The 72,089-nt window shown below is 39.0% G+C and overlaps 1 protein-coding gene across 1 annotated transcript; it reads left to right on the top strand.

Moving 5' to 3' along the window:
- Positions 1-23,148: 23,148 nt before the first annotated feature.
- On the top strand, positions 23,149-69,853 carry SNX6 (sorting nexin 6). The gene is made up of 13 exons (XM_061181474.1): positions 23,149-23,228; positions 23,382-23,429; positions 32,882-32,986; positions 33,604-33,714; positions 35,492-35,613; positions 37,558-37,681; positions 44,801-44,896; positions 47,255-47,360; positions 53,829-53,904; positions 55,434-55,473; positions 59,559-59,645; positions 69,511-69,670; positions 69,753-69,853. The coding sequence occupies exons 1-13, from the start codon at positions 23,223-23,225 to the stop codon at positions 69,851-69,853; spliced, it is 1,182 nt and encodes a 393-aa protein (XP_061037457.1). The 5' UTR covers positions 23,149-23,222.
- Positions 69,854-72,089: the final 2,236 nt, after the last annotated feature.

Raw genomic sequence — 72,089 nt, 5'->3', positions numbered from 1 at the left:
TTGATCTAAAGGAGGCAGAAAAAGAGGGAAAAGGAAAAAGAGAACAGATAGGACAAAGAGAAAACAAATAGCAGACTTTCCTGATGGTGCAGTGGTTAAGAATCTGCCTGCCAATGCAGGGGACACGGGTTCAATCCCTGGTCCAGGAAGATACCAGATGTCACCGAGCAGCTAAACCCATGTACCACAACTACTGAGCCTGCGCTCTACAGCCCACGAGCCACAACTGCTGAGCCCATGTGCCACAACTACTGAAGCCCGTGAGCCCCAGAGCCCACACGCCACAATCCCTGAGCCCACATGCTGCAAGTAGTGAAGCCCGTGTGCCTAGGGCCCATGCTCTGCAACAAGAGAAGCCACCACGATGAGAAGCCCGCTCACCACAACAAAGAGTAACCCGCACTCGCCGCAACTAGAGAAAGCCTGTGCGCACCAATGAAGACCCAACACAACCAAGATAAATAAAATTCTTTTAAAAAAAGAAAACAAATAACAAGATGATTGATTTAAATACAGCCATATCCCATATCAATAGTTAACATTATATATAAATGGCCTAAACACCTTAATGAAAAGGAAGAGATTATCAGATTGGGTACAAAGCAAGACCCAACTACATGCTGCCTACAAAAAAACCCACTTCAAATATAAAGACACAAATAAGTTAAAATAATGGAAAAATATATACCAAGCTAACACTAGTCAAAGGAAAGCTGCAGGGTCTACATCAATATCAGACAAAGTAGATTGCAGAGCAAAGAATATTAACAAGTATAAAAGGGTTCATTTCATAATGGAAAAGAGACCAGTTCCTCGAAGGATAATCTTAACTGTTTATGCACTTAGTAACAGGGTTTCAAAATACATGAAGCAAAAATGGATAGAATTGGAATGAGATATAGACAAATTCCACAATTATAGTCAGCATCTTCAACATCTCTCTCAATAATTGATAAAACAAGTAGAAAAAAAGTCAGGAAGGCTATGGAAGACTTGAACAAACTATCAACAAATGTAACCTAATTGACACTTACAGAATACTTTACCTAGCCAAAGCAGAATACACATTCTTACTTAAGGACACACAGAATATTTATCAAAATAGACAATATTCTGGGTCATAAAACAGGTCTCAATATATTTAAAAAGATTCAATAATACAAAGTATGTTTTATGACCAAATAAAATGAAATTAGAAGTCAATGACAGGACTTCCCTGGTGGCACAGTGGATAAGACTCCGCGCTCCCAATACAGGGGGTCCAGGTTCGATCCCTGGTCAGGGAACTAGATCCCACATGCATGCTGCAAGTCAGGGTTCACATGCCACAACTAAGGAACCTGTGTGCTGCAACTAAGGAGCCCACCTGCTGCAACTAAGACCCCATGCAACCAAATAAATAAATAAATAAATATATTTTTAAACAGCTAGTAAGGGAGGAAGAGAGAGAGCCTACTAGCCAAATGGAGTCTTGAAAAAAAGAAGTCAATGACAAAAAAAATTTGAAAAATGCCCAAATATTTGGAAACCAAGCAACACCCTTCTAAGTAACTCATGGATCAAGGAAGAAATCAGAAAGAAATTATAACATGTGGCTTCTTAATTTACATTTCCATTCAGTGAAATAAATTTACTCCTCAAATGCTAATTTATTACACTTCTTAAAATGCTTTCTATTTTTCATATCCAATCATCATGCGGAAGCAATCTAGTCATGATTCTTTCAGGTTTAATGTATGTATTTTATTTCTGGAGATCTATTTTCTGTCCCTAGTGAGAAGAACAGTTTTATCATGAGGTATCTTTGTACACTGGGTTTCAGGGAACTGAAACCCAACTCAAACCAGCTTAAGTAAAAAGGAGGATTTGTTGGAAAGATCCTGGAATAGCTCACAGAATTGAGGAATGCCATGTATATTAGTTTCCTATTGCTGCTGTACCAAATCACCACAAATCTTAGTGGCTTAAAACAACACAAATTTATTATCTTAAAGTTTTGAAGGTCAGAAATGAAAAAGAGTCTCATGGGACTAAACTTTAGGTGTCAGTAGGGCTGCTTTCCTTCTGGAGGCTCTAGGGGAGAATCTGTTTCCTTGCCTTTTCCAGCTTCTAGAAACCAGACACATTCCTTGGGTCATGGTCCACAGCACTGTTGGGCCAAGTCTTTCTCAGACTGCCATCTCTCTGGTTCCCCTCTTCTGCCTCTCTCTCCCACTTATAAGGACACTTGTGATTATGTTGGGCCCACCCAATATAACCCAGAATAATCTTCCCATCTCAAGGTCAACTGATTACCAAACTTAATTCTATCTGCAAACTTAATTCCCCTTTGCCATGTAGTAACATACACACAGGTTCCAGGGATTAGAACACGGATCTGTTTGGGGGCCATTATTCTGTCTACCACACCATGTAAACTACTTGGATTTAGAAATGTGCCATGCAATGTCACCTGTACTGGGGACAGGAAGCTGTAGTCTGTTTCTGAGGGCAGCTTTGGGCAACTTTACTGGAAAATGAACTTGGTATCTTTAGGGTGTCTTTAGAGCTGCAGAAAGAAGTAAGTTTTTGAGTACTTCCAGATCTTTTTTAGGAGCACCCAAACAGCAGGCCCATTTATCCTAGGATTGTCTCATCAGCAAACTTAATTTCTACAAAGGACATGCAGAATACTCTCATACTATTTCTTGTTCGTTTAAGATTTATGAAACAGGAGCTTCCCTGGTGGTCCAGTGGGTAAGACTCCACGCTACCAATTCAGGGGGCCAGGTTCGATCCCTGGTTGGGGAACTAGATCCCGCATGCGTGCCACCACTAGGAAGACGTCCGCTTGCCGCAACTAAAAGATCCCGCATGCCACAATGAAGATTCCGCATGCCGCAACTAAGACCCAGTACAGCCAAAATAAATATTTATTTTTTAAATAAATATTTAAAAAATAAAATAAAATAAAATTTATGAAACAATGAAATAATGAGCCAGTTGATACAAAAGCAATTATCATATAAATGTGCTAGTGGAAGACACTTTTGCACTTGCATTTAATTTGGGCCTTATTGAGGTACCCAGCCAGTGCCACAGTTCTTTGGTCCACTCAGCAGAAGCGTTAATATAATCTCACAACACGTATGGTTTAATGAAGCCTTCCCATCCCTGTTGCCTTTCTCCTTCTGCTGGGGGACTGAATCAGACAACTGTGATAAAGGACAGCTTATCTTTCCAAGATCTCACCTCCCAGTTACTACCTCACCTTCCCCTGTTTCCATACAACAGTAGTTAGGAGGAGGTCTCCCACTCCCAGTTACTATTCACAGGGTCATTCTAGCAATTCCAAATTTTCTTTTTCCCAGAATTACCTGGTGTTTAGCTTTCCAGTCTCAAGACAAGGTCCCCTTACTCAGTGGTGGCTTATGCACTTGGCTTGGAACCTTCCCCTCTAACTTGAGTACTGTCATTATCTTTGATCTGCTCGTCTCCAGTGACCTTTGCCTCCATTTAGTTTTAGCCACTCCCTTCCATGGTCACACCCTGGGAACTGCTACCCAACTGGAACAATAGATTCCAACTTCCCACTTTCTGGCCACAGCATTCTATTCTTCCCACTCCCTCACCCAGCCCCTGTTTTAGTCTAACTTCTGTAATAAACAAATTAAAATCTCTGTGATTACATTAGTTAGTCATTGCTATGTAGTAAATCACTCTAAAATCTATTGCCTTAAAACAACAATTATTCATTATGAACATAGATTTGTGGGTCAGCTGGAGTTTGGCTGATCTGGATGAGCTCACGGCAGTGGCAGAGACAAATGAGTGCAAGTGGAAGCACAAGCAATGTCTAAAAGCCTAGGCACACTGTCAAGTCACTTCCACTCACATGTTATGGGCCAAAGCAAGTCCCGTGGTCAAGCCCAACATCAAGGGGCCAGGAAGTACAAAGGGCCACAGCAAAAGTGTGGACCCAGGGAGGGTGAAAGCACTGGGACCAATAATCCAGTCAACCACAGTAATTTAACACAATAAAAGATTTTTCTCCCTTATTTCACAGTTCATCCAGTGTGATCCACAGGGAAACTCTGTCTACCCAGTCATTCAGCAACCCATCCTCCTTCTATTGTGTGGTTCTCTCATCTCTTTGGGCTTTATCATTCTCTGCATTCAGCTCGAAGATGTGGAAAGAGAGACAGAGTGTGTAGGAGCACTGTGGTAGGCTGAGTAATGGCCCCCAAGGATGTCCACATGCTAATCTCTAGAATCTGTGAATGTTATCTTATATTGCAAAAGGCAGATGTGATAAGGGTCTTAAACTGGGGAAATTATCCTGGATTGTCTGGGTGGGCCCTAAATGTAACCACTAGTGTCCTCATATTAGAGGGAGGCAAGAAGGTCAAAGGAGGAAGAAGTAAGTAGATGTGAAGATCAGAGATGTTGGAGTGATGTAAAGAAGGAGTCAGGAGCCAAGAAATGTAGCAGGTGGCCTCCAGAAGCTACAGATGGCAAGGAAATGGATTCCCCACCAGAGCCTCCAGAAGAAACCAGTCCTGCTAACACCCTGACTTTAGCTAGTAAAACTGATTTGGGACTAATGGCCTCTAGAAATAAGAGAATAAGTTTGTGTTGTTTTAAGTGACTAAGTTTGTGGTAATTTGTTACAGAAGTAGTAGGAAACTAATACAATTACATAAGAGGCTTTTCAGGGGCAGACATGTGCACATCATTTTCACTCATAGCTCATTGAATTTAGTCACACAGCCACTCCTGTATGATCGGGTCTGGGGACGTAATCTCCTCGAATGGCCGGGAAAAAAAAGAAAGAGGGTTTGGTGAATATCTGGCCAGTCACCTCCATAGCCTTTCATGGAAGCTTCCAAACTATGGATCCCACCAGGCAAACTGAATGTCTTTTAGCGCCTCAAGAGCACCACACTCCTGCCCCACATCGGACCGTTACGATTACTGCAGCCTCAGTCTTGCAGTGAATCCTGTGGGGGGATGATGGTGGTTTTCACCTGAATTTCTGAGACCCTCCCATACCAAGTTTATACAACGGCTCCATTCAGTGAAATGCAAGAGGGCAAAAGAAACACCTTTAACGACTTAGAATTTAGTGTATGCTGCCAGGATGAGTTTAAAATGAGGATACGCATGTTCTGACTTTCCTTTTTTAGAAACTGCAAGCAAGGCAAAGGAAATTGTGTAAATAGCAAGGTCAGAGAAGGGACTAAAAAAATGTGGTTGTAGAATATAAAAGAGTAAATAATTCAGTACCTTTTCTGAATCAGCAAAAGCAGAAGGAAACCTCAAGAGGTCATTTGGCCCAACTCTCTGCTTCTGAGAAGGCCCAGATGGAAATCATCCCAGATGGGGTGTGAGTGGGGATGGAGACAGGAAGGTATCATGTGCTCTGTTCCAAGATCTTGAAGCATGGAGAAGGTTGTATAGACCTTTTCAAAGTTTTGTCTGAGTCCTCATGGCCGACATACTCAGTACTAATATCTGCTGGGTGCCTTACCCATGAAAGACCTGCTGGCACCCAACTCAGCAATCTTCTGACTTTGAGGAACGGCTGAGGGATGGGAAAATTCTGGGCCTCTATCATATCCCAAGGAAAGCTAAACCTCAAGACTTCTCTCTTGCCTGGTGGGGCTGAACTGCTAGGTTAGCAAGGGGGCAGCCCTCTGAGTCCTCAAACTGAGCAAGAGCATCTCCCTACATCAGCGTGTGCTCCAGGCATCTGATACCCCCAATCTCTCCAGACCCAAAGTCTGAAGAGACGAAATCAAGACCCACGTGACTATCCATGCCTTCCTCTTCCCTCGCTTCCCTTTCTCCCCATCAGGGCTAAAAGGGGCTGGCAATACTCTCTCCCTCTCCACTCCAGCCCCATGGCAAGGTCTTAGGAGCAGGTAAGAATATCTTGTTTCAGGGACTTCCCTGGCGGTCCAGTGGTTAAGACTCCGTGCTTCCACTGTAGGGGGCACAGGTTTGGTCCCTGGTCCGGGAACTAAGATCCCATGTGCTGCAAGGTGTGGCCAAAAAGTTAAAAAAAAAAAGAATATTTTGTTTCAGCTATCTTGGGAGCTCTATGTTATATCTACTTCCACCAGCCGAGTGTCCTGCAAACGAGAGCAAGGGACCGCTCTTTCTCGCTCTGAGGCAGTAAACTTCTAGACTCAGGCCAGAGGTGGAAAGCTAGGGAACACAATTTAGGAATGTATTTATATTCAGTGTTTTAATATTTACAAAAACAAGTGCTTTTTCACTAAGAAGTGGCAAAGGCAGTACTCAAAAGCAGTTCTCTCTGACTCAATTCTTTGCACTCAGAGAAGTCATTCTTTAACTTTTTTTGCTCAAGGTCAGCCTTGCTTTATATTTCCCAGCTTTTTTTTTTTTTACTTTTTTATCTTTTAATTTTATAAGTATGCAGCTATCAGTTAAAAATTCCCACAATAGGGACTTCTCTGGTGGCACAGTGGTTAAGAATCTGGCTGCCAATGCAGGGGACACAGGTTCGAGCCCTGGTCTGGGAAGATCCCACATGCCACAGAGCAACTAAGCCCGTGCACCACAACTACTGAGCCTGTGCTCTAGAACCCGCGAGCTACGATTACTGAGTGCGTGTGCCACAACTACTGAAGCCTGCGCCCCTAGAGCCCGTGCTCCGCAGCAAGAGAAGCCACCTCAGTGAAAGGCCCGCGCACTGCAACAAAAAGTAGCCCCTGCTCGCCGCAACTAGAGAAAGCCCGCGCGCAGCAACGAGGACCCGATGCAGCCAAAAATAAATATAAATAAATAAATTTATTTAAAAAAAATTCCCACAATATATCTTGGAGCCCATTCCATATCTATTTCCCAGCTTTTAAACTGCATTTTATTGCAATTTAGTTAAAACTCTTTGTTGAGGATCCATTAAGGACTCCTTACTATGCTATTGCTATGGTGGACTTATTTCTGTCCTGAAGAAGATTTAAATCCTTTGGGACTTCTGCTGGCCTGGGTCCTGCTGGCCCTAGTCCTGCGTTATCCCCACCCTCAACCTTGAACTTTTTCACTTTGTAAATGAACCCTCCTTGAATCTCTTGAGTGTGACATCTGTTTCCTATTAGAATCTTGACTGATAGACAGGAAGTATGTGACTCCACTGCTCGAAACTCAAGTGTCAGATGGCTAGCTGAGTCACGCATCCTTCCAAAATGAGTTGTGTCTGCCCAGCCCAGAGGTTACTGTCATTTCCCAGACCCCTTGTGTCAGGAGGGGCCACCTGACTGAATGTGGGCAGAGGAGATATTCCTGCAGCCAGGCCTGGCCCACTAAGCTTCCCACTTGATGATCCTGGTGCTTTCCCTGCTCTTGTTCAATAGCATCTGAACTTCCTGGGCAGGCATTCCTAACCATTTGGTGCCATGGATGCCTGCAGCCCTTCTCAGAATCTTTTTTTTTTTTTTCATAAACTTTTTACTTTGGAATAATTTTAGATTTACAGAGAAGTTGCAAAGATAGTGTCCTAGTCCAGTTGGGCTGCTATAACAAAATACCATAGACTGGGTGGCTTATAAACAACAGAAATTTATTTCTCACAGTTCTGGAGGCTGGGAAGTCCAAGATCAAGGCACCAGCAGGCTCGGTGTCTGGTGAGGGCCCACTTCCTCATAGATGGCCATTTTCTTACTGTAACCTCACATGGCAGAAGGGGTGAGGGGTCTCTCTGAGGCCTCTTTTATGAGGGCGCTAATCCCGTTCCTGGGAGGCGCTAATCACCTCCCAAATAACCCACCTCCTAACACCATCACCTTGGAGGTTAGGATTTCAACATATGAATTTTGGGGGACATAAACATTCAGTCCATTGCAATAGTAGAATTTCCATATACTCTCCACTCAGTTTTAGTTTCCTCTAACGTTATCATCTTACATTACTGTGGTACATTTGCCAAAACCAACATTAGTACAGTATTATTAAGTAAACTCCGGACTTTATTCAGATTTCACCAGTTTTTCCATTAATATCCCTTTTCTGTCCCAGCATCTAATCCAGGATACCACATTGTCTCTAGTTGTTATGTCTCCTCAGCCTCCTTTGGTCTGTAACAATGTCTCAATCTTTCTTGGTTTTTATGACTTTGACAGGTACTTCTGAGGAGTACTGGTCAGGTATTTTGTGGAATTCCAGAATAATGTTTTAAATGCCTAAAATAGGATTAAAAAGAAAACAAATCATATTGAAATATAAGTATTGGAATTCTTAAAAATTGTGATGCAATAATATATGTGCTTATTTTTTTAAATAAATTTATTTATTTATTTATTTTTGGCTGCGTTGGGTCTTCGTTGCTGCGCAGGGGCTTTCTCTAGTCGAGGAGAGCGGGGGCTACTCTTCAATACAGTGTGCGGGCTTCTCATTGCCGTGGCTTCTCTTGTAGCGGAGCACAAGCTCTAGGCACACGGGCTTCAGTAGTTGTGGCACGTGGGCTCAGTAGTTTTGGCTCGCGGGCTCTAGAGCACAGGCTCAGTAGTTGTGGTGCACAGGCTTAGTTGCTCCGCGGCATGTGGGATCTTCCCGGACCAGGGCTCGAACCCATGTCCCCTTCATTGGCAGGCGGATTCTTAACCACTGCACCACTAGGGAAGTCCTACATGTGCTTTTTTATTAACAAATTACATAACTAGATCTAGTAACTATCTTAACTTTGAAATAGTGGTGAGCGTAAACATTATTTCAAGATTCTGTAACAACTATAATATAACATGAAAATATCTGTGAGATGTCTTGGTGGCAGTCATGGGTACCACTAATACTACTGTGATTTGCTGCCTACAGTAAAAGCTAGAGAATATAGAGATGTAAAATTTTTCCCATCCAAGTTTACAGATTCTCGGAATTCTGTGGACTCCATGACTGTCCTAAAGGGGATGGAAGAACCACAAGATGGGAGGTCTGAGTTCCTGAATATCTGCATGTAGCCGGGACTCCACTCTCAAACTAGCCCCCCACCTCCCCACCACTGCCAAATACATTTTGCCTAAGTTAGAAGTAAATCATACGGGGTTCCGCCATTGAAGTTTTAGGTTTATCTATTAAAGCGTTGGAATTATCGCAACTAATATGGCTTTTAAGCACTATATTTTATATATATATATATATATATATATATATATATATATACACACATACACACACGTAATAACTAACAATACAAAAGTATATATATTTGTATTACTTGAAACTTCTTTTTCTTACAAGTAACCAAAAGCTTAACCAAAGAAGGAGATATTACTGGAAGAGAGCTGGGATATCTCACTGGATACAAGGAGAAGGTAAACCATCAGGCTTCTTAATGGGCTGCCATCAGAGCAGCTCTAGGAACCTCAGCAGTATTCTGGGGTGCTTGCCTCTTATGATAGGCCCTGCCATTAACAAGACTCAGCTTCCAACTCTGTTGCCGCATGTCTCTGCTAAGATCCTTAGGCAGAGGAATCTGATTGGTCCAGCCAGCTTGAGTCAGATGTCCTTCTCTGCTCCAATCATCCTTGACTAGGGGTTTACTGTCCATGATTGAAACATGGCTTTGGGGGCCCACTATCTCTTGAGTGGGACATAGTTCTAAGCAAATGATAGCAAAAGCATTAAAACAAAATCTGAGCTTTTGCTGTAAGCCAGATACCCTTCTGTGTGCTTTATAAGGATTATTTTAAACCTCTTCAAACCTTTGACATAGGTATGTGCTATTATTCCCATTTTAACGAAGAAGAAACCGAAGAACAAAAAAAAGTTTAGAAAAATGTTCGAGGCTCCATGATAATTAAATGGCAAAGCTGAGATTTACACTCAGGCCATCTAACTCCAGAGTCTGTGATACTGTTGCCATATTACATATGAGGAAATAGGCTCAGAAAGACAATTTGACTCACCCATAGTTACAGGATACAGGGCCAAGATTTGAACAGGAGTCTGTCCCCAGAGCCCACATCCTTTCTTAACCATTATAGGTAAAGGAGGGGAGGTGGTAGACTCAACTCCTGAGCCCATCTTGAAGGATGCGGAGGGGTGGGAGAGGCAAAGATGAGAAGGGAAGTCAATTCAGGCTGTGAGAACAGAGGAGGCCTTGCATTACCTGCACATACCAAAATCTGGGCAGCTCCACTTTCTGGGCCAGACATACTCTTATTCTACTGATTACAATGAGATGGAAAGTTTAGCACCACAAAGCAAAGGGTTTCCTGGACCTGCCATTTTATTCCTACTAAATGCAGTGTCCAAATACTACTTCAAACTCACTCCTGAAGTGGAAAACTTCATGTGTCTGGACACTCTTGGGCCCAGCTAGGGCTGAGCAACAGTACTGAAGAGACAGACAGAAGGAGGGGCAGGGCCTATGGCTGAGCCTTTTTGGGGAATTTTTAGGCCCTTTGCTGTAGGGTTTCCCAATCCCTGAAAGTTTCCTTTCTTGGGACTCCTATGATATAGGTTGAAGCCACTTCACAATGAGTTTAACCCCATTAGTCTTTGCTGGAAACATAGTTCTTGCCCAGGTATTCTTAGATCTTAAACAAAGGGATAAGCTACCCCTAAAAAGATGAAAGCAGTAGGTAAGCAGCAGGTTTTCCAAACAAGCCCTGGGGTTTGTAAACATTACTCATCCTCCCTTTATGCAAAGATGCAGATATCTTTTCAGAAAAGAACGTGGTGACCTTTTGGAATATCATTCTTAAAAACACTATGTGTAAGATCCTAAGAAAGAAATTCCCCAAAGTCACTTCCTTCTTTCTTCTCTAAACTGAGATATAATTCACATACCATAAAACTCACCCTTTTAAAGTATATAATTCCGTGGTTTTTAGTATATTCACCACGTGCAACCATCACCACTGTCTAATTCTAGAACATTTTCATCACCCTAAAAAAGAAACCACATACACAGTAGCAGTCACTCCCTATTCCCCCCACCCCTCAGCCCCTGGCAATCACTATCTACTTTTAGAGATGTATGTGTGTGAAGGGACAATTTTCTTCTGATCTTCCTCCTTAAAAAACACGTCAATTAATATCTGGCACTTTATTAAATGGTGTTGGGAAAATCGAATAGCCACATGCAAAAGAATGAAAGTGGATCACTATATTATACCATATACAAAAATTAACTCAAAATGAATTAAAGACTTAAATGTAAGACCTGATACCATAAAACTTCTAGAAGGAAACATAGACAGTAAGCTTCTTTTTTTTTTTTAATTAATTAATTTATTTTTGGCTGCGTTGGGTCTTCTTTGCTGCACGCAGGCTTTCTCTAGTTGCGGTGAGCAGGGGCTACTCTTCGTTGTGGTGCGCGGGCTTCTCATCGTGGTGGCTTCTCTTGTTGCGGAGCACGGGCTCTAGGCACATGGGCTCAGTAGTTGTGACTCACGGGCTCTAGAGTGCAGGCTCAATAGTTGTGGCGCAGGGGCTTAGTTGCTCTGCGGCATGTGGGATCTTCCTGGACCAGGGCTCAAACCTGTGTCTCCTGCATTGGCAGGCGATTCTTAACCACTGCACCACCAGGGAAGTCCAGTAAGCTTCTTGACATCAGTCTTGGCAATGATTTTTTGGATCTGACACCGAAAGCAAAGGCAACAACAGCAAGAAAATAAGTGGGATTATATCAAACTAAAAAGCTTGTGCGCAGCAAAGGAAACCGTCAACAGAGAAAAGGCAACCTACTGAATGGGAGAAAATATTTGCAAATCATATATCTAATAAGGGGTTAATATCCAAAATATACAAAGAACTTATACAACTTAATGGCAAGCAAACAAAAAATTTGATTAAAACATAGGCAGATGGGCTTCCCTGGTGGCGCAGTGGTTGAGAGTCTGCCTGCCAATGCAGGGGACACGGGTTCGAGCCCTGGTCTGGGAAGATCCCACATGCCGCGGAGCAACTAGGCCCGTGAGCCACAATTACTGAGCCTGCGCGTCTGGAGCCTGTGCTCCGCAACAAGAGAGGCCGCGATAACGAGAGGCCCGCGCACCGCGATGAAGAGTGGCCCCCACTTGCCACAACTAGAGAAAGCCCTCGCACAGAAACGAAGACCCAACACAGCCATAAATAAATAAATAAATAAATAAAATAAACCCAAAGTTTAAAAAAAAAAAAAAAAAGTAAGCTGAAATATTTAAAAAAAAAAAAAAAAGTTGTTGTTATTAAAAAAAAAAAAAAAAAAAAATAGGCAGAAAATCTGAATAGACATTTTTCCAAAGACTTACAGATGACCAATAGGTACATGAAAAGATGTTCAACATCACTAATCATCAGGGAAATGCAAATTAAAACCACAGTGAGATGTCACCTCACACCCATTAGAATGGCTATTATCTAAAAGACAAGAAACAACATGTTGGCCACGATGTAGGGAAAAGGGAACACTTCTACACTATTGGTGGGAATGTAAATTGATGCAGCCAGTATGGAAGACAATATGGAGGGTCCTCAAAAAGTTAAAAATAGAACTACCATATGCTCTAGCACTTCCACTTCTGGGTATTTATCTGAAGGAAACAAAAATACTAACTCAAAAAGATATAGGCAACCCACATTCATTGCATTATTTAAAATAGCCAAGACAAGGAAACAACCTCAGTGTCCACTGATGGCTGAATGGATAAAGAAAATGTTATATATACATATACATACACACACAGTGGATTATTATTTAGCTATTAAAAAGGAATGAAATCTTGCCATTTGCGACTACATGAATTAACCTTGAGAGCATTATGCTAAGTGAAATAAATCAGAGAAAGACAAATACAGTACGATCTCACTTACATGTGGAATCTAAAAAAACAAAAAACAACAAAAAATTTGAGCTCATAGATACAGAGAACAGATTGGTGGTTACCAGAGGCAGAGGATGGGGAGGGGTACAGGAGCAAAATGGGTGGAAGGGTCAAAAAATAAAAAATCTGACAGCTCATTTGTAACAAATAATTTATTGGGGTTGTTTTTTTTTGCTTTTTTTCTATTTTTTGGCTGCACTGCGCGGCATACAGGATCTTAGTTCCCCGACCAGGAAGTGCAGTGTCTTAACCCCTGGGCCACCAGGGAAGTCCCTGTAAACAAATACTTTAGAAAGCATGTTTATAGAAACCTGTTAATAGCCCCACAGTTTTTTTTAAGCTGCAGTGCCTCACTCACTGGTGCACATAAGGTTGCACAATCCAATTACCAAATTGAAATTTCATCCAGGAGAACTCATTTGGTATTGAAAAATTATAAAAGCCATATTTGTCAGCATAGTGAACGTAATTGCCAACGTTCATTATCTGTTAAGTGACCAAAAGAATAAAAGCACCTTGCTCTAAAAATTAATGTGATATGATTAAGAGAAGTCAAGGGGTTTCTCAACTCCTGAATTCAGTCTTCAAAAGATGAAAACATATAGTTTTGATGACAGTGCACTGTGAGTAGACAGAATATCCAAAAATGGTTTGAAGTTTTTAAGTTTTTGGCTTTTGGATTAATCACTTTTTCTGGAGACAACTTGAGTCATCAACATTCTTTGCAGACAAGGACTTTAAAAAATATTTCAGATTCCAAATATGGAGAAAAGGGGAAGTGAAAAAGCTTCTAACACACACGCACACACACACACATGAATGACAAAGGGCGGGAAACCCTAGAGAAGTATAGTAGAATATCTTATTTGGTGGAAGCACATTTTTTATTTTGAGGGTAGAGATTAACTAGAGGAATAATGGGTTACATGCTGCATAGAGTTCAATAATTTTGTAAAATCTTTTAAAATCCTTTTTTCTATGGTCTAAAAAACACAGCTCCATCTTAGGTTGTACAAAAGGTGTGTTCTTGAAAATCTGAGTAAAAATGTAATTTTTTGAAATTAAATTCTCTAGATGTCTGAAAGTTTTCTGACTTTAAAATAAAATCAGAATGATCTCTGGATAGAATTCTTCTGACAGGTAATAAACAGTAGGGATCTTAGCCTGCTCCACTGTACCTAGAATGCAAATTAAGTCATTACACCACATATTTTATTTCAAATAATTGTTTGAAAGATTTGCACTCTTGGGACTTCCCTTGGTTAAGGATCGGCCTTCCAATGCAGGGGACGCGGGTTCGATCCCTGGTCAGGGAACTAAGATCCCACATGTCGCGGGGCAACTGAGCCCACGTGCCACAACTACTGAGCCCACGCGCTCTGGAACCCGCGCACCACAACTCAAGAGAAGCCCATGCACCACAACTAAGACCCGACACAGCTAAATAAATAAATAAGTAAATAAATAAATAAATGAAGCATTTGCACTCTTGTTGCTATTTTTCTGTAGGGCCTGAATCCTCAAATGTAATAATGGAATATGACAAAAGATGAGAGAAAGTATATCTAAATAGGGCTTGGTTTCCCTTCTCCTAAAGCATTTAACATCTGGGCATAGGGAGTTGGGGAATCTTGAATTTGAGCTATTATATTATATTATGTTATATTATTTTCTGACCACTTATGAGTGTCATATTCCACGTACTTTCTCATATTTCCTTCAGGGTTTTTTTTTTTTTTAATAAATTTATTTATTTATTTATTTATTTTTGGCTGTGTTGGGTCTTCGTTTCTGTGCGAGGGCTTTCTCTAGTTGCGGCGAGCGGGGGCCACTCTTCATCGCGGTGCACAGGCCTCTCACTGTTGTGGCCTCTCTTGTTGCGGAGCACAGGCTCCAGACGCGCAAGCTCAGTAGCTGTGGCTCACGGGCCCAGTTGCTCCGCGGCATGTGGGATCTTTCCAGACCAGGGCTTGAACCCGTGACCCCTGAATTGGCAGGCAGATTCTCAACCACTGCGCCACCAGGAAAGCTCCTCCTTCAGGTTTTATGTCTTGTGCTTCCACTGCAGCTCTGGGATGGAGAAATGAGGTCATCAAGTCATGAATATCAAAATGTAACTTAGAAATAATTTAATGTAATATATGTGCTGCTATTGTTCTAGGCATGGAGCAAAATTAAACTGTTCTCCCCATCTCTCCCTTAAGCAACTCATGTTAAGTATAGGCAAAAGAAAGTGGGCTAGACTTTAGTTCAACAATCTTTGGCTTCCAAATAGAATTCTTCCAAATAGAATCAGAGGTACCAACATGAATCAATTAATCCACATGTGCCCTAGGGTCTGGGTTATGTAGATATCATGTTGCTTCTTCACTTGGTCCTCAGACACCATGGTCAAGATCAGCTGGTTCACTGTTGGTGCTGATTCCCAGGTCTGAATCCCAGGGAAGTGGGAGTTGATTATTTCTCTAAGAGTAATTTTCATATCTGGAACATTATCTTTTCCACCCTCAATCTACTGCGACATTACTTTTTTTTTCAATCTTCTAGATATGGTCTCTGTGTTGCTTGCCTGCTTATTGATTTATTTAAGTAAGGTGTGGTTTGCTTTTTTTTTTTAACTCCTAAATTATAGGGGAGGATCAAGGAGATTTACTTTATTTATCTGATTTGGTCCATTAACTGAAGTCAATAACTTTCAATCTACAAACTTACTAGAAAAAAAAATTGTGGATATTTATGTAACCTTGGAAGAGGCAGGATCTTTCTTGGCATTATCACTAAAAGAGAAGCCTAAAGGAGAAGATTGATGGATCTAAGTACACTAAATTTAAAAACTTGGGCATGTCAACAATATTGTAACCTAAAATTAAAAGACAAAGTTAACTTTAAAATATATCTTTATCATCCTTAATAAAGGGCTTTTACCCTTAATATATAAAAAGCTTTCAAAAACAGTAGTAAAAATATAGGCTAAGAACAGATATAGGTAATTCACAAAAGAAGAAATACAAATAAATTAATGAACAAACAAATGTTCAAAGTCACTAGTCTTTCAAGAAATGCATGTTAAAACAATGAGATTTCATTCTTATCGTGTAAATAAATTGTTCAATGAATGTTTTCTTTCATGCCTGCTATGTGGCAAGCACTGTGCTAGATATAGAATACCCATGTATGGGTATGGGTATGGGTAGAAGGCAGTATGAGGGACTTTATACAATGGACTTTATATTTATTGGGTTGGCCAAAAGTTTCCTTCAGTTTTTTGGTTTTACTTTATTTTTTATTTTTTATTTATTTTTTTACTGCGTTGGGTCTTCGTTGCTGCACGCAGGCTTTTCTCTGGTTGCGGCAAGCAGGGGCTACTCTCCTTTGCGGTGTGCAGGCTTCTCATTGTGGTGGTTTCTCTTGTTGCAGAGCACAGGCTCTATGCAAGCAGGCTTCAGTAGTTGTGGCACATGGGCTCAGTAGTTGTAGCTCGTGGGCTCTGGAGCGCAGGCTCAGTAGCTGTGGCGCACGGGGTTAGTTGCTCCATGGCATGTGGGATCTTCCCTGACCAGGGCTCGAATCCGTGTCCCCTGCATTGGGAGGCAGATTCTTAACCATTGTGCCACCAGGGAAGCCCTCCTTCAGTTTTTAAGTAAAAATAAAAGATGCATTTTTTTCATTTTCACCAAGAACTTTATTGAACAACATACTCACCATTTTGTTCCACTACCTTCTGCTATTTTTCAGGCAACTTCATAATTCCATCTTCCCAAAACTTTTTATCTTTTTGAGACAAGAACGGTTCCAGGTGCCTTTTACAATCTTCCAGGGAATGGAAATTTTTTTCCATTAAGAGAATTTTGTGAAGACCGAAATAATGGAAATCTGAAGGCGCAATATCTGGTGAATACGGCAGATGGATCAGCACTTCCCAGCCAAGCTGTAACAGTTTTTGCCTGGTCATCAAAGAAACATGAGGTCTTGCGGTATCCTGATGGAATTATGCATTTTCTGTTGACTAATTCCGGATGCTTTTCGTAGAGTGCTGCTTTCAGTTGGTCTAATTGGGAGCAGTACTGGTTGGAATTAATCGTTAGGTTTTCCAGAAGGAGCTCATAATAGAGGACTCCTTTCCAATCCCACCATAGATACAACATTGCCTTCTTTGTATGAAGACTGGCCTTTGGTGTGTTTGGTAGTGGTTCATTTCGCTTGCCTCATGATCTCTTCCATTCGACATTATTGTACAGTATCCACTTTTCATCGCCCGTCACAATTTTTTTAAAAACGGAATGTTTTCGTTACGTTTCAGTAGAGAATCGCATGCGGAAATATGGTCAAGAAGGGTTTTTTGGCTTAACTTATGTGGAACCCAAACATCAAAGCAATGAACATAACCAAGCTGGTGCAGATGATTTTCAAAGCCTGATTTGGATATTTTGTGTATGTCGGCTATCTCCCGCATGGTATAACGCTGATTGTTCTCAATTATGTCTCGATTTGATAGCTATCAACTTCAACTGGCCTACCCGACCATGGAGTATCGTCCAGAGAGAAATCTCCAGCATGAAACTTCACAAACCAATTTTAACATGTTCAATCAGTCACAGCATCTTCTCTGTACACTGCACAAATCTTCTTTTGTGTTTCAGTTGCATTTTTACCTTTCTTGCAATAATAAGGCATAATATGCTGAAAATGTTGCTTTTTTCTTCCACCTTCAATATTAAAATGGCTACACAAAAATTCACCAATTTTGATGGTTTTTTTTAAATGCACGCTGATATGACAGCTGTTATAATACAGTGTAACAGAATTGTTTCTAATGAAGTTAAAGACAACTAAACACTTCTAGAGCCATCTTACGGAAAAAGCTGAACGAACTTTTTGGCCAACCCAATATAATGTTGGTGGGAGTGTAAATTAGTACACCATTTCTAGAGAGTAATTTGGGAATGTGTATTTAAAACTTTTGACCTAATAATCACACATATAAAAAGTAATCAGGGATATTTTTAAAGATTTAACTACTAGGATGTGCTTTGCACAATATTTTTTAAATTAATTTATTTTTTGTCTGCGTTGGGTCTTCATTGTTGCTCGCGGGCTTTCTCTAGTTGCGGTGAGCGGGGGCTGCTCTTCGTTGTGGTGCACGGGCTTCTCATTGAGGTGGCTTCTCTTGTTGTGGAGCATGCGCTCTAGGCGCGCGGGCTTCAGTAGTTGTGGCTCTCGGGCACTAGAGCGCAGGCTCAGTAGTTGTGGCGCGTGGCTTAGTTGCTCCGCAGCATGTGGGATCTTCCCAGACCAGGGCTCGAACCTGTGTCCCCTGCACTGGCAGACGGATTCGCGGATTCTTAACCACTGAGCCACCATCTAGCTGACTGAATATTATACAGTTATTAAAATTCATGCTGAAGAATAGAAATATACTTAATAATATGACATAATATTACAAAAAAGTCTTGATTATGTAAATTAAAATGCTATATGAGGCACATGCATGGGAAAACATTTAAAAGGATATTTGCCAGGACTTCCCTGGGGGCACAGTGGTTAAGAATCCGCCTGCCAACGCAGGGGACACGGGTTCGAGCCCTGGTCCGGGAAGATCCCACTGCCGCGGAGCAACTAAGCCCGTGGGCCACAACTACTGAGCCTGTGCTCTAGAGCCCACGAGCTACAACTACTGAGCCCGCGTGCCACAACTACTGAAGCCCGCGTGCCTAGAGCCTGTGCCGCTCAACAAGAGAAGCCGCTGCAATGAGAAGCACACATGCGGCAACTAGAGAAAGCCTGCGCGCAGCAACAAAGACCCAACGCAGCCAAAAATAAATAAATAAATAAAAATAAATTTATTTAAAAAACAAGGATATTTGCCAAAATATGAAGAGATTATCTCCAAGTAGTGGGTTATAAGTGATTCATTTTTTTCAGAGCTACCTTTCAAACTAACAGATTTGAGCAGTGTCAGAGAACATGCCTTTGTTGATTGCTTTGTTGACTGCTATTATACAATATTATTATATTATTACACAATAGCACTTATAGCTTTCTACCCCACATCCACTTCTCTTCCTCTCCTTCCTGGAAGCTCCAATTTTATTCAGGTACCCACATTCTTCTAAGAAGCCTTTTGGTTTGGGGAGGCTAGCCCCAGTCCCAGCCCTAGAGGTAATTCCTGACTGGCCTAAGGGTAAGACTTAAGACAATCATAGTTATACCCGTCCCCTTTAAGGGTGGGCACGTGACCCAGTTCTAGTCTGGGAGATATGAGAGGCCTACAAAAGGGAGGGGTCTGGGCTTCCCTGGTGGTGCAGTGGTTAGGAGTCCGCCTGCCAGTGTGGGGGATGCGGGTTCGAGCCCTGGCCCGGGAAGATCCCACATGCCTCGGAGCAACTGGGCCCATGAGCCGCGACTACTGAGCCTGTGCTCTAGAGCCCACAAGCCATAACTACTGATCCCGCGTGCCGCAACTACTGGATCCTGCGTGCCTGGTGCCCGTGCTCCACAACAAGAGAAGCCACCGAAACAACAAAGAGTAGCCCCCGCTCACCGCAACTAGAGAAAGCCCGTGCACAGCAACGAAGACCCAACGCAGCCAAAAATAAATGAATAAAATAAATAAATTAAAAAAAAAAAAAAAGAGAGAGGGGTCTGCCGAGAAAATTTTTTTCTGCTTGTAGATGTTGTTCTGTCAGTATGTGAAACCTAAAACTGCCCCAGTCATCTTGGACCATGAAGAGAACCAGTCTTAGAATGAGGTTGTCACTGAAGATGGCAGAGTAGAGAATTAGAAGGCATCTAGGTCCTTGATGGCACCATTAAGCTACTGATTATACTATGCCCAGAAACTCCTTATGTCTTTTATTTTTTTAATTAATTTATTTATTTATTTTTGGCTGCGTTGGGTCTTCGTTGCTGTGCGCGGGCTTTCTCTAGCTGCGGTGAGTGTGGGCTACTCTTCATTGCGGTGCATGGGTTTCTCATTGAGGTGGCTTCTCTTGTTGAGGAGCACCAACTCTAGGCACGAGGGCTCAGTAGTTGTGGTGCACGGGCTTAGTTGTTCCGCGGCATGTGGCATCTTTCCGGACCAGGGATCGAACCCATGTCCCCTGCATTGGCAGGCGGATCTCAACCACTGTGCCACCAGGGAAGCCCACTCCTTATGTCTTGATTTTTTGTTATGAGATAATGTTTCCTTACTGCTCAAGTTTATTTGAATTGGCAGTTTCTGTTACCTTCAACTAAAAACATCCTAATGATATAGTGTACCTTGGAAAAAAATAGCATAGTATAGTACAACAATCTTCGGTAGAGAATTTTGTTGTAGCATAAACTCCAGGGAGAAGGAGGGAAGAATTAGGACCTAAAGTTTGTCCAAAGCCAAAAAGAATCTCCTAGGATTTGAGGAAGTGAGAAACTGGTAAAAATACATTTTGGTGAAGACTTCTTTGATCAGGACATGATAAAAGGAATTAGTTTTCTTCTCCATCTAATTAAATTACTGTTTCCTGTTTTTGAAGTTTTTCTTCCGAAAAAAAAACTTGACTTTTGTTTGACAAATATGTTCAACATCAATACAATTTTTGATTTCCAAAATTTTAAAGTAAGTCATTCATTATTCTCTAAAATTTTACTCTTCTTTAAAATCTTCCAATGCACGTCTTTCGAAGTACACTATTGTGAAACTATTCACTATTATAACATTTTACTTTCCTAGAGCTAAATCTATGAAGTAATCAAACTGTGATTCAACATAATTTGCTCATGAAATTTATATAAAGTAGGTGATTTCATAGAAATCTATCTAAAACAAGATGAAAAATTGATTATTTGGTTAAAAGTATTAGAGAAGTGGTTTAGCTTTAATATCTTCTTGATTTATTTTACACGTAGTAGAAAAATCAGTTATGTGAGCTTATCTTAATTTCTTTTCTTTTCATATTCCTTAACTTCTATAACTGGCTTTTTGATAGTTGTTAGTATCAGTTACTGATAACTCCTTTTTATCATTCACACTATATCTTGAGGCCTTTGCTCAGGAAGGAAGGCTCAGATATTAATGAGCAACTTTATTATTTCAAGGTTGGGTTCTCTACTCCTGTGAGTTTTCAGCTATTGATTTTAGCTACAATAATTACTATATGTCTTTGTTGATCATTTTAGTTGGTTACTCATACTTAAATCCTGTCTTTTTTTTCAGAACTAGTGATCTTAAAGTTTTGGCATTTGAGAATTTTAATGTTTCTGTACAACGTTCCTGGACTTGGCTTAAATATTGAAATTTAAAACACTTGGTTAATGATCAGAAACATTTGACATTGTCTTATGTGGCACTTCTTGATCTTTGTCCACAAGGACACACCTGACCCTCATACCGGTTGTGTACAAATCCCACTCATTAGCTGTAGCTCCACTCTTCTGTCTCCATCTAGGAAGTGTAACCTTATAGGCATTACCTTCAAACCAAAAACAAATTATTGGGAAATATTGGCACCTTTTATCAGCAACAAGTTACTGAACATTCCTCCTGACACTTCATCACACTACACGGACACCACATGATGCCTCATGACTCCCAGTGAAAAACATTACTCTAGTAGTTACTACAATGCACTGGGAAAGAGGAAACAGAAGACCAAAAAAAAGTCGTCCCCCTCATGTTGGAGAATAACCCTTATTGGCGCAATAACTTAACCTCTCTATGCCTAAGTTCTCCTTACACACAAAATGAAAGCTACAAGTTCTCATGAACTTCCAAGTTCTCATGGAAGTTTATCATTATTGTTTTGTGGGAATTCCCTGGCAGCCCAATGGTTAGGACTCCACGCTTTCACTGCAGAGGGCGCAGGTTCAATCCCTGGTTGGGGAACTAAGATCCTGCAAGCCGCGCAGCATGGCCAAAACCCCCCAAAAAACAACAGCAAAAAAAACCCATTACTGTTTTGAGAGCTTCAATTCAATAAGATAGGATGGGAGGGCCTGGCAAAATAGGGAATCAAATGTGGAGGGCCTGGAATCACAGGCTGCGGAGTTGGACCTTCACGTAAGGGAGATTTGGGAAGATTACTGAACAGGGTAGTAGCATAATCATCAATACCTGTGTCTTAGGAGGAAAACTGGCAGCAGTGTATAGAATGGTGAGAGAGAGATGGAACTAAGAAAAGTTATGAGAGTATTGCAGAGGGCCAGACAAGGGTGGGGGGGAGATAAATTAGGAGTTTGGGATTAACATATATTCAATACTATATATAAAATAGATAAACAAGGACCTACTGTATAGCACAGGGAACTATATTCAGTATCTTGTAGTAACCTATAATGGAAAAGAATCTGAAAAAGAATATATATATGTATATACATGTATATATATATAAAACTTAATCACTTTGCTGTACACCTGAAACTAACACAACATTGTAAATTAACTCTACTTCAATTTTTTTAAATGGTTTTTAAAAAACGGTCCAGACAAGAGATGCTGAGGGTAATTGCTGTGGAAGGGGGTTGGGAGGAGGAATGAGACCAGTTTAAGAGGTAATGGCACATGATAAATTACAGATGTAATAGGATTTGGTTACTAAATGGTGTAACGAGTGAGGGAGAGGAAGGAAGGACTTGAATGGGACTTAGGTTTCTGGCCTGAACATCTGAAGATACTGATGCCATTAACTGAATGGGTGTACAGGATTGCTTGTTTGTGCGTGTGCGTAATAGAAGAAGTGGGGCAGGGGGTAAGGAATGATTTTTGTCTTGTCTCAAGTGCCTGTGGACACCCGTGTGGTGCTCTACAAATGGACAGTTAGAGTAGGTCTGGGGACATTTCTTGGTATAAAGAAAAGGAATACTCTTGTAATGTGAACAGCTCATTTACATAGTGCTCAACCATTAGCGCCCCAAACCCTGAGATAGTTATTGCCTTGCTAGCAGTAAAAGCTTGATTACAGCCCCTGACTGATGACGGTGCAAAGGGCCTGGGTTCCCACAACTTCTACGGGCAAAATATTAGTTGTGATTAATTATCGTGTGGCACTATACAAAGACTAGATGATTTACTGTGGCTTCCGGAGGGCGCTTGCTTGGTTTTTCGCCGCAGCCCTCAGGGAACGGGAACTGGACAGCTCCCCAGGTGGCCTTCGGCCCTTCTGGGATCGGAGCCGCCCAGCCGCAAGCTGTCTCCAGACACGTGAGCCTGGGCCTTCGGGCCCTCTCGGCCTAGGGTGCTTCGACCTTGGGCGGAGGGCACTTCCTTCCTTCTTCCGCGCTCTCGGACCCCGGCACTGTCGGGGCGGGCGGGGTGGGCGGGGCGGGGCGGGGCTGCTCCGAGGCCCCGCCGCCGGCCCCGCCCTGCTTGCCGGCCGCCGCCGGCTCCCTCCGGCCCGCGGTGCGGTGCGCGCCTGCGCCAGCCCTCGCCTCGGAGCAGCCATGATGGTGGGTGTTCGCGGCGCCGAGTCCCGGGCGTGCGGTGGGGGCGGCGGGCGCTGGGCGGGCGCGGGGGCTGCGACGGCCTGACATTAACGTCTCCCCTTGTGTCTCCCCCACTCCATCCTCTCCCCGGCGCGCCGGGCCCCGCCGACCTCGCAGGAAGGCCTGGACGACGGCCCCGACTTCCTCTCGGAGGAGGACCGCGGAGTAAGTTCTGCCTCCTTCTGGCTCGCGGGACCCTCCCTCCCCCGCCTTGGTCCAGGGGTGTGGTACGGGAGGGGGGGGGTCTTCGGCTGCACGGCACCCCCTCCCCGCCGGCCTCCTTTCGATTTCCTCGCCGCACCGCGCCCCGCCCTCCTGCAGCCCTTCCTCCCTTGGGGCCGTTCGGTTCTGATTTCCCGGGGACCCGCCGCTGCTCTTGGCCCCCGCCGCGGCTCCGACTCTTCGGTGGGCCTCCTTCCCCGCCCGGTCCGGGTGCAGGTGGGGAAGTGGAGGTGGAGGCCGGAGCTGGACACCCACCGCCACCACGTTGGGGGCTGTGAAAACCCATTGTGAGACCTTCCTGCCGGCACCTTCAATTTCCCCTTGGGGACCTCTCGAACCCGCCCTCGCCCACCCTTCTTTCCCTCTAAAACGTTATACTACGGGCTTGTTCTAAATTACCCTTTTGCACGGGATTTTACAGTCGCCGAATCTAAACTCTTCTCTAGTATCCTACCAGATTTTGTAAAGTGCTGGTAGCCCACAGTACCTTTACTTTTCCTAATGTCCAAAAACATACATCTTTTGCAGAGATCCCTTGGTGGTGATTTGAGGCAGTGCATTTCAGTTCAGAAAGGGCCTTCAGGGCTGCGATTCCTCCCTCCCTCTCTCTCCCCCCATTTACCTTGGCCGAAGGGTAGTAATCTGTATAGTGCCTTGTACAAGTGAGCCCTTGAAAAATATTGATACATGATGATTGCAGCTCAGCAACGTTCCATGGTTCCTTCACATTTAACAGTTTGCACTTCAGTTTTCCATTTTGCTTTTACTTGTTTATCTTAGACAATGTGAGAGACACGTCTGTTAGTCGATTTTGGGCAGGTGATAAAATATTCTTATACGATGTTATTCCTGGTTTTTTAAAATAAGAGACAAGGTAGTTAGTATTAACTGATGACCTTTATAAAGCTTTAAAATGGTAAGAAAGATGCAGAAGGTGCTGCATATTTTTATAAACGATGAATTAATAAATTTCTCAGTTTACACAAAAGCATCATTTAGAATTACTAGTTAGCATGAAAGCATCATGTAGGACTTATGGTTATTTCTTAAAATTTTAGGTTCTAATGAATTTTAAGACAAAGTGCATGTGTATGAATGTGTATATGTATCTTCCGGGGTAGGTGAATCATAGTAATAGTCATATTTGGGCACTGTGTTAGCACTGTATAAGCATTGTTTCATTATATCCTCTTATCATCCTTGTGAAGCTTTTAGTATCCCCCATTTACAGATGAGAAATCTGAACCTCAGAGAAACTAAGTAGTCTGAAGTCACACAGCCAGTGAGTGAGAGAGGTGGACTTTAAACCATGTTGCTGACATCAAAGCCAGTGCACATACTTCTCAAAGTCGCCTTGAAACACTTGCATCAGAATCACCTGGGGTGTTTGAAAAACTAAAGTCAAAAGTTTCTGGGCCCACCCTCTAGTAAATTAATCTCTTGAGGTAGGGAGGACAGATAACTACTTTGTTAACAAGCAAGAAGATTCCATTGTACACTGAAGTCTGATTATGGCTGCACAAAGTTATCCTGCTATTTCCTCATTTCAGGAACAGAAATTTCAAGCCTGTTTAAATTTCCTTATATTGTGTTTGTCCTGATAGAAATAGATTGCCATAAATAGATTAGAACTTTTAGGCATTGCACTTTTAGTTTAGATTGTCTTGTTCAGCCTTTTAAGAAAGTCTTGATAGAGAAAAAGCATGAAGTACATATTTGATACAAATTGTAGGGGGGACATCACAGATTCAAAAATAATAGTGCAAACATTTCATTCAAAGCAGCAAGTAAGCAAAATTAGAGACAGCATTTTTAAATACATTTTTAAGCAGCCTTAAATTTTCATTATGATATTTGGAACAGAAGAGAGGCTTACAGCTTTAAGAAAATACTGTTTTGTGACAAACTTAAAAAGCAGACTTTAAGAATACACAATATTGAAAATTATTGGCCACTTTTTGATCTCTTCGGTTACACCTCTACATAATAGGGTATTTTTTTCTTTCCCAAAGGAAGGACAGTAACATATTATTTAGTAAACAAATGAGCCCTTTGAACTGGACACATTTTGCTCTGATGTGCTTGTTAAATAGAGCAGTATGTGCCAGCATGATGGCGTAATTCTCTTAGCATTTGATTTGAATTCTAAATAATATGTTTATTGTTTTCAGAATTACTTCAGGTGGAGGAACTGCACCTCTTCTGGACTCCTAGCCTTGCTCCTCCCTCTTATTCCTTATCTTCATTAATGTCATAATTTCCAGTCCTTCATGCAAGAAGCTTCTGAATCATAACCTTCATCCCCATACCAGAACAGTCACTGAGGCCAGATAATTTCACCTCAGAAATGTTAGCCCATCTTTCATTTACATGGCCGCAGTTAAGGTCCCTCTGTCTCTTGCCTGGACTGTAGCAGTATCTGTCATTGGTCTGTCTCCAGGCTCTCTACTTTCCAGTCCAGACTGCACATGACTGGTAGTTACCTAACTGAAATGATTAGATCATATGGCACCAATAGTCACAAGGACTTACGGGAACCCAGTTCTTTTTGCAGTAAGGTCCAAACTCCTTATGCTAGCATTGAACACCGTTCATAACCCTTTCTGGCTGACTTCATTTCTCAAGATGCCCCTGCCCCATACACACACACACACACACACACACACACACACACACACACACTGTAGGCATATTCTAGTCTATTTGTCATTGCCCAACCACCTCTGCACTTTAATGTCTGCTTTATGCATGCTTCTCAATGTTGTGGAGTGTTTATTTTTTCCCCTCACCTTTTTTTTCACATGAAATTTGACTTATCTTTTAAGACTTGGCCCAGATGTTTGCAGTTTCTTTTGTACCTACTCAGCATTTAGCTTGAACACATTCCACATTTATTGATAGTTATTTCCAATAAAAACGTGACGTGGATTTTGTTGGCAAAGGATAAGATGAATGCTGGCAGAGGAAGAAGAGAAAGTTCCTGCCCTGGGGCCGTGGCAGTGTAGTGAGGAACTTACTGAAGTGCCGTGGGAGTACGAAGGAGAGTGAAGACATAATGATAGCTACACACTGATGAAGCCTTTGCTGCATACCAGGGACTTTCCACACATCAACTCAATTCTCAAATCCCTGTGAAGTAACTGCTACTATTATTCCTACTTTGGAAAGGAAAAGTGAGGTTCAGAGAGATTAAATAACTTGCCCTGGTTCATACAGCCGGTATGAGCTGTATTCAAACTCAGGGAGTCTAGCTATAGGTACTGGGCTGTTAACCACTGTGCTGTTGCCTACAGGAGCTAAGCCTTAAATGTTGATTGTGTAGGCTCCCAGGGTTGGGGAAGGCTTGCCAGCAGAGAGGATAACATGTGTAGGTCATTAGGTTCTACCTGGAGCACTTTTTCTTACTGGAAGCAGGAGTAGATATGGGTAATACAGATAAAGTGCATAATGTGGGAAGTCCTGAGGGATCACCAGCTTGGAAGGACATATGCCCAGATGAAAATAGCATTGTAGATGACTCCGAGGTAGAAGGTGGATTGCTTCTTCCTTGCAGAAAGCAGAGAAACCAGTTACCAGGCTGTTGCGGCAGTCCAGATGAGAAATGTTAAAGGTAGAACTAAGGCAGTGGAAGAAGGGATGAAGGAGGGGACATAGCAGAGAGATGTTTAGGAGATAGAATGCACAGGGCATAGTGGCTGAATAAATACATGCGCTAGACAGAGGAGAAGGAGATGAGGAATATAGGAGAGAATAGCAGAGTTGGAAGGTAGATAATAAGTTTGGTTTTCAGATATGTTGGATTTGAAGTGCCTGTGAAGTGTCTAATCCCTTCCCTGCCAAACTAGAAAGTAAGATCTGAAAGGGTGAAGATTGTGTCCTTTCATTGCTCTATCGCAAGCACATCTGACAGTGGTTGGCACGTTGAAGGCACTCAGTTGTTTAATAAGTAAATACATCCAGGTGGATGTGTCTAGTTAGTAACTTGAAATTATGATTGGGAACTTAGAATAAGAGGTGTGAGTTGAAGGTATAAATTTCGGAGTTATTAGTCAAGAATGTCTGAGATTGCCAACGCTAGATAGTACCCAGCGGGAAACAGCATTCACAGGCCAAGGAGAAGAAATGGACTAACTGATGGGGCTGAGATGGGTGGGGAGAAAATGAAAAGCGTCCCCAGAAGTTGAGAGAGTTTTAAGGACATGGTCAGAATGATCATTGAGGCAAAATACCGAAGAGAGATCAAGAAGACTGCGAAGTATTGGATTTGGAAATTAGGTCCTCACTGTGGGGAGGTTTTGTGAGACCAGGGCTAACTTGACTAGAAGAGCAGTGTACGAGCAGGTTCTAGAGCAAACAGGAAGATTACATGCTCAGGTAGCCGGAGAGCTCCGCTCTCTGTAGGACACCACTCCTTCTGAGAATGCAGAGGAGATGGTGAGTACAGATCTATTTATAGAAAGGCTTATTGATGGGTCTGAGGGAAAACAGCTGCTAGTGTTTATTTCTTGGGGATGTGGGAGACAGGGTCACTTGTTGAGCGTAGGGGTGGAAATGCAGTCAAGGGTTGAGATAGTAAAGCTTTGGAGTGGTTGCTCAGGGAATCAGAAGGAGAGCTGAGCAGATCAGCCCTGGACTGTTGAATGGTTTTAAGAGTCTAATGCAGTTGGGAGAGCAATAATTTGTAGTGGACAAGCACAGACAGTTGTGACTTTTCCCTAGCCACACTCAGCTCAAAAAAGCAAAGAAAGTTGATGATTGAATTGATCCTACATGTGGGAATTTGCAAGCCAAGTACAGCAAAAGAGCAATGGGAGTTGACAAGACCAGCAAGAAAGGCATTGGAGTGACATCATGCGACTCTAGTAATGTTTTGTTATTTCTGGTATGATGGATGAAAGGAAATCTAGTTTCTGGAAGGTATATGTATAATCAACCATTGATTTGACTGCTGAGTATACAGAGTATCATAATGGAAATAATTTATTATAGGACTTCCAAAATCATAACTGGTTGTAAATCAACTATACTTAAATAAAAATTTTTTAAAAATCATAACTGGACTAGGAGTAAAATAGATTTAAATTTTGGCCTGAGTTAGTGAACTTAACAGAATTTCTGTCTGCCTCATGGGGTTTTTCACTGATTATACTGTAATTCCCTAGAAATAGTTTCTTAGCCCTGTTATGGTTCGCGCCTTTCTTTCAGGGCTGCAGTGAGCCAGAAGAATAGGGCCTGGGGGGCCACTGTAAGGATTAGGCTTTTCTCTAAGTGGGAACCCCTTAGGTTTTGAGCAGAGGAGTGATTTCTAGTTTAGTGGGATGGTTCCAGTGGCCCTATAAGGAATATAGATTGAAGAGGGAAAGAGACAGAAGCAAGAGACCAGTTGGGAGGCTGTTGCAATAATCAGTTATTTTCCTTCTTCCTTCCTCCTCCATCCATCCATCCATCCATCCATCTCTGTACATGTACTTTTCTGGTAAAAGATTAACAGTTAAGTTTTTAGGAGTGTCATAAGGTAGATACTTTAATGTGTAAACACATCAGTGTAGTAAACTAGTAGTGAATGTCCTCTTTACTAAGTAATTATATGTGAAGAATTAATCTATCAGCAGTAGGGCAGTGTCTTTAGATTATTTTTCTAAGGATAGTGTATTTGTGTTAATTAATCATTTTCTCTGCCAGGGCTTTCTCTTGACTATGACACAAATGTTTAACCTAGTCAGTCTTTGACAAAAGAAAGTACAAAGTTTATTGGCCCAGATAAGGATTAAACTGGTGAATGTAGTCCAGTTAGAATTTCCTCAAACTGACCTCACTACTTGCACAGTTAATTAGATGTTGATGAATCACAAGTTGTTTGCTTTGACTCTTCCCCTTAACAAAAACTGTCTAAAATTATTGACTTTTCTGTAAACAAAGAAGAAAGTCCACCTGGAAAATCTGTGTACATTTTATGTAATTAACACTAAATTTACAGGCAATTCCTGATGTCCAGTGGTTAGGACTCCGTGATTCCACTGCAGGGGGCCTGGGTTCCACCCCGGTTGGGGAACTAAGATCCTGCAAGCCTTGCGTCATGGCCAAAAAAACAAAAACAAAAAAAACTACACACTAAATTTACAATATGATATTTTATTAAATCTAAGGTGCAATTGATTGGAAGACATATTTTCCAGTGCTTTAATATGCTTTAATAAGGCATACAAGAGAGAATTTATCAAAGAGTTAGAAAGTAAGAAGTAGAGGAATAAAAGCAAAGGAGCGAACTTCTGGGGCTGATGGAAATGTTCCATATCTTAATTATGGTGATGATTACAGGGGTGTAACCTGCATAATTGTTCAAACTCTTCAAACTATATACTTAAAATCTGCAGTTCATTATATGTAAACCATACCTAAAAAATAAAGTATAAGACCAAAAGTGGTAAACGTATAATACAGGAATATTTTTTATTGATAAGTTACAATTTTAAAAAGCCAGGTGTTTTACTATCAGACAAAACAAAGCAAAAAAAGGAGAACAGTGTATTTGGTATAAAAGGATAACAAAATGGAAGACAGAAATATTTTAATAATTTAAAATAATCTTTAATTGGAAGAATAAATAACAGCCCTTCATATGTACAAATCCTGAAAGGTGTGTTTCCAAATTGATGGCGCAACAGTTAAAAAAAAAAGAAAATAAACCTGAAAATTAAAATATACTTAGAGATATGAAATCTGGCAGAAATATTTTATATAATCATTGAAAAGAAAATATTAGCAGTTGAGATGAAGTTTTGACAGAATGTAAAGACAAAGACAACCTGGAAAATCTAGGCCGGTGTTCCCAACTATGGTTTTTAAGGCTCATTCCGAAGATTCTGTTTTGATAACGTCTGGGACAGGGCGTGGGATTCTGTATTTTTTAACAAGCATCCAGGTTGAGTCTTATCAGTTGTGTTTGAAAAATCCTAGACTAGGCAGTGAAAACAAGAAATGGAGAACTGCCAAGGTTATTATTCCAAAAACCATATGATAAATTTATGAGTTTCCTGTGGCTGCTACAACAAATTACCTGACGGGTTAACACAACAGAATTTATTCTCTCACAGTTCTGCAGGCCCGAAGTCTGAAATCACTATCACTGAGCTGAGATCAAGGTGTTGGCAGGGCCATGCTCCCTGAGGCTCTAGCGAAGAATTAGTTACTTGTCTCTTCCAGCTTTCTCGTGGCTGCCTGCAATCCTTGGCTTGTGGCTTTACCACTCTAATCTCTGCCTCCGTAGTTAAGTTGCCTTCTCTTCTTTTGTCTGTGTCAAATCTCCCTCTGCCTCCTTATAAAGATACATGTATTGTATTTAGGACCCACCTGGATAATCCAGGATAATCTCCCCATCTTTTTTACCATATAAGGTAACATCCACAGGGATTTGGATATGGATGTCTTTTGGGGAGCTGTAATTCATCCCACCACAATAAACATCTTAGGAGTGGCCTGAATGTGAGTAAAGAGAAATAAGGAAACAGATTTCTTAAATTAGAATTAAGGTAAGGGGTTAGAGAGCAGGTAAGAAGGACAGTTTGAAGACATAAGACTAAATAAAAGCAAGAAGACCAAAGAACAAAGTACTCTCTAATGTTTCCAATACTTCAGAAGCAATGAAGATAGTTGGAAAATGAAAAAGAATACTTCCTTGTAATTCAAAACAACCTTTAAGTTCATTTCTTTTATCAGACAATGGGCTACATGTAGCATTGAGTACAATAGCAATTTTTTAAACATTTTAAAATATTTTAAAAAACATGTCTAGTCAATACAGAACCAAAAGAGCAAAAATGAAATAGTATGTTACTTTCATTACTAATAAACAACCCTATTTAATGGAAAACTTCACAAAATTCATCTTTTAATAAATCACAAGATTTCTTAAAGGCTTATTTTTTTCCTATTTATAAAAGTAATACATGCATATTGTGGAAAGTTGGGAGAATAAAAGACTATACAAAGAAGCAAATCCACTGCAACTCACATTTTGTTGTATTTCTTATAAGCCTTTTATGTATGCATTTTTTTAAACATCTTTACTAGAGTATAATTGCTGTACAATGGTGTGTTAGTTTCTGCTTTACATCAAAGTGAATCAGCTATACATATACATATATACCCATATCTCCTCCCTCTTGCGTCTCCCTCCCACCCTCCCTATTCCACCCCTCTAGGTGGTCACAAAGCACCGAGCTGATCTCCCTGTACTATGCGGCTGCTTCCCACTAGCTATCTATATTACATTTGGTAGTGTATATATGTCCATGCCACTCTCTCACTTCGTCCCAGCTTACCCTTCCCCCTCCCCGTGTCCTCAAGTCCATTCTCTATGTCTGCGTCTTTATTCCTGTCCTGCCCCTAGGTTCTTCAGAACCATTTCTGCATTTTTTTTTATATAATTGAGATCATAGAATAAACAATTTTGCTTCCAGCATTTTTTCCATTTACATTGTAATTGAAATTTGAAACACTAATGACTAGGTAAGATTCCAAAGTCAGTCCTGGCTTTTACAACTAAAGTATTTGAAGCAAGCTACTTAGTTACACTTTAAATATTTCATATCTTTGCAGCTGGCTGAGACTTTATCTTTTAGTGTGTTTGCTTCTTTTGTAAATCTCCAAATTACCCAAAGATGTTAGAATGTTTATTTGTTTAAAGAGGAAGAAAAATGGATGAAATTTAAGAATTATAAGTAGAATTGTGATTAGAATTATATGTGAAGAAGTCTTCTCATAAATGGGTAAATAGAAATGGGTGTAGAGAGTAAAATTTAATTTAGAAGAATTAAAGAGTACTGTAGAGTAAAATTTAATTCATATCACAGGAGTTAATTATTATTTATTATATGTTAGCATTTTTTTAGCACTTTACATATACATAATACATATATGTAATATATTTAATTATCATTAATAGTTTTATTGTATATTCCTGAATTAAAATAAGCAATAGAGTTTAAATGATTGGCCAATATTCTTTTTATTATTTTTCTTGTTCTTAAAGGCAGATACATTTTAGAACACTTGAACTTTTAAAGGACCATCTTCTTGGAAAATAGTTTACTTTTTGGGTGAAACTGTAATAATGTTTAGCACATTGATTCATACAAAGCAAAGTATAGTTGCATGGTGTAGAATGAAAATTGGTTAAGATAATAACATACCCAAAGCACCTCTCCCCAAATAGATAGATAGATAGATAGATACAGATATAGATAATATAGAGTAAATGAACTTGAGTACTTTTTAGATTTAAGATTCTTTTGTTAGTTTAGTTTTGTTTTTGCATTGTCTTATTGTCTGGGAGAAGAATTAAATTGTATAAAAGCCTACAGAATTTTCATTGAGTTATTATTTTCTTTTTCTAGCTTAAAGCAATAAATGTAGATCTTCAAAGTGATGCTGCTCTGCAGGTGGACATTTCTGATGCTCTTAGTGAGAGAGATAAAGTAAAATTCACTGTTCACACAAAGGTAAATGGGATCTTGTACTTCTGTTATTTTAGTTATTGTGCTAATGTTACATGTGTAATAATATATTGACTAGAATTTTGGTTTTGAACATAATTAGAAATTCTATTTTAGTTTATAATCCACTGCTGTTATTTTAACAAAACGTTTTAGGGAAATGTACTTTTTAAAGATTAACATTTGAGAATTAATCATAGAACTTAGGCATAGTACAAATTTAATTTTCTCTAGACTTTTAATATCTTTTACCATTCTTGTTATTTTCAATTTTGTTACATTCAGTTAAATTACTGTTTTAACAGACTATTTTCTTTTTAGATTTCAGTTCTCAGGCACATTTTCAGATTATGATCTATTTTTCTTTGTTTGAATAGTTGAGTTTGATATATTTATAGGATAACTTTGTAATGGTAGAAGTACAATATAATAAGAGGCTGTCAGCTTATTTTCTCAAAGATCCCAGGATAATTTTGTCTGGGTGTCTCAGGGTTTTCATAATAGAGTGTAAAAGCACTGATAATCTTTCATAAAAGACTAATTTTAAAAAATAAGGTATAAAATGTTAAAAGCTTTTTTAGTGTAACTTCGATTTTTATTTGAGAGAATCTCTGTCTTTGCAGAGTTCATTGCCAAATTTTAAACAAAACGAGTTTTCAGTTGTTCGACAACATGAGGAATTTATCTGGCTTCACGATTCCTTCGTTGAAAATGAAGACTATGCAGGTTACATTGTAAGTGTTGAGGTTCCATTTTAATCCCATTTTCTAGGAGCTTTTTAGATACTTTATTATGTGTTGAAATCTTATTTTGCACTTCTAGTGAACTGAGGTAGTTTTTTTAAATTGCCAGCTACAAAACGTAATTGGCTACCACTTTTATCCTGAGTTGTCTTGTTTGGGAGTGTGGGGATATGGATATGTTATTCTCCCTCATTTAAACTTAAATTCTTACTGTTTATTAGAATAGAAATGGGCTTGTCCTAGGGGGTAGCTAAGGGGGTATTACAAACCATACTGGTCTTGAACCCTTAGGTAGACAGATGTTTAGAGTTGGAGGGCTCCTTAAGAGATTATCTAATATAAATAGGCACTGGGTGTTGTGCCTCAACTGTTGACCACAGTCAGATTTCTGAAGTTTAGTTTCATTTGATTTCCTTGAAATCATCCTGACCTGACCTGATTCCATCTTTATCCTTGTGGCCCCTCCTTCTCAGTCATTTGCTTTTTTTTCTTTCTACAAGTTGAGTTTCGTGGACAACTGGCAGTGCTTTTTCTTTTTCTTTTTTCCTTTTTGGTTAATTACCAGTTTATATAAAGGATACAACTCAGGAACAGCCAAATGGAAGAAGAGATGCATAGGATGAGGTATTGGGGTGGGGGGTTAACACAGAACTTTCATGCCCTTTCCAGGACGTACCGCCTTCCATTTTCCCAGCATGTCAATGTGTTTACCAGCCTGGAAGCTTCTCCTGCTTCCACCTTTTTTTCTCTCATCTTGTGTGATATTTTCTTACTACTTTTTTCTCCCATAGACTAAACACTCCTCAAAGATCAAGACCATGTCTTATTTATCTTTATATGCCAGTTGTTCAGCATCATGCCTGGCACATAGTACTGTGTGCGGGCATCAATGAATGTGTGCTGATCTGTATTTGATGCTTCCTTCCCTATTGCTTTCCTTGGTGTAATCCTTTTCTTCAGGTCATTGTTATTTTAACTTTCCCCTACTTACCTTTTCTTCCTCTTACTTGCTCTCTTTGCTTTCCGTCATTTCCCCTTAACAGTTCTTACTTGTAGGCTCTTCCTCCGAAGATAAGTTTTTCCTTATATCCTTCCCTTGAATGATATGTCTCTTCTAGATCTTATATTTTTATTTAAGGTAAGTGCTTACTTACCCACTTACTGTGGGTGAATAAGATGAGGTTAGTCATTAGTCTGTATATTGTTCTCCTGTTTTTAAGTCAGTGCTTTCTGCCTCTGGTACACTCTAATCGTACCATTACATACTTTTGAAAAATAGTGTACATATTTGCTACACATTTATTTAGTGTGTACTCAAAGCTTAATGCACATAGACATTCGAGGACTCTAGGTTGCCACATCTAGAATCTGCAGACTAAAGTTCGGGTACTACTGTTCTAACACCAGAAAATAGTGCTCTGCTCTTGTTTCTTCTTTGGTGTAAAGGACCTCAAGAATCTTAATTTCTAGACTTAATCAAATTCTCTAACCTTAATCGGGATATTCCTGGTATCCAGTTCATTCAGGATGACTTTAGCTCTCTCAGACAACAGTCTTTTATGGTGGCAGTAGTACAATTGCTGCAAGAAATTAAAGTCTTTAAAACTAGTGATTTGGGGGACTTCCTTGGCGGCCCAGTGGTTAAGACTCCATGCTTCCACTGCTGGGGGCATGGGTTTGATCCCTGGTCAGGGAACTAAGATCCTGCATGCCATGCAGTGCGGTCAAACAACAACAACAACAAAACTAGTGATTGGTTCCATTACAGATCCCTCCAGCACCACCAAGACCTGATTTTGATGCCTCAAGGGAAAAATTACAGAAACTTGGAGAAGGAGAAGGGTCTATGACAAAGGAAGAATTCACAAAGATGAAACAGGAGCTGGAAGCGTATGTGATTTTTGTTGTTAATTGTGCTTATTTTAATGCCTTTTTTGTTTTGTTTTTGTTTTTGTTTTTTTGCTCTCTGATATCCCATCCTTTCAATCATCTCACCACATTGACCCTTTCTGGAAGATATAGGTTTAAGCCATACAACCAGTGTTAATGATCATGATCAGAGCCTACAGGAAAATTATAGAATAATTGTCTGCACTGTAAAATTCTTTAAATTACAGTTTTCCATAGACTCTGAAAATTGAAAACAGAGGATCCAAAAGTTTATAAAAAATAGTGGAAAGGGAAATAATGACTTTTTAAAGCACAGTGTAAATCGTTTCATTTTTTATTTACAAGGCCTTAGTCACTACTCACCTGGTTCTCTTTTTTTGACAAGTGCATACTACCAAGACTTCTATTTCTCATAGAAGTGTGCACTGAGCAACTCTGAATATATTCTGCTTTCTTTTTCAAAAAGTGTGTGTGTGTGTGTGTGTGTGTGTGTAATTTTCCCCCTCCTCTTTTCTCTGCCTGTGGCTTCTGGCTGAAGGGAAAAGAATAGGAGCAAAGTAACGAGAGAATAGTTTTTTAATGTTTTTTATTAAATGATTACTAGTTTCATATATACTAGACATATTAAATCCTTGAAAAAATTGAGATAATTTCTATTTCATTTTTAGCATATTTGCTGAAAATACAGTTTTTCCTCTTTTATTAAACATTCGAAATAATTTTGGATTTGCTGCATATTGTTTTTCTGTATTTTGAGAGTTATACAAGGAAATAACTTTCCTTGCATTATCATCACCTTCATCACTCTTTTTCTGGTCATTTCTCCCCTTTGTGCATTTCCTTTTCTTGCACTGAATTTCAGTTTTTAAGCATATTTTCACAGTGATACTAGACTCCTCTTCAGATGCTAAACTCTTGACAAGATAAATGAACAAAGTAGGTCTTCTTTGTTAAAGTGTGACAGATATTTTAAGAATTCTGTCAATACTGAGTGCAAGCAGTAGTCTGATAGCAGACATATATATAATTCTATAGTTTATAAGACTGAAAGCTGGAAATTAGCAGAGCACATTAATATTGAAAGAATCAGTGGTTTTCCAGTGGCCCTGATCATGATTCTTTTGTGGTCTGGTTAGGGGTTGGATAACAGAGAACCTTGGGTTTATTCTCCTGCTACCTCCATCCTCTGCATCCTTCTTTTTTGTCTTCACTGAATGACTACCCTCACAGAGATCAAACTTCTCCCAACATTGATCCTGCTGGTTTGCTGGTATGTAAAACTTATCCTCCTTGCACGTAGTTGAAGCAAGAATATTGGGCCTTTTCCTTGAGTGTTTTTTTTTTTTTCGAAACTGACATGTATTACTATATGATCGCTGTGATTCACTGATGATATTAAAATATTTTAAACACAGTTCTTCAATTGTAATGGCAAAAATTAGTCTCTCCATGGTGTGTTTCTTTCTTGTGTGCTTGGGTCATTAGATGAAAATAGTTATTAATGTTGAAAATATGCTTACCGAGGTTTGGTTTCTGATTTTTTTTTTTTTTTTTTTACGAAGGTGTTTAAAAGCAGTAATTATCTAGAAATTGAATTATTAAAGTTGTACAGTATAATTTGTAGTATACTTTCTCTGAAGCTAAAAACAAAAACCCCTATAGTTACCTTTAACATCAACCTGCATAGGAAGAAAGGTTCATAAAACCTAAAAATATTAACATTTAAATGTAATAAATACTATTAACTAGCATGAAGTCTTTTCAGAGCTGGGTTTTATATATTGAATATTTCATTAACAGTTCAACTAAAAGCTTTGTTTACATGGATTGTATTTTTGTATCTCTAATTTTGCATTTAGAATAATTCAAAGAGTATTTGCTGAAAAAATTGTTGCAGCTGTTTTTCTGCAGTGTTTTACCTTTAATTTTGTGTATTGTTTCTAGTGAGTATTTGGCAATATTCAAGAAGACCGTTGCGATGCATGAAGTGTTCCTGTGTCGTGTGGCAGCACATCCTATTTTGAGGAAAGATTTAAATTTCCATGTCTTCCTGGAATATAATCAAGATGTGAGTATTGATCAAAGTAGTGATCAAGGTTTATTTTTAAAGCGTCATTGGAAAGAGTAGGGAGTTGTTAGAAAAGGCTTAAGGCCTTATAAAAACATTTTATAAAATGTTCTTATTTTTCAAGCAGTTTAAAATGACTCTTTTTCATGGGACCTCTCTCATCAATATATTCTCCAGTGACATTCATGATTCTGCCCAAGGTCTCAGGGCCAACCGGAATTTTGATTGGTGCACCAGAATCCAGGACTTTCTGGCCTCTAACCAAGCTTTCTGTACCATCCATGGCAGTGGTCCTTGCTGTGCTCTCACCCAAATGCTGGGCCACCTCCAAACACAGCCTGGTCTCCCTGCCTTGCACTTCCAGGGCATTTAGGATGGGTGGCAGTCCCTCATCAAATTGGACATCCACCACTACACCAGTGACCGCTACAATGTGCCCAGTGGCGGCGCCTGCCTTTGGCGAGGGAGATATTTAAGCGGCATTGTCTCTGGCAGGCTGGAGTGGCTCCCGGTAAGAGCTAGGCTTGGGGTAGCGGCGCTGAAGGGCTGAGTCCCTGAAAGGCCCCAGAGGCCGGGGCAGCGGCCACACGACCCACAAGACCCAACATGGCGGAGCCCGGGGCGGGGGTGGAATGAAGAGCATTTGACTTTAACACCTCACCTCCCAATCAAGTGAGAAAAATCCCTGCTGGGTGCCTCGTCTCAGAAAAGAGTCTTTTAGATTCAACACAAAATGTGTTGCTATCATCTGGATCAGAATGCCATCCCTAAGTCCCTCACATCTCTAGGTGGAGCTGAGATGCTGGGCAAATTGACGACTCTCACTGATGGGTTAAGGGCTTAGATCTTGATCAATCATCTTGAGTTATTAGTTGTAGAACAGTGTTTTTATGCTGTTGCATTATATCTGATTTCTTTATTCTGGTGTGTAAATATTATTTGTTGGTATAAATAATTGGTTACATCAATTTGCTGGTTTTACTCATCTGTAAATCCCGAGTCTCTAGAAAAAAATATATATACATACAACTTATTTGATTAAAAAAAAAAAATGACTCCTTTTCAGTGATAATGCACTGTTTCAGTAGAACTTGAGTGGATTAATTTTTTAAATGATGGTATATTATGTTATTACTGGGATATTGATTTTCATCCTGAATTGTGAACTTCTTAAGAAATAGGGTCATTAGGGCTTCCCTGGTGGCTCAGTGGTTAAGAATTCTCCTGCCAATGCAGGGGACATGGGTTCGAGCCCTGGTTCAGGAAGATCCTACATGCTGTGGAGCAACTAAGCCCGTGCGCCACAACTACTGAGCCTGTGCTCTAGAGCCCGCGAGCCACAACTACTGAGCCCACATGCCACAACTACTGAAGCCCGCACACCTAGAGCCTGTGCTCCACAACAAGAGAAGCCACCTCCATGAGAAGCCCGCGCACCGCAACGAAGAGTAGCCCCCACTCGCTGCAACTAGAGAAAGCCTGCGCACAGCAGCAAAGACCCAACACAGTGAAAAATAAATAAATGAAATAAAATTTTTTAAAAATTATTTTAAAAAAAGAAATAGGGTTATTAAATTTATTAATGTTCTTAAATGTGAGTTTGGAGGCTTCTGAAGCCTTATGGAGAATTCCAGAGAAGTACTTGAGCTAAAGAATTCAATATTACTTTTGGGTTAATCATTGACTCTTGATCTGTTTAACCAGCCTTCTTCAGTGCTGATTGCTCTTACTCTTCCTCCCTCCCTCCCTGCCTGAAAACTCTGTTATAATGCAAAAAGAGATTTGAGGTGGTTGAACTTTGAAAGTTTCTTCATTTGTGGTGCTGGAAAAACTCTTTTCAGTGGATGGGTGATACAGATCTTGGGATCTATATTTGGATGACAAGATTAACTCATAATTTTAGTAGAAAACAAATGTAAGCATAGTGGTTTGTTTGCTTACAAGTCAACATCAAGATCAAAGAATTTTGTGTATACAAATTTTCCCTCTTGGTTTGGTTTTAGTAGCTGTGACAATAAAATGTCCTAAGTCTAGCAGTAGAGAAAACTTTTAAAAGGGTATGAAAGTGTAACTCAAAATGTAGCACTTTAGTGTGGGTACTCTCACAAGCATAAGTATAGTATGTGGTACTGGCCTGTGGTCACTTAATAACTAGGAATTGTAAAGAATGCTGGCTGTATTGTGAATTACAAGAATCTAAAAATGATTCATGAATAGGGTTGCTAACAAACACATGATAGAATGCTGTCATCACTTTTTTACCTTTATGAGTTTGTTTATGCTGGCCCTTATTATGGCCTGGGCTAAAACCTTAACAGTAATTTGGTAGAGCAACATAGGTGTAAAGTGAGGCATGGTGGTACCAGCACAAGGCCACCTTAGTACTCAGGCTCCAAGTACTCTATCCTATTGCCACAGCCCTTAGTACTATCTGAAATTATATATCTGTATTTTTTTTTAATTAATCTATTTTTATTTTTGGCTGCGTTGGGTCTTCATTGCAGTGTGCATGCTTTTCTCTAGTTGTGGAGAGCAGGGACTACTCTTCGTTGCGGCGCGTCGGCTTCTCATTGTGGTGGCTTCTCTTGTTGCGGAGCATGGGCTCTAGGCGTGTGGGCTTCAGTAGTTGTGGCTCACAGGCTCTAGAGCGCAGGCTCAGTAGTTGTGGCTTGCAGGCTCTAGAGCACAGACTCAGTAGTTGAGGTGCACGGGCTTAGTTGCTCTGCGGCATGTGGGATCTTCCCAGACCAGGCTCGAACCCGTGTTCCCTGCATCGGCAGGCAATTCTTAACCACTGCACCACCAGGGAAGTCCCTAGATCTGTATTTTAAAAATTTGTTTATATATCCATTATCTATCTCCCCCTACTAAAAAGTAAGCTCTCTGGGAGTAAGACTTGAATTTTTCACCATTGTATCCTCACTATTTTAGAATTGTGCCTAACTGTTAAGATATAAAAATATTTGTTAAAATAATAAGTGAAAGATTATTGTTTAGTTCAGCTTTATAAATAGCTTTCATAAATCCTAGGATTTCATAATTTTTTTCCCACCAAGGTAGATTTATTTTTCTTCCTTACAAATTTTTTTTAATATATTTGTTGTTTTTATTTATTTGTTTGTTTGTTTGTTTATTGGTTGCACCAGGTCTTAGTTGTGGCATGCGAGATCTTTTTAGTTGTGGCATGTGGACTCTTGGTTGCGGCATCCGAACTCTAGTTGTGGCATGCATGTGGGATCTAGTTCCCTGACCAGGGATCGAACCCGGGCCCCCTTAATTGGGAGCACGGAGTCTTAACCTCTAGACCACCAGGGAAGTCCCTCTTCCTTACAAATTAATATGTGCTTAATAGAGATGATGGGGGCTTCCCTGGTGGCGCAGTGGTTGAGAATCTGCCTGCCAATGCAGGGGACACGGGTTCAAGCCCTGGTCTGGGAAGATCCCACATGCCGCGGAGCATCTAGGCCCGTGAGCCACAATTACTGAGCCTGCGCGTCTGGAGCCTGTGCCCCGCAACAAGAGAGGCCGCGACAGTGAAAGGCCCACGCACCGCGATGAAGAGTGGCCCCCGCTTGCCGCAACTAGAGAAAGCCCTCGCACAGAAACGAAGACCCAACACAACCATAATTAATTAATTAATTAATTTTTAAAATGTCAGGACAATGCTAAATACTGCAATAAATAAATAAATAAATAAATAGAGATGATGATGCATTTTAGTAACCCTTTTAATATCAGCAAATGGTTGTTTTGGAGAAAGCCTAGAAAGATGGACAGGAAAGTGTTTTGCAAATATTCTTTAATTAATTAATAACAAGTATGTTAACAGGTTGTAGAAGATCATAGGCCCAAAATTAAAAGGTTTTTCTCAACCTTGTTTCTAATGCTGTTTCTCAGATCTTTACTCAGTTCAGTGGTGCTGGAAAAGAAATCTGTCTGTGCTGTTCTACTATCTGAGCTTCAGAGGGTCATGGGACTGATGAGCTGTTGAAATAGAGTGAAAGTGTCTTGAAGTCTGAAAAGGCTGTGGGGCATCTGGAAGGCCTAGAAAATCTTGTTCCAGCATTTAGTCTTATGAGAAATGGTCACTGCTGTAAGGAATGATGGCCTGTAGTATTGCTTTCCTTATGTACCTCTGCGTCTTCTGTTTCCAGTACCTATAGCTTTAGTCTGCTTAGCAGTAGATTAAATATTTAACCTATTCAACACCCTAATCTTCATTCATTTCTTCCTGCCACATCAGTGACCACACCCAGGACCTTGTTTCACCTCTGAGTTCTTTTTTTTTTTTTTTTTTAATAACATTTATTTGTTTATTTTTGGCTGCATTGGGTCTTCCTTGCTGCACGCGAGCTTTCTCTAGTTGCAACGAGCTGGGGCTACTCTTCGTTGCAGTGCATGGGCTTCTCATTACGGTGGCTTCTCTAGTTGTGGATCATGGGCTCTAGGCACGTGGGCTCAGTAGTTGTGGCTCGTGGCCTCTAGAGCACAGGCTCAGTAGTTGTGGTGCTCGGGCTTATTTGCTCCGCAGCATGTAAGATCTTCCCGGACCAGGGCTCGAACCCGTGTCCCCTGCATTGGCAGGCGGATTCTTAACCACTGCGCCACCAGGGAAGCCCCACCTCTGAGTTCTTAAACCCTAATATTATAGACTCCAAACATAGCCTTCTGTCCTCACAGCTCCCTTTTTCCCTGTTCCCCTTATAGTTGTTCTTTGACTCACTGCTGCATCTAGACCCTTGACCTCTCCTGCACTTTGACCCTGTCAGTAGCCCTTTTGTCTTTCTCATCTCGCCTAGAGTGCCTGCTCTGTTCCTTATAACAAGGTTACGACTTTAGACAGGTCTCTCCCATTTTCCATTAAAGCTGATTTCAGTAATTCTTCTTGATCAGATAGTGGCCTTGTTCACAGGGGGGGGACACCAGTCAGAAATCAAATCCCTGAGCTGCCTGCATCCCCACAGCCTTCAACCACCTTGGTGGACACACTCATTTAATAGCTTCTTTTCTTTTTTCTTTTTTACTTTCTCCTTTCCAGTCTCGATTCCTTTTTTTCTTTTGCTTGCCTAACTGCCCCGACTAGAACCACCAGTACAGTGTTAAATGGAAGTGACAAGAGCAGACATCCTTGTTTTGTCCCTGATCTTAGGGAGAAAGCATTCACTGTTTCACTGTTAGGTATGATGTTAACGGTGGGTTTTTTCATAGATGCCATTTGTCAGCTTAAAGAAGTTCTTTTCTATTCCTAGTTTGTTGAGTGGTGTTATAATGAAAAAGTACATGTATTGAGATGATCATGCGGTTTTTCTCCTCTATTCTATTAATGTGGTGAAATACATCATGCTTTTCCATGTTGACTAAGATATCTTTCTAGCTATGCTGGCTCCCATGTACTTGTGGATCTATGGGAATCTCTCTTGATGTGTTTTCGTCTTAACTCTAAAGCTACTTCCCAGTCTCTTTCGTGGGCTTTATCCTCCATATATCCATTCATTTAAATCTGATTCTTCCAAGGTTCCTCACTGAGTTCTCTAGAAGTCTAAAAGTTCCTCTAGACTTCTAATTCTGTAAATTCTCTCTAAGTCATATCATCTACTCCTGTGGCTCCATCTACTCTAATATGCTCTTAAGTTAGAAATTGATGGGAACTCCCTGGCGGTCCAGTGGTTAGGACTCTACGCTTCCACTGCAGGGGGCACGGGTTCTATCCCTGGTTGGGGAACTAAGATCCCGCAAGCTGTGCAGCATGGCCAAAAATTTTTTTGAAAAAAGAATTTTTGGTGAAAGAGGAGGTATCATTTAAGATACAGAGGAACCTAAAAGCTCAGAGCTGCTTTTGAGAACAGTTTGGAACATAAGGCTCTTTAGGGGTAGAGTGGTACATGGAAAGGTAAGTTGAAACAGATTTTTCAAAGTATTGAGTACCGTGCTAAGGAGATTGGCCTTCATTCTCTGAACATTATGAAACTTTGTAAACTTATTAAGTTTCCAAAGTGTGATGTTGGAAAGTTATCACAAGCAGCAGAATGGATTGGAGGGAGGAGAGGAGGGATGTTAACTAGTAGTCCAATGTAGTAGTCTAGGCAAGAGATAATGAGGACTTTTACAGGACAGTGGGAGTGGAAAGGGACAAATTTCAGAAATTTGCTGGTAGAATTTGAGCTGTGAGAGAAAGAAATTGTAGATTACTTCAAGAATTTTAATGAAAGGTACAGGGCTTTAGGGAATATACGAGAATCTGAGAGACTGGTTGGATGGCGCGGGGTGGGGCATGAATAGGGAACCAGGAAGAGGGAAAACTTGGAGATTAGACTATAGTGAGTACTCTTTTAAGATTTTTCTAATGTGGGGTTAGCAGAATCTCTGTGTAAGGATATGATGTAGGCAATTGGAAATAGGATCTAAGGTTCAGGAAAGAGCTTAGGGGTAGTGAGAGAGATTTGTGAGTCACTTACGTAAAGGTGGGCATTGAAGCCATGGCAGTAGATAAGGAAATTAGATAGGATGTTCCTTCATGGGGTCCCTGATGCAGCAAGTAGTAAAGTCAAAGAGCTAGCTGCTTCTCACTTTTGCCTTTAGATATACCATTCATGCCAGGCAGAGTCATCTTTTGTGTCCTTTGTATCATGAGTTGCTGACCCCAAAACAGGTGAGGAGATGATATTTGGATGGGTTTGGAGTGAAGAATTGGCAAAATGTATTTTCAAAGCTTTTACAGAATCGTATGATGGTATATTGTACTCCAGTAAATTTTGCATGTTCAAAGGAACTCCTTCCTGAGTTAATATTTAGTTGACTTTTTATGATATAGTAGTGTTCGACAAAGTATGATGAGAGGGTTACTTACAACAAAATTATCAAATGTACTTATAAAATTTGGGAAAGCTAGGCCTTACTGTAGATCAGCTGAACCTGAATCTTTGGGAGTGAGGCCAGATTCCTCTTTAATGTCCCAGAATTTGAAAATCACTGATATACATGATGAAATTGCCACTTTATTAAGTTTAAAAACTGGGGTCCTTTTGAGATTGCCATTTTGATATCAGAGAATAAAGGAGGCATTAACTTCTCATTTGTAATCTTAAAAGAAATGCTAACTTAAATTAACCTTTCTTTCAGTTGAGTGTGCGAGGAAAAAATAAAAAAGAGAAACTTGAAGATTTCTTTAAAAACATGGTTAAATCAGCAGATGGAGTAATTGTTTCTGGAGTAAAGGTAAGACTTTATTTAATTAACAGAGGTGTTGGTTTGAGAATTTACTTCTTTTAAGAGGGAGATAGATTGAGATTTCAGACGTGCGGACGATAGAGTAAAAGAGATGTTTGGATAGTAGACTTCTTAGGCCTGGGAAACTGGGCCCCTCGCCCTGGGTTCCTCAAGAGCTCCCTTCTCTAAGGGGTAATAGGTCTGCAGGTCCAAGTGGATTTGCCCACCCAGAGCCCATGCCCCTTTCCTCCAAACCAGACCATTCTTCAGGTATCTAGAATCCTATATTTCCTCGCCCAAATCCCAAGCCTTCTTTCAGGTCCTGCACAGGCTTTTTCCTTGAGTTCATCTGCCAGTGGGTAGACTGTGCCACTGGTGGCTGTCCTCCACAGGTGGTCAAGGAGTAGAGGGAAGGCACAGGGCAGAAGATCAGTGTGCAGGATGGAATGAACGTCCAGCCACGTGCACATGAGGTCCCTCTGGGTGCCTTACAGAGTCACAGGGTGGGGCACAGAGGGTCTGCCTCCGTTTATACACTTACCCAATTGGCCTTAGAAATGTTAGGGGCAGACCTGGGTTCAGATTTGGAGTTAGAAGAGCTCAGTTGAGGTTTTGGTTTTGTCTCATAGTAGCTACATGACCTTGGAAAAAGTCACTTTCTTTCTCTGAATCTCGGTTTTCCCATTTTCAAAATTTGGTTAGTAATGCCACCTAGCTCACAGGATTGTTAGATTGAATGAGATGATATGTGTGAATATACTTACAAAGTTAATTATTTACCGAGATAACACCTAAATTTTTCTTAATGATGTTCTGAAAATGGTACAAAAATGGATTTTTCTGAAAACTCTAACCGTTAAAATATAAGAGAAAAATGTTTATATTACATTATTAAGTAAATACTAATAAGAGATAAATAATGCTTTGTCATCATTGCCTGTTTTTATAAATACATCTATAGTAAAACTTGGGTGTAAAGTACTATTTGATTTATACTTTAATTTTGCAGAGACAGGTCAGTTGATATGTTGACAGTGCATGTGCTGTGGCTACTTTCTAATAAAGACTCAGCATGGGAGTTCCCTGGCGGTCCAGTGGTTAGAACTTTAACTGCCGTGGGCCCGGGTTCAATCCCTGGTAGGGAACTAGGATCCCAACAACCGCGCGTTGTGGCCCAAAAAAAGAACTTACTTCCATTTTGATACTTCTGCATTAATGTTGAACTTTTTTCTTTTTTTTTCTTATTTATTTATTTATTTATTTATTTATTTATTTATTTAGGCTGTGCTGGGTCTTAGTTGCAGCACACAGGATCTTCACTGTGGCATGTGGGATCTTTAGTTGTAGCATGCAGACTTCTTAGTTGCGGCATGCATGCGGGATCTAGATCCCTGACCAGGGATCGAACCCCGGCCCCGAGTCTTACCCACTGCACCACCACAGAAGTCCCTGAATTGTTTCCTTAACATTAAGTATAAACCACTATATTGATTATGATTTTGATAATTTTATTGAAGTAATAGCTGACATTTTTTGAACATTTACAGTGTGGTGTTTGGTAGCCCACATTTCATTAATCTTCACTACAGCTCTGCAAGTTAGTTTATCTCCATTTTTACATTTAAGAAAACTGGTACACATGAATTAGCAGATTTTAAATGACATTTTATCAGTACTAACTTTTGCTTCTGTGTACTGTTGATGTCGGTCTCAAATTAATCATTTCAGCTGGTGCTTTTTCAATAAACAATTGCTGTTTTAGAAGGGAGGAAAGTACTGTTAATAATTTTTATTTTTTAAGTATTTCTAGTTTTGTTCCAGAAAAGATTGAAAACACTGCTTAATATGAAAATTGCTCCCAGATAGCTACTTTGGCCAGGTTCCCCAAAGCAGTCAGAGAGGGCCCTAATGACTAAGGGATTCAGGAACAGCATTCAGGAATGGCCCATAGAATGCATAACAGACCAAGAGAAACAGATTTTCACTTGTCTGCCAGGCTTTTTTCCCTTTTTTCTCATAAAGCAGATGATCACTCCCACTGGCAGAAGTATATCTGTTGGAGAACAGGACTGTTAGAGGCGGAGCACAAGTAGGAACACATTTGAGTATAACACATGAGCCTGAACCATAATGGGGAGCTCTAAGCCTTCAGCTGCAAAACTGTAGAAGATTTCTTACTTGATAGATAGAAACACATGTTTTTAAAGTCTGAACTTGTTGATGAAATCAATATAATGTCTGATTATTAGAGGATAGCTGTGCTGTTTTACTGATGATCTTTTATGATTATAAGGATAACAAAGTGATTTATGTATTAGACTAAAGCAAATAAGTGAAAAAAGCTTATATTTTCTTTTGATCCCATAGGATGTAGATGATTTCTTTGAGCATGAACGAACATTCCTTTTAGAATATCATAACCGAGTTAAGGATGCATCTGCTAAATCTGATAGAATGACAAGATCCCACAAAAGTAAGGTTTTTCTCTGTGGCTAAAGTTTACATTGTTTAATGGAATATTTATAAAGTTATTATGTTATTTACAGTTTGTAAAAGTTTTGATATAGGGCAGTGGTTCTCAAACTGTGGTCTATGAAGCTTTGATCCTAAGGCCCTTTTAAGCAAGTCTGTGAGGTCAAAACTACTTTCATAATAAAACTATGATGCTTTTTGTCTTTTTCACCATGTTGACATTTACACCGATGTTGCAAACGCTGTGGTGGATAAATTGCTGGTGCTTTAGCACAAATCAAGGCAGTGGCACCAAACTGTACTAATAGTCATTGTATTCTTTCCCACAGCGCATTTGCAATTTAAAATTTCGTTTAAGAATGTCCTTGATGGTATAGCACAGGGGAACTATTATATTCAATATTCTGTAATAACCTATAGGGGAAAAGAATCTGAAAAAGAATGGATACATGTATATGTGTAACTAATCACTTTGCTGTACACCTGCAACTAACACAATATTGTAAATCAACTATACTCCAATATAAAATAAAAATTAAATTTAAATTTAAAAAAAAGAATGTCCTTGATGAAGCAGTGAAACTTATTACTTGTGGAAAGTCTCCTCCCTTGAGTATACTTTTTTTAATATTCTGAGTGATGAAATGGGAGGTATGCATAAAGCACTTTGCATATGGATGTATGATGGTTCTCTCTAGAAAAGCATTTTAGTGAATGAGTTGCAACTGAACTAGCTGCTTTTTTTCATAAAATACCATTTTTACTTGAAAGAACAACTGACAGACAAACTGTGATTACTGAAACTTGAGTATTTGGTAGACATTTTATTAAAAATTAATTAAATGGGCCTGACACTTCATGGAAAACAGCTGACAGTGTTTGTTGACAATGATAAAGGTCAGGCTTTCCAGCAATAATTAGAATTTTGGAAAACTTGTATCAATCACCATGAGCTTGTTTTTCAGTAATTAAAGACTTATCTGAGGAGATGGATGATAATATTAGTGAGTGTGATATTTTTGATATTATATACTGAAGTGTGTCAACATTTGGAAGATCTATGTGATTCATTGAACTAGTATTTCCTTAATGATCAAAATTATGTATGGAAAAGGTCTATTTAAAGTGCAAGATAGACTAAAATGGGGTTTTTCTAACAGCTTTATTGAGATATAATTGATATCAATAAGCTGCAATGTTCAAAGTGTACAGTTGGATAAGTTTTGACATATGTATGATATCATCACTACAGTCAACATAATGAACATATCCATCACCACCAAAAGTTTCCTTGTGGCCCTTTGTAATCGCTCCCTCCTGTGCCTGTCCCCAGGCCACCGCTGATCTGCTTTCTGTCTCTATAGATTAGCTTGCATTTTCTAGAGTTGTATATAAATGGAATCATACAGTATGTACTCTTTATGGTCTGGCTTTGAAATTCAACAAAATTATTTTGAGATTCATCCATGTTGTATGTATCAATAGTTCATTCTTTTTATTGCTGAGTGGTATTCCATTGTATGGATATACCACAGTTTATCCATTCAGCTGTTGGTGGACATTTGGGTTGTTGCTGGCTTTTGGCCATTTGAAATAAAGCTGACATAAACCATCTGTATGTAATTCTTTGTATGGACATATGCTTTCATTTCTCTTGGGTAATACTTAGAAGTAGAATGGCTGAGTCAAGTGTAAGTGTATAATTAACTTTTTTTAAAAAACTGCCAAACTTTTTTCCAAAATGATTGTATCATTTTACATTCCTACCAGCTGTGCACAAGAGTTCCAGTTGCTTCACACCCTTGCCAATAAAGATAATCAGTCTTTTAAATTTTATCCATTCTGCTAGGCCAGTGTGGTTTTAATTTGCATTTCCCAATGATTGATGATATTGAACATCTTTTCTTGTATAAGTCCTCCAACTTTATTCTTCTTTATCAAAGTCATTTTGGCCCCTCTGGTTTCTTTACATTTTCATTTGGATTTTAGAATCAGCTTGTCACTTTTACAAAAATGCCTGCTGGGATTTTGATTGGGATTGTATAGAATCTGTAGATCAATTTGGGGAGAATTGACATCTTAACACTATTGGTTCTTCTGAGACATGAACATGGTATATCTCTCCATTTAATTAGGTCTTCTCTCAGCAATGTTTTATAGTTTCCTTTGTACAGATCTTATACATCTTCAGTTAGATCCCTAATTATTTTTTGATGCTATTGTAAATGTTGTGTTTTTTACATTTCAGTCTCCAGTTGTTTTTTGCCAATATATAGAGATACATTGTATTTTCAGTGTTGCGCTAATATCTTGCAACCTTACTAAATCAACTCACTTACTAGCTTTATTAACTATTTTGTAGATTCCTTAGGATTTTCTACATAGATGATCATCTGCTAATAAAAACAGTTACACTTCTTCCTTTCCAATTTGAATGCTGTTTATTTCTTTTCCTTGCCCCATTATACTATAGCTATACCCTCCAGTACAGTGTTGATGGAAGTGGTGAAGGCAAGCAACTTGGCCTTGTTCCTTATCGTATGGGGAAAGCATCAGTCTTAAGCCGTTAATTATGATGATAGATTTTTCCTAGATGCCTTGTAAGTCAGGAATGAATGTTGGATTTTGTCAAATGCTCTTTTTGCAACAGTTGAGATAACCATATGGTTTTTCTTTTTTAGTCTATTAATATGGTTAATGATGTTGATTGATTTTCAAATATTAAACCAACCTTATATTCTTGGGATAAATATCACTTATATCATTAGATTTAATGTAATAGAGTACACAAAGTTCATTGATAGGATTTTAGATTCCCCACAGGGACTAACCCTTAAACTACTGCTTGTTGAGTATTCACAATTTTCTGAAAATATTAGTAAAATGCCTCCTCCTTTTCCAACGACACATCTGTTTGAGGCTAGATTTTCTCCCAATACTTGAACAAAAACAACGTATCACAGTAGAGTGAATGCAGAGCAGATAAGAGAATGGAGCTATTTTCTATTAATCCAGACACAAAAGAGATTTGCAAAAATCTAACAGTGTCACTGTGCTCACTAATTTTAAAATACATAAATAGTTATTTTTCATTTAAAATGTTATGTTAACATATAATGGTTTATGGGACTTCCCTGGCATTCCAGTGGTTAGTTCTCCGTGCTTCCAATGCAGGGGGCACGGGTTCTATCCCTGGTCGGCGAACTAAGATCCCACATGCCCCACGGCCAAAAAAAAAACAAACGTATTAATGGTTTTAATACTGTTATTTTAAAATAGTAAATATTTAAATTTTTTGTTTTACTTAAAAAAAAATACAGTACACATTGATAGATATAACCCCCATAAACAAAAGCTCTTTAGGGTACTCAGTAATTTCTAAGAGTGTAAAGGAGTCCTAAAACCAAAAAGTTTCAGAGTCTGTGATATACAGACAGGTCAGTAGGTACCTAGAAGTACGAACCTCCGTTTTGGGGTATGCAGATTCATTCTAATGAAGTAGTAGTTCCTAGTTGCCTGTTCAGTAGTTAAGAACTATATAGTCAAAGTGTGGGAAACTTGAATTCCTTCCTAAATTCATTACTGATTTGCTTTAGAGCCTTGGGCAAGTCACATAATTAGTCTTGTGTTGGTTTCCTTGTTTATAAAATAACATTAAGGATAAAATATCTCATACTTTCACTCCTCTGTTAAGAAAAACTTTGTCCCAACCCATCCTCTCCTGGCCCCTCCATCAGGACCCACACTACTCCCTACTCCCCACACACACCCAGAGTCACACAGTGTACCCTGAGGGCTCCAGCGGCACCCTGTGTGCCTTCCTAGGAAACCCCACACTCCACCCTCCCCGACTAGGCCCTGGCCCCAGCCTGCAGGCACACCCCCTTCCCCCAAAAAAGAAAAACTTTGTAAATACGAAATGGTACATACTAGTGTTGATTGTAATAATTAGGAATACGTTTAAGTTTAGATTTGATGATTTAAAAATGGAAGCCTACTATATATACTTTTAAAATTTCTTAAAAAGTTATTTGATTCATAAACATTGGCATATCTATTATGTGCCAGCCATCATGTTAGACATTGATGATTTCAAGGTGAAGAAAATAACAGTCTTTGCCATTAAGGAATTAATAATTTTGCAGGTGAGATAAACACTAAAAGCAAAAAATTACAATATATTTAATTAATCCTATCATAGAGGTGTATATTAGTGCCATGGAAGTATAAAGAACTATAGGAATCATCTGTTAAGAAAACAGAATATTAGTGATTTTTACTGATTCTATTTATTTGACCAAGTGGAATGGTGTTTTAGGGGAGATGATAGTGATCCTGTTTTACAAAGTTACGATTGTTACATATAATTAATTACCTTACATATATAGTGGACCCTTGAACAACACAGGTTTGAGCTATGTGGGTCCACTTACATGCGGATTTTTCTTCAGTAAATATGTAATCCGAGATAGGTTGAATCTGCAGGTGCAGAACCGTGGATACAGGGGCAACTGTAAAGTTAAACAGGGATTTTTCACTGCGGGGAGGGTTGGCACCCGTAACCCCTGCATTGTTCAAGGGTCAACTGTAATAAAATTTTACAAAATTATAAAGTAAAAACTATTTTTTCATAATTAATGAACTTAGCCTGGATTATGAAAAATTAAGCTTTTCAACTTAATAATTTTATAAGTCACTGTGATTTATAAAATCAGGATAGTTTGTATATTTTTCGTGATCACATAATGCTGTAATAACTAAAGAGGGTAGTGTTCTCAAAGCCTAATGTTAGTTAGAATACAGGAATTTCTTGGTCTAAAAAATAATTTCAGGGTCAAATGTTAGTTAGAATACAGGAATTTCTTGCTCTAAAAAATAATTTCAGGGTCAGCCTAAGCATAAACTATCAGTGTATTCAATATTAAACACAAAAACCATTTTTGATTCCTGCCTCTCAATAAACCAACCTTTAAGTGATTTTTGAGTATTATTTTTTTTTTTTTTAACTTAACCTGTTAGGGTATGTATAGTGAAGAGTCTTACATACAAGTTACTGTTCATAGTCTGAAGTTTGTAGTTGAAGTTTCTTTATAAAAGATATCAGGATAGAAGATTTGAGTAACAATAAGTAAATGGTCACCAAATTTCAGCCATATCAGTTGAATGTAATTTTGTGCAAAATAAGAAAGTATAATGTAAGCATTACTGTTTTGTTAGGGGATAAACACATAAAAGCCTTGTAAAAATACTGCTAGTATAAGTGGGAATACAAAGTAGGCATGTCTAGGATTTCATTAATAATAGCAAACATTTGTATAGTACTGTATACACTATGTGCCAAGTTTATAGTAATGTTTACTAACTCATTTAATTCTCCAAATAATTATGTGAATTGAGTACCATTATTATCCCTATTTCCAGATGAGGAAACTGAGGCACAGGCATGTTAAGTGATATGCCCAAGGTCATACAGCTGGTAAATTGGGAAGCTGGGATTGGACAGTTTGGTTCCAGGTCCATGCTCTTAACCATTGCACTTATGCTATTCCTCTTCTGAAATTATAATCTTTTCTCAACAAGGGCATTGTCCTGTGGGGCAAGCCCTAGGAGGAGTACTGTGCTGATGTTGAGTACTTTGCTTCCTAGCACCCAAGGGTAGTGGTACCACCATTCATTTAGCTTCCCAAGCTCCTGCCTCAGGTCTACTGTTTGTAAATCCTACCTGTTACATTTCCTAAATATCTTCCAGCTTTGTTAGTTCCTCTCTGCTCTTAATGTTTCCACTACCTTGATCCTGAGCCTCAGCATCTGACACAGCAGTTTCCTGGTTGGTCACTGTGCCTTCTGTGTCTCTCCACTATTAGTCTTTATTCAAGGCAGCAGAATTTTTAAATCTAAAATCCTTATCAGGTTGATTTCACCACTACTAGGATTTTAAGATGTTTAATAACACCCATTCCCACAAGATCAGGTCCAAACTTCATCATGGCTTACAAAACCTTTCTTTCCCCCAAGATGCTTGGAAGAAAAATAAATTGATTTTTCCAGCTTCAACCCTCTCTACTCCCCTCTGTACCCTGCAGTGCCATAGTCCCAGAAGGCTCTCTGAATATACTTTGCTCTTTTATGTCTCCCTGGCCTTTTTCCATGTTCTTCCCTTTATCCAGAATGCACTCTCCTCCTCTTTGCCTAGTAAAGATTTGCTCATCCTGCGAGCTCCAACTCCTATAGTGTCTGTAAATCCTTCCCTGACCTCCTCAGGTGAAATCATCTGTTTCCCCTGCTCCCGATGTAGTTTATACCTACTTCTAATATAAAATTCATCATTTTGTATTATAGTTTTTGTCATTTCTTTCACTAGACTTTGGGCATCTCATATTACATACACATTTTTTTGGCAGGTAGGTATTCAGTAACTATTTTTGAATCAATGACTAAATATATTAAAGTCTTAAAACTTTTTCCATAGGTGCTGCAGACGATTACAATAGAATTGGTTCTTCATTATATGCTTTAGGAACTCAGGATTCTACAGATATATGCAAGTAAGCATTCTGATTTAAAACATTAAATATAAATAAAACAAAATTTTTGTTGGCAGCTCAGGCACACACAATACTTCTGACCCAGCAGGCATTTTGGAATATTTTTGTCAAAACACGTTGATAATATGGAGCTTCTTTATAAACTTAGGTCGGTGTCATTTTTCTCTTCCCTATCCCTCCTTTTTTTTTAAATCTGAGAAATAAAAATCGACCTTAGTATATATAATTTTAACATTTACAGTGTTTTATTTGATGCACATTTGCCAATTTGTGTGAGAGAGAATTTATGTTTAAATGTTCTTAGATTTTGATAATGTTTATTATAAATAAGAAATGCTGTTTTGGAATTAGAATATATATATACACACACATATATATACACACACATATATATATACACATATACATATATATACACACACATACATACATATATATGTATTTCGTTGGAGGCCAGATTTCAGTGTAGCCATAAATAATCTTAGTTGCTCCTGTGATGTTTAAACCCAACTCTCTATTGAAAAATAATTCAAACACATTTTAAAAATTTTAAGTGGAAAAACTATTTTCATAGTCCATGACTTTCTCCAAACCACATCCTTGAACTTTTCTGTAGTATATCCTGTCTCAGTAGACATGTCAGATCCAATTTTTCAGGAAATCCAGTTTTTCAGCAAAACACTAATTAACATGCTACCTTCCCAAAGAGTTAGTTCTTAAGTGTTTGATAAGAAGGAAAAACATCAACCTTGCCATGTGTTATCTTTCATAAACCTCTCAAAGCAAGTCCTTTTTAGTAATGTGAAGTTCATAAAATTCATTTTAGCTTTCAATAGTATTTGCCCTAATCCAAATATAATGTCATCGATAATTACATATTTTACAGGATACCATTTAATAGTTTGGCATGGGGATATTTTTTTAGTTGGTGTCAGCGTTTGAGAGATGGGCTTTTTAATTAAAAGTGAAAGTGGGGGCTTCCCTGGTGGCCTAGTGGTGAGGACCCTGGGCTCTCACTGCAGTGGCCGGGCTCAGTCCCTGGTTGCGGAAGATCCTGCAGGCCGCCAGGTGTGGCCAAAAAACAAAGTGAAAGTGAGCTCTGAAGTAGAGATTGGCTGTTCATTTGTGTTGTTTTCCAAAACAAAGCAGCTCCATTTGAAAGTATTTAAGACATAACTCTTTGGATGTCATTGCCCTGTACTTCTGTAATAATTTAAAGGTATGGTTTTATTTAATATTATGTGGCATATTACCAAAGGCTATCGAGACAGATTTTTTAAGTTTTTAACGTATGGCTTAGACCGCCACCTTGAAATGGGACGATTTTCTGTAATCATATGTCAAAAGGGATCTGTTACATGGGTGGACGTACAGAGATTTTTGTTGAACTAAATGAAGTCTTCAGTGAACAAGACAATTAAATATTATTGTAATGAGGTAAGAGTGTTCATTATTAATCTGGTTTGGGGTATATTCTCTGAACATTTGAAATAGAAAATTATTTATGATGAAATATTTTTCCCTTCCAGGTTTTTTCTTAAAGTTTCAGAACTTTTTGATAAAACAAGAGTAAGTACTAATAATTAACCTTTGGGAGTCTAAATCTCTGCAAACGGTAGTGTTTAACTTGTTGGGCTGTGTTTAACTTTATTGAGGAAGATGAGTTATACTTCAGAAGGTTAAAGAGGCAGATTTAACTTTGAAAATAATGAGAGTTTTTCAGGAAATTTAGTTTTTGTTATGGTCTTTTGGTATATGTGTAAACGTTCATATTCTTGATCAGAAAACGTGTTCATTAGGAGGCTGGGTTTATTTTTATGAAAGATCATTTTTTTCCTGGGGCTTTGTAAGCTAGAAGAAAATCTTGGATTCACTATAACTTTACCGAGATTACTGCTTTTGATCCCCCATGACACACTGCTTTAAAAAAGAGTTGTATCAATATAAGACAAATATATAACTGCAGAAAGTTTTCATTCATAGTAGCAATAATTTATTACTGATATAGTCTTGGTTTTTAGGGGTCATGTTAATTTATGATCATTCTATCTATCAGTTGATAGTGAAAATGTTTACTAGATGTGTAATGGTACTTAGCTGAGAGTGGTGGTGGCTAGTCCATTATAGAAATCAGATTTCATCATGACCTTGGCAGTTGAGTTGTGTAGTGCAGACAGGTTGAAGAAAAGGAGATACTCTATCACAAAGGAAAAAGTTCTTAAATATGTAAGTAAATGTTGTACTGGGGTCCATATAGCTCATTATTCTGTTTTGATATTTGTACCAGTGAGCATTTGCTGGGAAGATGTATAGTTGTTTTTGTGTGCGTGTGCATTTATATCAAAAGAATAGGAATCTATCACAAAACAGCCTTATGTGTCAATTCTTTTGGAAGCAGATGTCAAGGTGGGATTAAATGTACAAGCGATATATTGTGAAAAACAGAGAGGAACGAGCAGGAGTAGACAGGAGGGGAGCCTTGCGATAACAGTGCAGGTCTACACCTGCAAAAGGAGAGGGAGAGGAAGGAGGACTGGGTAGGAGGAGTTTCAGACTACAGCGCAGTTCTACGAAAGCTTTGTCCACGTCAGAGGGGAGTGCCTGAGCCAGAGCTGCCCATTAGAGGAGTTCTACATCAGGCAAGAATGGGCTGGGTGGGGAGGATGGAACATAACTTTCGTATGAACATGGTTCCAGATCCAGAGATACTGCAGTTGGGGCTATCAGTCAACTGTGCTCCTTGCAGCAAGCATTTCTCTTGGAGATCTGGGTGGCACATTTCCATAGCCCCAAAATTCTTATTTCCTTTAGCATTTGCACGTTGTTCTGGTTATTATTGCTGTGTAACAAACCATCCTAAAATCAGTAGCTTTAAACAGCAACCATTTTAGTATGCCACTGAACTCTTTCGTTCAGGAATTCAGAAAGGGCACAGCAGGGATGGCTTGCCTCTGCTCCATGATGTCTGGGGCCTCAACAGGGAAGATATGAAGGCCAGGGCCTGGAATCATCTGAAGGCTCTTTCACTCTTATGTCTGGGGGTTGATACTGGCTATCAGCAGGAACTTCTGCTAGGGCTGTTGGCTGTAACACCTACATGTGGCTTTCCCATGGAGCTGCTTAGGCTTCTTCACAGCATGGTAAAGAGGTTCCAAAAGTGAGTATCCCAAATTATGGGAAGTAGAAGCTGCTAGTTTCGTTAAGGCCTGGGCCTGGAAACTGGTGCAGCATCATTCCTGTATTGGGCAAGCAGTCTGAGAGCCCAGATTCAAGGGAAGAAGACACATACCCTACTTCTTAATGGAAGGAGAGGAGCCCTATTTCAAAGCACTGAACATCATCTAGCATGTCAAGAAGTTCTGTAAAGTTTGTTTCTCCGTAAAGAAACTTCAAATTTTTAAAAAACTTTTTATTAAAGTGTATTATACATGTAGAAAAAACCACGTAACAGAAGTGTACAGCTCAGTGAAATGTCACAGTTTAACACCCTCATGTAATGAACACCCAGATCAAGAAATGGAACACTACCAGCAGCTTAGATGCCCTGTCCCCCTTCAGCTGCCTTCTGAGTCACCACCTCGGCTGCAAGGCTAACCACTGTCCTAGCTTCTAACAGAAAAAATTAATTTTATTATCATATTTTATGTAAATGCATTATGCAGTATATATTTTTATGTCTGGTTTCTTTTACTCAGTATTATGTACATAAGATTCATTGGTGTTGCATGTCGATATAGCTCCTTCATTCTTATTGCTGTATAGTTTTCCATTGCAAAAACATACCTAATTTTATTATCTTTTCTACTGGTAGGCATTTGGATAGTTGCTAGTTCTGGGCTCTTTACAAAGAGTACTGCTAAGACCATTCTTATTTATCTTCAGCTGAACATAAGTATGCATTTCTGTTGAATGTATGTAACTAGGAGAGGAAGTGATGGTTCATAGGATATCCATGTGAAAAGCTTTTGTGGGTACTGCCAAACTGGTTCCCAAAGGGATTGTAACAACTTACATTCCCACCAGAATGAATGTGAGCATCTTGCTGCTGCACAAGGTTGTAGTATTTGGTATTTTAGCTGTTCTGGTGGATATGTAGGGGTTTTTTATTTTAACTTTTTATTTTAACAACAATTTCAGACTTGCAGAAAAGTTGCAAGAATAGTACAAAGAATTCCTGTACATGTGTCACCCAGATTTTCTTAATGTTAACATTTTCTACATAAAGTTCTTTTATTCCCAAAAGTCCATGTTTATTGTTTTTTGCCCTTTGTGCACATTTCTCTCTCTCTTTTTTAAAGATAAGAATCAATTTTAATGTACCAGGACTTCCCTGGTGGTCCAATGGGTAAGACTCCACGCTCCCAATTCAAGGGGCTGGGGTTCAATCCCTGGTCTGGGAACTAGATCCCACATGCCGTAACTAGAGTTTGCATGCCTCAAGTAAAAATCCCGCACTTGGCAAAAGACATCCTGCATAATGCAACTAAAACCTGGCACAGCCAAATAAATAAATATTTTTTTAAAAAATTTTTAATGTACCAATACGATTATCAATGATTCTCCGTACTGTCATCAATATCTAGTATAGAAATGTTCCCAGTTGTCTCATAAATGGCTTTTTATGGTGGACTTTGTTTGAATCGGGATCCAAACGAGGTTCCCATATTGTATTTGGTTGACATAATACATTCTTCTTTATCCTCTGTCTCTCCAGACTGAATGAAGAGTTCTCATCTTTTTATTTTTAATTTTTCTTTTCTTTTTTTTTTTTTAAATCATCCTTGTTTTTATTTATTTACTTTATTTATTTTTGGCTGCGTTGGGTCTTGGTTGCGGCACACAGGATCTTTTGTTGCGGTATGTGGGCTCTTCGTAGCAGCAGGCCAGCTTCTCTCTAGTTGTAGCGTGTGGGCTTCTTGCTCGTTGTGGTGCCGCGGGCTCCAGGGCACGTGGGCTCTTCGTCACAGTGCACAGGCTTCTCTCTAGTTGTGGCATGTGGGCTTCTTTCTAGTCGTGATGCACTGACTTCTCTCTAGTTGTGGCGCACGGGCTCCAGAGCGTGTGGGCTCTGTAGTTGTGGTGCACGGGCTTAGTTGCCCCGCGGCATGTGGGATCTTAGTTCCCTGCCCAGGGATTGAACCCTTGTCCCCTGCATTGGAAGGCAGATTCTTAACCACTGGACCACCAGGGAAGTCCCGAGTTCTCATCTTTTTAGTCTGACTTAATGTTTTAATGTTGTTTTCTGGTTGTCCACAGCAGAAGGATTGGTTTGAATTACCTAGTCTGCTGCTGTTGCCAGCCTCTATTACTTTATAATCATGTGTACGTATCAATTGCCATTGAAATGAATAGAGGGAAAAATACAGGTGAACCTGAAATGTGATATTGAAACTCATTACAGCCAAAAACTTGAGTCAAATATAGAATCCTTCGATAAATTCACTAATCTGTTCATTTTTTTGTCAGTTACAAAAAATAAATAAATAAATAAATAAACTAACAGGCTAACAGAAAAGAGAAGGAAAGGAAACTTAGTTTAAATAGGAATTGATACTGTAGTTACTTATAACTTTAATTTTTTTACATTAAGAAAGAAAACACTGAGTATATAATGTAAGTACTGATTAAATACCCAATTTTTTTCCCTTTTTCAGAAAATAGAAGCACGAGTGTCAGCTGATGAGGACCTCAAACTTTCTGACCTTTTAAAATATTACTTAAGAGAATCTCAAGCTGCTAAGGTAACTATTCTTTTTTTTTAAAATGGACTGCTTTACAAAAAGCCATCATCTCCTTAGAGGTTGTTAGACTGAAGATTGTTAAAGATGACTTATCTCTTGATTTTAAATTATATTTTTAAGTATGATTTTTTTTTCTCCTTTTATAAATTGTAGGTCAGGGAACCCCACATAAAAGTTTTCTCTATAAACTCCTGAGAGAATTTGTCTAGAACTTTTTTTAAATTGAATTTGGTATATTTAGTCAGGTGAAATACCTGCAAAGGCAAAAGTAAAACCCCCAAATAACAGTTGTACAGCTAAAGGATTCCTAATTTTGTCTAAGTCCTCTATTGAGGGTGAGAGAGCCATAAAACAGGAATATGTTTTATTTTAAGGCATCTCAAGTTTCCTTTTGGAAATCTATGTGCAAAACTAAAACTCTTACTAATCAAAAAAAAGTTTAACAAAAACATCTAAAAAGCACTGAAAACTTAGTGGCTCAGATACTCCAAATTCTGTGTTAATTTATGAATTGAGATGTTGTACAGAAAATTCCCATCTAATCATTGGTGCTTTGAACACCCTTCTTTCATTCCTTATCAAATTATAAATAACCTTCTTAACTTTGAGGACTTAAGTACTTGCAGATAACACTGTCCATATCAAATTTATTGTAAATCAGATTGTGTCTTGTGAACTATTTACAATGGATGGGCAGGGATAAAATAAATTGTTCACTTTTGAAGACTTTAGTATTTTATTATAATATATAATTGTTAATAGATAACTTTTTAGAACATGGCTTTAAAGGAAAATCCAAATGTTTTAGTAACCACAGGAAAAAATTGAAATTTAATTGTGAGAAAACTACAATGAGGTATTATTACACACCTTAATTAGAATGGCTAAAATGAAACATTCTGACAAAAATTACAGCAACTGAAATTTTCACACACTGTTAGTGGGACTATGGTACAATACTTTGGAAAAGTTTTGCAGTTTCTTAAAAAATTAAACATACATCTACCCCATAATCCAGTCATTTCAGTCCTGGTATTTGAAAACATATGTCCCCACAGGTGTTTGCAGCAGCTTTATTTGTAATAGCCGAAAACTGACAAAAACCCAAGTGTCCACCAACAAGCAGGTGAATGGATAAACAGATTGTGGTATATTCGTAAAATGGAATGCTACTCAGCAAATAAAAAGGAATAAGCTATGCATATATGCAACAAAATGGATCACTCTCAAAATAATTTTGCTGAGTGAAAGAAGCCCAGCAATAAAGACCATAGCTTACATTAGTGTTCACTCTTGGTGTTGTACATTCTGTGGGTTTGGACAAATGTCTAATGACATAAACATCATACAGAATATTTTTTTTTTACATTTTTATTGGAGTGTAATTGCTTTACAATGGTGTGTTAGTTTCTGTTGTATAACAAACTGAATCAGCTGTATGTATACATATATCCCCATATCCCCTGCCTCTTGAGCCTCCCTCCCACCCTCCCTATCCCACCCCCTAGGTGGTCACAAAGCACCGAGCTGATCTCCCTGTGCTATGCAGCTGCCTGCCACTGGTTATCTATTTTATATTTGGTAGTGTATATATGTCAGTGTTACTCTCTCACTTCGTCCCAGCTCCCATCTCCTGTGTCCTGAAGTCCTTTCTCTATGTCTGCATCTTTATTCCTGTCCTAGGTTCATCAGAACCATTTTTGTTTTCAGATTCCATATATATGTGTTAGCATACGGTATTTGTTTTTCTCTTTCTGACTTCACTCTGTGTGACAGACTCTAGGTCCATCCACCTCACTACAAATAACTCAATTTCGTTTCTTTTTATGGCTGAGTAATATCCCATTGCCTATATGTGCCACATCTTCTTTATACCTTCATCTGTCGATGGATGCTTAGGTTGCTTCCATGTCCTGGCTGTTGTAAATAGAGCTGCAGTGAACACTGTGGTACATGACTCTTTTTGAATTATGGTTTTCTCAGGGTATATGCCCAGTAGTGGGATTGCTGGGTCGTACGGTAGTTCTATTTTTAGTATTTTAAGGAACCTCCTTACTGCTCTCCATAGTGGCTGTATCAATTACATTCCCACCAACAGTGCAAGAGGGTTCCCTTTTCTCCACACCCTCTCCAGCATTTATTGTTTGTAGATTTTTTGATGATGCCCATTCTGACCGGTGTGAGGCAGTACCTCATTGTGGTTTTGATTTGCATTTCTCTAATGATAAGTGATGTTGAGCATCCTTTGATGTGTTTGTTGGTAATCTGTATATCTTCTTTGGAGAAATGTCTGTTTAGGTCTTCTGCCCATTTTTGGATTGGGTTGTTTGTTTTTTTTGATATTGAGCTGCATGAGCTGCTTGTATATTTTGGAGATTAATCCTTTGTCACTTGCTTCATTTGCAAATATTTTCTCGCATTCCAAGGGCTGCCTTTTCATCTTGTTTATGGTTTCCTTTGCTGTGCAAAAGCTTTTAAGTTTCATTAGGTCCCATTTTTGTTTTTATTTCCATTTCTCTAAGAGGTGGGTCAAAAAGGATCTTGCCGTGATTTATGTCATAGAGTGTTCTTCCTATGTTTTCCTCTAAGAGTTTTATAGTGTCTGGCCTTACATTTAGGTCTTTAATCCATTTTGAGTTTATTTTTGTGTATGGTGTTAGGAAGTGTTCTAATTTCATTGTTTCACCTGTAGCTGTCCAGTTTTCCCAGCACCATTTATTGAAGAGGCTGTCTTTTCACCGTTATATGTTCTTGCCTCCTTTGTCAAAGATAAAGTGACCATATGTGAGTGGGTTTATCTCTGGGCTTTCTATCCTGTTCCATTGATCTATGTGTCTGTTTTTGTGCCAGTACCATACTGTCTTGATTACTGTAGCTTTGTGGTATAGTCTGAAGTCAGGGAGCCTGATTCCTCCAGCTCCGTTTTTCTTTCTCAGGATTGCCTTGGCTATTCGGGGTCTTCTGTGTTTCCATACAAATTGTAAAATTTTTTGTTCTACTTCTGTGACAAATGCCATTGGTAGTTTGATAGGGATTGCATTGAATCTGTAGATTGCTTTGGGTAATATAGTCATTTTCACGATGTTGATTCTTCCAGTCCAAGAACGTGGTATATCTCTCCATCTGTTTGTATCGTCCTTGATTTCTTTCATCAGTGTCTTATAGTTTTCTGAGTACAAGTCTTTCGCCTCTTAGGTAGGTTTATTCCTAGGTATTTTATTCTTTTTGTTGCAGTGGTAAATGGGAGTGTTTCCTTAATTTCTCTTTCAGATTTTTCATCATTAGTGTATAGGAATGCAAGAGATTTCTGTGCATTAATTTTGTATCCTGCTACTTTGCCAAATTCATTGATTAGTTTTAGTGGTTTCCTGGTAGCATCTTTAGGATTCTCTGTGTGTAGTATCATGTCATCTGCAAACAGTGACAGTTTTATTTCTTCCTTTCCGATTTGGATTCCTTTTATTTCTTTTTCTTCTCTGATTGCCGTGCCTAAAACTTCCAAAACTATGTTGAATAATAGTGGTGAGAGTGGGCACCCTTGTCTTGTTCCTGATCTTAGAGGAAATGGTTTCAGTTTTTCACCATTGAGAATGATGTTGGCTGTGGGTTTGTCATATATGGCCTTTATTATGTTGAGGTAGGTTCCCTCTATGCCCACTTTCTGGAGAGTTTTTATCATAAATGAGTGCTGAATTTTTTCGAAAGCTTTTTCTGCATCTGTTAAGATTATCGTATGGTTTTTATCCTTTAATTTGTTAATATGGTGTATCACATTGATTGATTTGCGTATATTGAAGAATCCTTGCATTCCTGGGATAAACCCCACTTGATCATGGTGTATGATACTTTTAATGTGCTGTTGGATTCTGTTTGCTAGTATTTTGTTGAGGATTTTTGCATCTATATTCATCAGTGACATTGGCCTGTAGTTTTTTTTGTGACATCTTTGGTTTTGGTATCCGGGTGATGGTGACCTCGTAGAATGAGTTTGGGAGTGTTCCTCCTTCTGCTGTATTTTGGAAGAGTTTGAGAAGGATAGGTGTTAGCTCTTCTCTAAATATTCGATAGAATTCACCTGTGAAGCCATCTGGTCCTGGGCTTTTGTTTGGTGGAAGATTTTTAATCACAGTTTCAGTTTCATTGCTTGTGATTGGTCTGTTCATATTTTCTGTTTCTTCCTGGTTCAGTCTTGGAAGCTTGTACTTTTCTAAGAATTTGTCCATTTCTTCCAGGTTGTCTATTTTATTGGCATACAGTTGCTTGTAGTAGTCTCTCATGATCCTTTGTATTTCTGCAGTGTCAGTGGTTACTTCTCCTTTTTCATTTCTAACTCTGTTGATTTGAGTCTTCTCCCTTTTTTTCTTGATGAGTCTGGCTAATGGTTTATCAATTTTGTTTATCTTCTCAAAGAACCAGCTTTTAGTTTTATTGATCTTTGCTATTGTTTCCTTCATTTCTTTTTCATTTATTTCTGATCTAATCTTTATGAATTCTTTCTTTCTGCTAACTTTGGGATTTTTTTGTTCTTCTTTTCTCTAATTGCTGTAAGTGTAAGTTTAGGTTGTTTATTTGAGATTTTTCTTGTTTCTTGAGGTAGGATTGTATTGCTGTAAATTTCCCTCTTAGAACTGCTTTTGCTGCATCCCATAGGTTTGGGGTCGTCGTGTTTTCCTTGTCATTTGTTTCTAGGTAGTTTTTGACTTTCTGTTTGATTTCTTCAGGGATCTCTTGGTTATTTAGTAGCATATTGTTTAGCCTCCATGTGTTTGTATTTTTTACAGTTTTTTTCCTGTAATTGATATCTAGTCTCATAGTGTTGTGGTCAGAAAAGATACTTGATACAATTTCAATTTTCTTTTAGCTGGTTTTTTCTTTCAATTTTCTTAAATTTACAGAGGCTTACCAAGGCTTGATTTTACAGAATAATTTTACTGCCCCAGAAATCCTGTGTTCCATCTATTCACTCGCCTTCCTCCTAACCCCTGTTGATTTTTTAATTGCCTTCATAGTTTTGCCTTTTCCAAAATGGCATATAGTTGAGTCTTTTCATATTGGCTTCTTCACTTAGTAATGTGCATTTAAGTTTCCTCTATGTCTTTTCATGGCTTGATAGCTCATTTCTCTTTAGCACTGAATAACATTCTGTTGCCTTGATATATCAAGTTTATTTATCCACTGACCTACTGAAGGACATCTTGGTTGCTTCTAAGTTTTGGCAATTATCAGTACAGCTGCTGTAAACACCCATGTGCAGGTTTTTGTGTGAACATAAGTTTTCAACTCCTTTGAGTAATAAATAGGAAGGAGCACAATCGCTAGATCGTATGATAAGAGTATGTTTAGTTCTGTCAGACTGTTTTCCAAAGTGCCTATATCATTGCATTCTCACCAACAATGAATGCGAGTTCCTGGTGCTTAACATCCTCACCAGCATTTGGTATTGTCAGAATTGTAGATTTTGGCCATTCTAACAAGGTGTGTAGTGGTATGTCATTTTAATTTGCATTTCCGTGATGACATTTGATGTGAAGCATCTTTTCACAATCTTATATGCCATCTCTGTGTCTTCTTTGGTGAGGTGTCTGTTTTTAAAAAAAGGTCTTTGGCCGATTCTTTACTTGGGTGGTTAAGTTTTAAGAGTTCTTTGTGTATTTTGGATAGCAGTCCTTTTTATCAAATATCTTTTGTAAAAAATTTTTCTTGGTCTGGTGGCTTGTCTTCTTGACACTGTCTTTTGCTGAGCAGAAATTTTTAATTTAATTTTATTTTCTTCTTTTAATTTTATTTATTTATTTATTTTTGGCTGCGTTGGGTCTTCATTGCTGCGCGCAGGCTTTCTCTAGTTGTGGCAAGCGGGGGCTACTCTTTGTCGCAGTGCGCAGGCTTGTCATTGCGGTGGCTTCTCTTGTTGCAGAACACGGGCTCTAGGTGTGCGGGCTTCAGTAGTTGCAGCACGCGGGCCCTAGAGCACGCAGGCTTCAGTAGTTGTGGCACATGGGCTCAGTAGTTGTGACACGCGGGCTCTAGGACGCGTGGGCTTTCCGTAGTTATGGCACGCAGGCTTAGTAGTTGTGGCTCATGGGCTGTAGAGCGCAGGCTCTGTAGTTGTGGCGCACAGGCTTAGTTGCTCTGCAGCATGTGGGATCTTCCTGGACCAGGGCTCGAACCCGTGTCCCCTGCCTTGGCAGGTGGATTCTTAACCACTGTGCCACCAGGGAAGTCCCAGAAATTTTTAATTTTAAATTAGTCCAACTTACCAATTATTTCTTTCTTGGATCATCCCTTTGGTGTTGTATCTAAAAAGTCATCACCAAGCCCAAGGTCATATGGATTTTCTCCCGTGTTTTGCATTTTACATTTAGGTCTATGATCCGTTGAGTTAACTTTCGTGAAGGGTGTAAGGGCTGTGTATCAGTTCATTTCTTTGCATGTGGATATCCAGGTTTCCCAGCACCATTTGTTGAAAAGATTATCTTTTCTCCATTGTATTGCTTTTGCTCCTGTGTCAAAAGGTCAGTTGGCTCTATTTGTGCGAGTCTAGTGCTGGGCTCTCTATTCTGTTATATTGATCTATTTGTCTGTTCTTTGACCAGTACCACACTGTCTAGATTACTGTCGCTTTATAGAAAGGTTTAAAGTATAGGTAGTGTCAGTCCTCTGACTTTGTTCTTCTCCTTCACTGTTGTGTTATTCTGTGTCTTTTGCCTTTCTACACAAACTTTAGAATCAATCGGTTGATGTCTACAAAATAACTTGCCAGGATTTTGATTGGGATTATGTTGAATCCGTAGATCAATTTGGAAAGAACTGATTTTGACAATATTAAGTCTCCCTATCCATGAACATGGACTATCTCTCCATTTATTTAGTTCTTTGATTTCTTTTATCAGAGTTTTATAGTTTTCCTCAAAAGTTGTACATGCTTTGTTAGATTAATACCTAAGTATTTCATTCTCGAGTGCTAATTAATGTAAATGGTATTGTGTTTTTAATTTCAAATTTCACTTGTTCATTGCTGGTATACAAGAAAGCAATCTACTTTTGTATACTGATGTTCTCTCCTAAAACTTTATTATACTTATTTATTAATTCCAGGAGTTTTTCTATAGAAACAGTCTTGTTATCTGTCATCTGTAAACAAAAGACAGTTTTGTTTCTTCCTTTCCAATCTGTATACTTTTTATTTCTTTTTCTTATTGCATTAGCTAGGACCTACAGTACAATACTGAGAAAGAGTGGTGAGATGGGACATCCGTGTGTTGTTCCTGATATTAGTGGGAAAGCTTCTAGTTTTTCACTATTAAGTGTGATGTTAGCTGTAGGTTTTTTGTAGATGTTCTTTATCAAGTTGAGGGTGTTACTTCTATTTCTATTTTGCTGACGAAACAGTCAGTTGATTTTTGACAGAGTGCTAAGACAATATAGTGAGGAAAATAATAGACTTTCAACAAATGGTACTGGGACAACTGAATGGTCACGTGAAAAAGAACAAAGTTGGACCTTCCTCACACCATGGATAGAAAATTTACTCAAAATGGATCAAAGATCTAAATGTAAGAGCTAAAACTATAACATTTTTAGAAGAAAACATAAACATAAATCTTCTTGGTTGCCTTAATTAGGCATTGATTTCTTAGATATAACCAGAAGCTCACCAACCCAATAAAAATAATAAATTGGACTTTATTAAAATTTTAAGAACTTTTGTTTAAAGTTTTTTGTATCAAAAACACTATCGAGAAAAATGAAAAAACCCACAGACCAGGAGAAAATATCGGGTTGACCAGAAAGTTCATTCCGGCTTTTCCATAAGATGTTACGAACAAACTTTTTGACCAACCCAATATTTGGGAATCATGTAAGCCCCTAATAAGTGACTGGTATTCAGAATATATAAAGAACTCTTATAACAGTGAAAAGACAAAGAGTCCAATTAAAAAGGGGGCAAAAGACAAAGAAGATATACAAATGGCCAATAAATACGTAAAAAGATGCTCAACATCTTTACCCCTCAGGGAAATGCACATTAAAACCACAGTGCTACATCACTTCACACCTACTAGGTGGCTCTAATCAAAAAGACATAACAGTATTGACAAGGATGTGGAGAAATTGGACCCCTCATATAGTTTTGGTGGGAAAATGTAAAATGGTGCAGTCACTTTGGAAATAGCCTGGCAGTTTCTCAGAAGATTCAACATAGAGTTACAAGGTGACCCAGTAATTCCCCTCCTAAGTAATGAGATATGAAAGAGAAATGAAACATGAAAACATGTCCACACAAAAACTTGTACACACATGTGCATAACAGCATTATTATGAAATAGCCAAAAAGTGGAAACAAACCAAATGTCTGTCAGCTGACGAATGGATAAATCAATGCGGTATGTCCATACAATGAAATATGATTTAGCAATAAAAGGAATGAAGTACTGACTGATTCATGCTATAAAACGGATGAACTTGAAACTTTATGCTAAGTGAAAAAGCCAGACACGGGAATTCCCTGGCGATCCGGTGTTTAGGACTCTACGCTTTCACTGCTGAGAGCCCAGGTTCAATCCCTGGTCAGGGAACTAAGATCCCGCAAGCTGCAGCACAGCCAAAAAGGAAAAAAAAAAAAAAAAAAAAGCCAGATACAAAAGGCCACATGTTATATGATTCCTTTTTAAAATATTTTATTTATTTGTTTATTTGGTTGCGAAGGGTCTTAGTTGTGGCAGGCAGGCTCCTTAGTTGCGGCATGCGGGAGCCTCAGTTGTGGCATGTGAACTCTTAGTTGTGGCATGCACGTGGGACCTAGTTCCCCGACCAGGGATCGAACCCAGGGCCCCTGCATTGGGAGCGTGGAGTCTTATCCACTGCGCCACCAGGGAAGTCCCTGATTCCTTTTGTAATGAAATGTCCAAAATAGGCAAATCTATAGAGACAGAAAGCAGATTAATGGTTGTCCACGGCTGGAGGTGGGGGGTGTGGAAGGAAACGGAGAGTGACTGCTCAAGGACCTGGGGTTTCTTTTCGGGTGGCGAAAATGTTCTAAAATTGAGGGTAGTGATGGTTACACAACTCTGTGAGCATACTGCAAACCATTGAATCGTGCACGTATATGAGTGAGTTAGGGGCTCCCCTGGTGGCGCAGTGGTTAAGACTCTGAGCTCCCAATGCAGGGGGCCCAGGTTCGATCCCTGGTCAGGGAACTAGATCCCACATGCATGCCACAACTAAGAGTTCACATGCCACAACTAAGGAGCTGGTGAGCCGCAACTAAGGAGCCCGCCTGCTGCAACTAAGATCTGGCACAACCAAATAAATAAATAAATTTTAGGGCTTCCCTGGTGGCGCAGTGGTTAAGAATCTGCCTGCCAATGCAAGGGACACGGGTTCAAGCCCTGGGCCGGGAAGATCCCACATGCCGCGGAACAACTAAGCCCCTGTGCCACAACTACTGAGCCTGCGCTCTAGAGCCCGCAAGCCACAACGACTGAGCCCACGCGCCTGGAGCCTAGAGCCTACAGCCTGTGCTCCGCAACAAGAGAAGCCACGACAATGAGGAGCCCACGCACCACAACGAAGAGTAGCCCCTGCTCACAACTAGAGAAAGCCCGCGCACAGCAAGGAAGACCCAACGCAGCCAAAAATAAAAACAAACAAATTTTTAAAAATAAATAAATAAATAAATTTTAAAAATAAATGAGTGAATTATGTGGTGATTTGAATTATATCTCAGTAAAGCTGTTACCAAAAAAATTTAGAAGAATGACGTGGCATTCACTGTGTGTTAGCTCTGGTGATGGGGGTGGCGGTGGCTGAGGGCAGCTACTAGAAACATGCAGCATATATTATCGTGAAGCATTCTGTTTTATAGGATCTCCTGTATCGAAGATCTAGGTCACTAGTGGATTATGAAAATGCTAATAAAGCACTGGATAAAGCAAGAGCAAAAAATAAAGATGTTCTGCAGGCTGAAACGTCCCAACAATTATGTTGTCAGAAATTTGAAAAAATATCTGAATCTGCAAAACAAGGTACTCTTATATTAACCTTTAATCATAAGGTATGTTTTAGGCTATTATATAAATAGTTAATCCTAGTTTGTTTTGTTCACAGAGCTTGTAGATTTTAAGACAAGAAGAGTTGCTGCATTCAGAAAAAATTTAGTGGAACTGGCAGAGTTAGAACTGAAGCATGCAAAGGTAGTATCATATTAAAGATTTAATAATTTAAGTGACTTATAATTTAGAAATGAGTCAGTTATGAAACTTTATACTAATTTTAAAAATAGAGAATCTTAGAATTGAGAGGGATTTTAAAGGTTATCTAACTTAAACAAGAAAAATATCTATAATGTCTCTAATGGTCAGCTTTGCAAGACTCTAGTACCTAATATGGAAAGACAGTATCATTTTTTGACTAGTTGTTAAAAAAAAAAATCTTACTTAATAAAAACATCACTTAAAATTTTATTTAACCTTTGCCATCTTCAAAGGGACTGAAATTTTAAAATGTATTCAAAATTCCCCAAACTATAAATATTAAAGAAATTTTCAAAAACTTTTACATGTTATTTCATGATAAATTTATACCATTTATAAGTCTAAAGTTATTAAAGCTTAAAACTACACTGAGATTTTTGGTATACTCTATCATGAGCACGAATTTACTTCTGTGTAACTTTGACATAAGTTTAATTCCTCTTTCGCAGTTTACCCTTCAGATATTTAAATCCTTCATATTCTCTATGTATCTTCTTTTCTCCATGCCAGACATCCTTTGGCTAAATATTTTTCATCCCATACACCTCAACAAGATTTTTATTGTATCACTGCCCTACTGTCATTGCTCTTTTAAAATATTATACCTGAAAATGGAAACACATTTACATACATAGAATGATTATTGTTCACATTTCTTCTTACAGCATGTTTTATTCTTTTTTTTAAACTAATTTTTATTGAAGTATAGTTGATTTACAATGTGTTGGTTTTGGGTGTACAGCAAAGTGATTCAGTTATACATATATATGTATATATTCTTTTTCAGATTCTTTTCCCATACAGGTTATTACAGAATATTGAGTATAGTTCCCTGTGCTATACAGTAGGTTCTTGTTGTTTATCTGTTTTATATATAGTAGTGTGTATGTTACTTCCAAATTCCTAATTTATCCCTCCCCTCCAAGCATGTTTTATATGTATAAGATATGGGTTTTTTTAACTGCCATATTGCACCAGCTTGATTTGGCTATAATCACACTTTTGTTCTCTCTTTCTCTTATAAGTCACTTCTTGAACCTCTGCCCTGTGGTTGTGTGTTTAATTTTTTTAGTAGTTATTTTCATTTTTGTGGTAAAAAACACATAAAATTTACCATCTTAACCATTTTTAAGTGTACAGTTAAGTAGTATTAAGTATATTCATGTTGTTGTACAATGGCTCTCTAGAACATTTTCATTTATTGAGCACTTATTTAAAAAATGTAATTGCAGGCCACGTTTATGTCTGTTAAATTTAAGCTTGCTCGTCTTAGCCCAGTGCATCGAGATCTTTTGGAAACTTGGGTTTGATCATATAGTATTTGACTATTATACTAGTTTATCCTCTCAAGTGATGGACATTTGTAATTTGTATGAACTCCCTTTTATGTCTTCATCTAAGTTTTGATTTAAAAGGTTGATCAGGATTAAAGGAATCAATATTTGTTAACCTACCTTTTGAAAGTAAGGGGCATCAAAAAAAATTTAGTTCCCTTCCTTTCTATACTAATTGATATTAACTTATTAATTAATATTCTTTGGTTATATTTATTTGGATAGTTATGAATTCATTTATACTATTATCAACCATTATTTTTCCCATTTTATCTGTGAAGGACAAAAGGAGTATCAAGTTACTCATTAAAATCAAGGTGTACGTTGTCTGATTTGCTGGGCTAATAACCCTGTCAGAAGAAAATGTGTGGACCTCCCTGGTGGTCCAGTGGTTAAGACTCTGCATTTCCACTGCAGGGGGCGTGGGTTCGATCCCTGGTCGGGGAACTAAGATCCCGCATGCCATGCAGTGTGGCCAAAAAAAAAAGGAAAAAAACGAAAATGTTTTGATAAGCCTGGCATAATTTATTCTTTTTGAGCCTGTGTTGTTTTCCAGTGTTCACTCTTTTTGTTCTTTTTAAAGAGGTTATAAACTATCAAGGATTTTGTTATAGATTAAGGAGGGGTTGACAAACTACAACCTATTTTGTACAGCCTGTGAGCCAGGAATGGCATTCATATTTTTAAATGATTATAAAAAGATCAAAAGAATAATATTTCATGACGTGTGATAATTGTAGGAAACTCAAATTTAACCTATTAAGGTTTATTGGAATACAGCCAAGCCTATTCGCTTAAGCTTATTCACTTATGCTTTGTCTATGATTGCTTTCATGCTACTACAGCAAAGTTGAGTA

Source organism: Eubalaena glacialis, chromosome 2 (assembly GCF_028564815.1).
Source record: "Eubalaena glacialis isolate mEubGla1 chromosome 2, mEubGla1.1.hap2.+ XY, whole genome shotgun sequence".
Classification (NCBI taxonomy): Eukaryota; Metazoa; Chordata; class Mammalia; order Artiodactyla; family Balaenidae; genus Eubalaena; species Eubalaena glacialis.
Note: the sequence above shows the minus strand (reverse complement) of the source record. Positions and strands in the feature narration are given on the sequence as shown.

Coding starts and splice junctions, on each gene's coding strand:
- SNX6 (XM_061181474.1), top strand. Junction 47,361..53,828: donor AATGACAAGATCCCACAAAA/GTAAGGTTTTTC, acceptor CTTTTTCCATAG/GTGCTGCAGACGATTACAAT. Junction 55,474..59,558: donor AACTTTTTGATAAAACAAGA/GTAAGTACTAAT, acceptor TCCCTTTTTCAG/AAAATAGAAGCACGAGTGTC.